The sequence below is a fragment of the Protopterus annectens genome, chromosome 16.part0 (assembly GCF_019279795.1).
Source record: "Protopterus annectens isolate FY-2018-M chromosome 16.part0, PAN1.0, whole genome shotgun sequence".
In the NCBI taxonomy this organism is placed as follows: Eukaryota; Metazoa; Chordata; order Ceratodontiformes; family Protopteridae; genus Protopterus; species Protopterus annectens.
In genome coordinates, this window is record NC_056750.1 from 63474318 (window position 1) to 63546406 (window position 72089).

A 72089-nucleotide genomic window follows, 5' to 3' on the forward strand; every position below is an offset into this window, starting at 1 on the left:
GTTTTGGAGGCTATTGGCTTTTGAGGTTTACACTACTGATCTAATTTGCTTGTTGACGGTAAGGAGGGAATTTCTCCAATTTGAAATTTGTTCCCTTTTACCCTTGGACAACAGTTTCTTCCTTTTGTTGTAAAGCCTGTTGATAGAGGATGTCCACCAGACAAGCTTGTGTTTCCTTGAGGAGCAGGTTTTAGTTCTGTTGGGTATGGCTGAGTCCATGCAGTTGTATAGGTGCTTGTATACTGCATTGTGTTACGGTTCAGCATAGTTGTCTGGATCCTCTGTAGGGGGAGGTGGTATGAAGCTACTGATACCCTCCCTTAGGGGGTTGTAGTCAGCTTTTAGCCTGGTTATGGCTGGGGGGGGGGTTGAGGGATAGAAACTTTGAATGAGACAGACCAATGATCTGATCTCATCAGGGAAGAACTTACTATGGGAGTGGTGCAATGGCCGCCCATCAGTCATGGAATCTTTGGGTCAGTGCATTAGTGCAGGAATAGTTCAGTCAGTCTGTGGTGAAGTAGTTGAAGTCATCAAGGATCAGGGTGTTAGGGGGACCTTGATGGAGTGAAGTAGGTCCAGGTAAGAGGAATGGGTGTCCTGAGTCATGGAGGGGGGGGGCTATAGCTAGCTATAACTTGGATCGGTATCTTGCCAACTGTGATGAGGAAAAGATCACAAATATAAGACAAAAACTGCACATTTTGCACAGATCAGGACAGTTGAGAGGTATGCACTCAAATGTATTAAGTATGTATGTATTATTGAGTGTCATCAGTGCAGAGATCATCCCAGTGATATGACAGAAAGCCACAGATTTGATAAGGAAAACATCTGGATATCCTGGGAATATCTGAACAGTTGAGAGGTATGAATGTGAAGTATGTGGTCCAAACACAGTACAGGACAGTGTATCTACAGTGCAGACAATGGTCCAGACACGGTACAGGACAGTGTATCTACAGCGCAGACTATGGACCAGACGCAGTACAGGACAGTGTATCTACAGAGCAGACTATGGTCCAGACACAGTACAGGACAGTGTATCTACAGTGCAGACTATGGTCCAGGCACAGTACAGGACAGTGTATCTACAGTGCAGACTATGGTCCAGATATGGTACAGGACAGTGTATCTACAGTGCAGACTATGGTCCAGACACGGTACAGGACAGTGTATCTACAGTGCAGACTATGGTCCAGACATGGTACAGGACAGTGTATCTACAGTGCAGACTATGGCCCAGACACGGTACATGACAGTGTATCAACAGTGCAGACTATGGTCCAGACGCTGTACAGGACAATGTATCTACAGTGCAGACTATGGCCCAGACATGGTACAGGACAGTGTATCTCCAGTGCAGACTATGGCCCAGATACGGTACAGGACAGTGTATCTACAGTGCAGACTATGGCCCAGACACAGTACAGGAGACTGTATCTCCAGTGCAGACTATGGCCCAGACACGGTACAGGACAGTGTATCTACAGTGCAGACTATGGCCCAGACACGGTACAGCACAGTGTATCTACAGTGCAGACTATGGCCCAGACACGGTACAGGAGAGTGTATTTACAGTGAAGACTATGGCCCAGACACAGTACAGGAAAGTGTATCTACAGTGCAGACTATGACCCAGACAAGGTACAGGACAGTGTATCTACAGTGCAGACTATGGCCCAGACACGGTACAGCACAGTGTATCTACAGTGCAGACTATGGCCCAGACATGGTATTGGACAGTGTATCTACAGTGCAGACTCTGGCCCAGACATGGTACAGGACAGTGTATCTACAGTGCAGACTATGGCCCAGACACGGTACAGGACAGTGTATCTACAGTGCAGACTATGGCCCAGACACGGTACAGGACAGTGTATCTACAGTGCAGACAATGGCCCAGACATAGTACAGGACAGTATATCTACAGTGAAGACTATGGCCCAGACACAGTACAGGACAGTGTATCTACAGTGCAGACTACGGCCCAGACACAGTACAGGACAGTGTATCTACAGTGCAGACTACGGTCCAGACAAGGTACAGGACAGTGTATCTACAGTGCAGACTATGGCCCAGACACGGTAAAAGACAGTGTATCTACAGTGCAGACTATGGCCCAGACACGGTACAGGACAGTGTATCTACAGTGCAGACTACGGCCCAGACACGGTACAGGAAAGTGTATCTACAGTGTAGACTATGGCCCAGACACAGTACAGGACAGTGTATCTACAGTGCAGACTATGGCCCTGACATGGTAAAGGACAGTGTATCTTCAGTGAAGACTATGGCCCAGACACGGTACAGGACCGTGTATCTACAGTGCAGACTATGGCCATGACACGGTATAGGACAGTGTATCTACAGTGCAGACTATGGCCCAGACATGGTATTGGACAGTGTATCTACAGTGCAGACTATGGCCCAGACATGGTATTGGACAGTGTATCTACAGTGCAGACTCTGGCCCAGACATGGTACAGGACAGTGTATCTACAATGCAGACTATGGCCCAGACATGGTACAGGACAGTGTATCTACAGTGCAGACTATGGCCCAGACATGGTACAGGACAATGTATCTACAGTGCAGACTATGGCCCAGACAAGGTACAGGACAGTGTATCTACAGTGCAGACTATGGCCCAGACATGGTACAAGACAGTGTATCTACAGTGCAGACTACGGCCCAGACATGGTACAGGACAGTGTATCTACAGTGCAGACTACGGCCCAGACACGGTACAGGAAAGTGTATCTACAGTGCAGACTATGGCCCAGACATGGTACAAGACAGTGTATCTACAGTGCAGACTACGGCCCAGACATGGTACAGGACAGTGTATCTACAGTGCAGACTACGGCCCAGACATGGTACAGGAAAGTGTATCTACAGTGTAGACTATGGCCCAGACACAGTACAGGACAGTGTATCTACAGTGCAGACTATGGCCCAGACATGGTACAGGACAGTGTATCTACAGTGCAGACTATGGCCCAGACACGGTACTGGACAGTGTACCTACAGTGCAGACAATGGCCCAGACATGGTACAGGACAGTGTATCTACAGTGCAGACTATGGCCCAGACATGGTACATGACAGTGCATCTAAAGTGCAGACTATTGCTGAGACACGGCACAGGACAGTGTGTCTACATTGCAGACTATGGTCCAGACATGCCACAGGACAGTGAATCTACATTGCAGACTATGGTCCAGACACGGCACAGGACAGTGTATCTACAGTGCAGACTATGGTCCAGACACTGCACAGGACAGTGTATCTACAGTGCTGACTATGGTCCAGACGCGGCACAGGATATTGTATCTACAATGCAGACTATGGTCCAGACACGGCACAGGACAGTGTATCTACAGTGCAGACTATGGCCCAGAAATGGCACAGGACAGTGTATCTACAGTGCAGACTATGGCCCAGACACGGTACAGGACTGTGTATCTACAGTGTAGACTATGGTCCAGGCACAGTACAGGACAGTGTATCTACAGTGCAGACTATGGTCCAGATATGGTACAGGACAGTGTATCTACAGTGCAGACTATGGTCCAGACACGGTACAGGACAGTGTATCTACAGTGCAGACTATGGTCCAGACACGGTACAGGACAGTGTATCTACAGTGCAGACTATGGCCCAGACACGGTACATGACAGTGTATCAACAGTGCAGACTATGGTCCAGACGCTGTACAGGACACTGTATCTACAGTGCAGACTATGGCCCAGACATGGTACAGGACAGTGTATCTCCAGTGCAGACTATGGCCCAGATACGGTACAGGACAGTGTATCTACAGTGCAGACTATGGCCCAGACACAGTACAGGAGACTGAATCTCCAGTGCAGACTATGGCCCAGACACAGTACAGGACAGTGTATCTACAGTGCAGACTATGGCCCAGACACGGTACAGCACAGTGTATCTACAGTGCAGACTATGGCCCAGACACGGTACAGGAGAGTGTATTTACAGTGAAGACTATGGCCCAGACACAGTACAGGAAAGCGTATCTACAGTGCAGACTATGACCCAGACAAGGTACAGGACAGTGTATCTACAGTGCAGACTATGGCCCAGACACGGTACAGCACAGTGTATCTACAGTGCAGACTATGGCCCAGACATGGTATTGGACAGTGTATCTACAGTGCAGACTCTGGCCCAGACATGGTACAGGACAGTGTATCTACAGTGCAGACTATGGCCCAGACATGGTACAGGACAGTGTATCTACAGTGCAGACTATGGCCCAGACACGGTACAGGACAGTGTATCTACAGTGCAGACTATGGCCCAGACATAGTACAGGACAGTGTATCTACAGTGAAGACTATGGCCCAGACACAGTACAGGACAGTGTATCTACAGTGCAGACTACGGCCCAGACACAGTACAGGACAGTGTATCTACAGTGCAGACTACGGTCCAGACAAGGTACAGGACAGTGTATCTACAGTGCAGACTATGGCCCAGACACGGTACAAGACAGTGTATCTACAGTGCAGACTATGGCCCAGACACGGTACAGGACAGTGTATCTACAGTGCAGACTACGGCCCAGACACGGTACAGGAAAGTGTATCTACAGTGTAGACTATGGCCATGACACGGTATAGGACAGTGTATCTACAGTGCAGACTATGGCCCAGACATGGTATTGGACAGTGTATCTACAATGCAGACTATGGCCCAGACATGGTACAGGACAGTGTATCTACAGTGCAGACCATGGCCCAGACATGGTACAGGACAATGTATCTACAGTGCAGACTATGGCCCAGACATAGCACAGGACAATGTATCTACAGTGATGACTATGGCCCAGACACGGTACAGGACAGTGTATCTACAGCGCAGACTACGGCCCAGACACAGTACAGGACAGTGTATCTACAGTGCAGACTATGGCCCAGACAAGGTACAGGACAGTGTATCTACAGTGCAGACTATGGCCCAGACATGGTACAAGACAGTGTATCTACAGTGCAGACTACGGCCCAGACATGGTACAGGACAGTGTATCTACAGTGCAGACTATGGCCCAGACACAGTACAGGAAAGTGTATCTACAGTGTAGACTATGGCCCAGACACAGTACAGGACAGTGTATCTACAGTGCAGACTATGGCCCAGACATGGTACAGGACAGTGTATCTACAGTGCAGACTATGGCCCAGACACGGTACTGGACAGTGTACCTACAGTGCAGACAATGGCCCAGACATGGTACAGGACAGTGTATCTACAGTGCAGACTATGGCCCAGACATGGTACATGACAGCAACAGGACAGTGAATCTACATTGCAGACTATGGTCCAGACACGGCACAGGACAGTGTATCTACAGTGCAGACTATGGTCCAGACACGGCACAGGACAGTGTATCTACAGTGCAGACTATGGCCCAGAAATGGCACAGGACAGTGTATCTACAGTGCAGACTATGGCCCAGACACGGTACAGGACAGTGTATCTACAGTGTAGACTATGGCCCAGACACGGTACAGGAGAGTGTATCTAGAGAGCAGTCTATGGTCCAGACACGGTACAGGACAGTGTATCAACAGTGCAGACAATGGTCCAGACATGGTACAGGACAGTGTATCTACAGTGCAGACTATGGCCCAGACACACTACAGGACAGTGTGTCTGCAGTGCAGACTATGGCCTAGACATGGTACAGGACAGTGTATCTACAGTGCAGACTATGGCCCAGACACGGTACAGGACAGTGTATCTACAGTGCAGACTATGGCCCAGACACGGTACAGGAAAGTGTATCTACAGCGCAGACTATGGCTCAGACACAGTACGGGACAGTGTATCTACAGTGCAGACTATGGCCCAGACAAGGTACAGGAAAGTGTATCTACAGTGCAGACTATGGCCCAGAAATGGTACAGGACAGTGTATCTACAGTGCAGACTATGGCCCAGACACGGTACTGACAGTGCATCTAAAGTGCAAACTATGGCTGAGACACAGCACAGGACAGTGTATCTACATTGCAGACTATGGTCCAGACACGGCACAGGACAGTGTATCTACAGTGCAGACTATGGCCCAGACACGGCACAGGACAGTGTATCTACAGTGCAGACTATGGCCCAGACACGGTACAGGACTGTGTATCTACAGTGTAAACTATGGCCCAGACACGGTACAGGAGAGTGTATCTAGAGAGCAGACTATGGTCCAGACACGGTACTGGACAGTGTATCAACAGTGCAGACTATGGTCCAGACACGGCACAGGACAGTGTATCTACATTGCAGACTATGGTCCAGACACACCACAGGACAGTGTATCTACAGGGCAGACTATGGTCCAGACACGGCACAGGACAGTGTATCTACAATGCAGACTATGGTCCAGACACTGCACAGTACAGTGTATCTAGAGTGCCGACTATGGTCCAGACACGGCACAGGACAGTGTATCTACAGTGCAGACTATGGTCCAGACACGGCACAGGACAGTGTATCTACAGTGCAGACTATGGCCCAGACACGGTACAGGACAGTGTATCTACAGTGTAGACTATGGCCCAGACACGGTACAGGAGAGTGTATCTAGAGAGCAGACTATGGTCCACACATGGTACTGGACAGTGTATCAACAGTGCAGACTATGGTCCAGACACGGTACAGGACAGTGTATCTACAGTGCAGACTATGGCCCAGACATGGTACAGGACAGTGTATCTACAGTGCAGACTATGGCACAGACACGGTACAGGACAGTGTATCTACAGTGCAGACTATGGCCCAGACACGGTACAGGACAGTGTATCTACAGTGCAGACTATGGCCCAGACATGGTACAGAACAGTGTATCTACAGTGAAGACTATGGCCCAGACACGGTAGAGGACAGTGTATCTACAGTGCAGAATATGGCCGAGACACAGTACAGGACAGTGTATCTACAGTGCAGACTATGGCCCAGACACGGTACAGGACAGTGTATCTACAGTGCAGACTAAGGCCCAGGCACAGTACAGGACAGTGTATCTACAGTGCTGACTACGGCCCAGACACGATACAGGACAGTGTATCTACAGTGCAGACTACGGCCCAGACACGGTAAAGGACAGTGTATCTACAGTGCAGACTACGGCCCAGACAAGGTGCAGGACAGTGTATCTACAGTGCAGACTATGGCCCAGAAATGGTACAGGACAGTGTATCTACAGTGCAGACTATGGGCCAGACACGGTACAGGACAGTGTATCTACAGTGCAGACTATGGCCCAGACACGGTACTGGACAGTGTATCTACAGTGCAGACAATGGCCCAGACATGGTACAGGACAGTGTATCTACAGTGCAGACTATGGCCCAGACAGGGTACATGACAGTGCATCTAACATGCAGACTATGGCTGAGACACAGCACAGGACAGTGTATCTACAGTGCAGACAATGGCCCAGACACGGCACAGGACAGTGTATCTACAGTGCAGACTATGGTCCAGACACTGCACAGGACAGTGTATCTACAGTGCCGACTATCGTGAAGACACGGCACAGGACATTGTATCTTCAGTGCAGACAATGGCCCAGACACGGCACAGGACAGTGTATCTACAGTGCAGACTATGGCCCAGACACGGTACAGGACAGTGTATCTACAGTGGAGACTATGGCCCAGACACGGTACAGGACAGTGTATCTACAGTGCAGACTATGGATCAGACACGGTACAGGACAGTGTATCTACAGTGCAGGCCCTGGCCCAGACACGGTACAGGACAGTGTATCTACAGTGCAGACTATGGCCCAGACACGGTCCAGGACTTTGTATCTACAGTGCACACTATGGCCCAGACACAGTGCAGGACAGTTTATCTACAGTGCAGTCTATGGCCCAGACATGGTACAGGACAGTGTATCTACAGTGCACACTATGGCCCAAACACGGTACAGGACAGTGTATCTACAGTGCAGACTATGGCCCAGACACGGTACAGGACAGTGTATCTACAGTGTAAACTATGGCCCAGACATGGTACAGGACAGTTTATCTACAGTGCAGACTATGGCCCAGACATGGTACAGGACAGTGTATCTACAGTGCAGACTATGGCCCAGCCACGGTACAGGACAGTGTATCAACAGTGCAGACTATGGCCCAGGCATGGTACAGGACAGTGTATCTACAGTGCAGACTATGGCCAAGACACGGTACAGGACAGTGTATCTACAGTACAGACTATGGCCCAGACATGGTACAGGACAGTGTATCTACAGTGCAGACTATGGCCCAGACATGGTACTGGAAAGTGTATCTTCAGTGCAGACTATGGTCCAGACATGGTACAGGACAGTATCTACAGTGTACACTATGGCCCAGACACGGTACAGGACAGTGTATCTACAGTTCAGACTATGGCCCAGACACGGTACCAGACAGTGTATCTACAGTGCAGACTATGGCCCAGACACAGTACAGGACAGTGTATCTACAGTGCAGAATATGGCCCAGACACGGTACAGGACAGTGTATCTACAGTGCAAACTATGGCCCAGATACGGTACAGGACAGTGTATCAACAGTGCAGACTATGGCCCAGACACGGTACAGGACAGTGTACCTGCAGTGCAGACTATGGCCCAGACATGGTACAGGACGCTGTATCTACAGTGAAGACTGTGGCCCAGACACGGTACAGGACAGTGTATCTACAGTGCAGACTATGGCCCAGACACCGTACAGGACAGTGTATCTACAGTGCAGACTATGGCCCAGACATGGTACAGGAGAGTGTATCTACAGTGCAGACTATGGCCCAGGCATGGTACAGGACAGTGTATCTACAGTGCAGACTACGACCCAGACAAGGTACAGGACAGTGTATCTACAGTGCAGACTATGGCCCAGATATGGTACAGGACAGTGTATCTACAGTACAGACTGTGTCCCAGACACGGTACAGGACAGTGTATCTACAGTGCAGACTACGGCCCAGACACGGTACAGGACAGTGTATCTACAGTGCAGACTACGGCCCAGACATGGTACAGGACAGTATATCTACAGTGCAGACTATGGCCCTGACACGGTACAGGACAGTGTATCTACAGTGCAGACTATGGCCCAGACATGGTACAGGACAGTGTATCTACAGTGCAAACTATGGCCCAGACACGGTACTGGACAGTGTATCTGCAATGCAGACTGTGGCCCAGACACGGTACAGGACAGTGTATCTACAGTGCAGACTATGGCCCAGACACAGCACAGGACAGTGTATTTACAGTGCAGACTTTGGCTGAGACATGGCACAAGACAGTGTATCTACAGTGCAGACTATTGTCCAGACACGGCACAGGACAGTATATCTACTGTGCAGACTATGGCCCAGACACGGTACAGGACAGTGTATCTACAGTGCAGACTATGGCCCAGACACGGTACAGGACACTGTATCTACAGGGCAGACTATGGCCCAGACACAGTACAGGACAGTGTATCTACAGTGCAGACTATGGCCCAGACACGGTGCAGGACAGTGTATCGACAGTGCAGACTATGGCCCAGACACGGTACAGGACAGTGTATCGACAGTGCACACTATGGCCCAGACACAGTACAGGACAGTGTATCGGCAGTACAGACTATGGCCAAGACATGGTACAGGACAGTGTATCGACAGTGCAGACTGTGGCCCAGACATGGTACAGGACAGTATATTGACAGTGCAGACTATGGTCCAGACACGGTACAGAACAGTGTATCGACAGTGCAGAATATGGTCCAGACATGGTACAGGACAGTGTATCGATAGTGCAGACTATGGTCCAGACATGGTACAGGACAGTGTATTGACAGTGCAGACTATGGCCCAGACATGATACAGGACAGTGTATCGGCAGTACAGACTATGGCCAAGACATGGTACAGGACAGTGTATCGACAGTGCAGACTATGGCCCAGACATGGTACAGGACAGTGTATCGACAGTGCAGACTATGGTCCAGACACGGTACAGAACAGTGTATCGACAGTGCAGACTATGGTCCAGACACGGTACAGGACAGTGTATTGACAGTGCAGACTATGGTCCAGACACCGTACAGGACAGTGTATCGACAGTGCAGACTACGGCCCAGAAACGGTACAGGGCAATGTATCAACAGTGCAGACTATGTCCCAGACACGGTACAGGACAGTGTATCGACAGTGCAGACTACGGCCCAGACACGGTACAGGACAGTGTATCGACAGTGCAGACTATGGCCCAGACACGGTACAGGACAGTGTATCGACAGTGCAGACTATGGCCCAGACACGGTACAGGACAGTGTATCTACAGTGCAGACTATGGCCCAGACATGGTACAGGACATTGTATCTGCAGTGCAGACTATGGCACAGACACAGTACAGGACAGTGTATCTACAGTGCAGAGTATGGCTCAGACATGGTACAGGACAGTGTATCTACAGTGCAGGCTATGGCCCAGACATGGTACAGGACAGTGTATCTACAGTGCCGACTATGGCCCAGACATGGTACAGGACAGTGTATCTACAGTGCAGACTATGGCCCAGACACAGTACAGGACAGTGTATCTACAGTGCAGACTATGGCCCAGACATGGTACAGCACTGTGTATCTACAGTGCAGACTATGGCCCAGACATGGCACAGCACAGTGTATCTACAGTGCAGACTATGTTCCAGACACGGCACAGGACAGTATATTTACAGTGCAGACTATGGTCCAGCCACGGTACAGGACAGTGTATCGACAGTGCAGACTATGGTCCAGCCACGGTACAGGACAGTGTATCGACAGTGCGGACTATGGCCCAGACACGGTACAGGACAGTGTATCGACAGTGCAGACTATGGCCCAGACACTGCACAGGACAGTGTATCAGCAGTGCAGACTATGGCCCAGACACGGTACAGGACAGTGTATCGACAGTGCAGACTATGGCCCAGACACATTACAGGACAGTGTATCGACAGTGCAGACTATGGCCCAGACATGGTACAGGACAGTGTATTGACAGTGCAGACTATGGTCCAGACACCATACAGGACAGTGTATCGACAGTGCAGACTACGGCCCAGACACGGTACAGGGCATTTTATCGACAGTGCAGACTATGGCCCAGACACGGTACAGGACAGTGTATTGACAGTGCAGACTATGGCCCTGACACTGTACAGGACAGTGTATCAGCAGTGCAGACTATGGCACAGACACGGTACAGGACAGTGTATTGACAGTGCACACTATGTCCCAGACACGGTAGAGAACAGTGTATCGACAGTGCAGACTATGGCACAGACACGGTACAGGACAGTGTATCTACAATGCAGACTATGGCACAGACAGGGTACAGGACAGTGTATCTACAGTGCAGACTATGGTCCAGACACGGTACAGGACAGTGTATCGACAGTGCAGACTATGTCCCAGACATGGTACAGGACAGTGTATCTACATTGCAGACTATGGCCCAGACACGGTACAGGACAGTGTATCTACAGTGCAGACTATGATCCAGACACGGTACAGGACAGTGTATCGACAGTGCAGACTATGGTCCAGACATGGTATAGGACAGTGTATTGACAGTGCAGACTATGGTCCAGACACCATACAGGACAGTGTATCGACAGTGCAGACTACGGCCCAGACACGGTACAGGGCAGTTTATCGACAGTGCAGACTTTGGCCCTGACCCGGTACAGGACAGTGTATCGGCAGTGCAGACTATTGCACAGACACGGTACAGGACAGTGTATCGACAGTGCAGACTATGGCACAGACACGGTACAGGACAGTGTATCTACAGTGCAGACTATGGCCCAGACATGGTACAGGACAGTGTATCTACAGTGCAGACTATGGGACAGACACGGTACAGGACAGTGTATCTACAGTGCAGACTATGGCCCAGACATGGTACCAGACAGTGTATCTACAGTGCAGACTATGTCCCAGACATGGTACAGGACAGTGTATCTACATTGCAGACTATGGCCCAGACATGGTACAGGACAGTGTATCTACAGTGCAGACTATGGCCCAGACACAGCACAGGACAGTGTATCTATAGTGCAGACTATGGTCCAGACATGGTACAGGACAGTGTATCGACAGTGCAGTCTATGGTCCAGACACAACACAGGACAGTGTATCTACAGAGCAGACTATGGTCCAGACACAGCACAGGACAGTGTATCTACAGTGCAGACTAAGATCCAGACACAGCACAGGACAGTGTATCCACAGTGCAGACTATGGCCCAGACATGGCACAGGACAGTGTATCTGCAGTGCAGACTATGGCCCAGACACGGCACAGGATAGTGTATCTACAGTGCAGAATATGGCCCAGACACGGTACAGGACAGTTTATCTACAGTGCAGACTATGGCCCAGACATGGTACAGGACAGTGTATCTACAGTGCAGACTATTGCCCAGACATGGTACAGGACAGTGTATCTACAGTGCAGACTATGGCCCAGACACGGTACAGGACAGTGTATCAACAGTGCAGACTATGGTCCAGACACGGTACAGGGTAGTGTATCGACAGTGCAGACTATGGCCCAGACACGGTACAGGACAGTCTATCGACAGTGCAGAGTGTGGCCCAGACACAGTACAGGACAGTGTATCGACAGTGCAGTCTATGGCCCAGACATGGTACAGGACAGTGTATCGACAGTGCAGACTATGGTCCAGACACGGTACAGGACATTGTATCGACAGTGCAGACTATGGTCCAGACACAGTACCGGACAGTGTATCGACAGTGCAGACTATGGTCCAGACACGGTACAGAACAGTGTATCGACAGTGCAGACTATGGTCCAGACATGGTACAGGACAGTGTATCAACAGTGCAGACTATGGTCCAGACACAGTACAGGACATTGTATCGACAGTGCAGACTATGGTCCAGACATGGTACAGGACAGTGTATCGACAGTGCAGACTATGGTCCAGCACGGTACAGGACAGTGTATCGACAGTGCAGACTATGGTCCAGACACAGTACAGGACAGTGTATCTACAGTGCAGACTATGGTCCAGACACAGTACAGGATGGTGTATCTACAGTGCAGACTATGGTCCAGACACAGTACAGGACAGTGTATCTACAGTGCCAAGTATTGTGGTATCCCATTCCTGCCATTCTGTACTGAGCCTGTGTTAATGATCTGTAACAGGACATGGACTGCCATGTAAAATAAACACTCAAGGGAAGTGTGTGTATTGAATAGGGACACCCAGATGAATTGTATGAACACAGGGAGGAGGACAGGTGAAACTCCCACATGTACAGCAGAAGATGGCATGTGAACGGAAAATGGTTGCAGCAGCAACAGCAAGCACATATCTACATGGTAACAGTATGGACTGTACAGTGAAAATGTGTTGTCTGTGACTGTCACTCAAGGTGACATAACAATGGGGAGGATGTGTGTATGTGAGATTAGCATCCATACATGAATAATGCAGAATATATCTATCAGGGATATGACATATATTTGGGGTAAGGTGACTATTGGGAAACTGTGCAAACTGTTATACCTGACTATGAGTGCACTCTCAGCAGAGGTCCCCAGGATGGTGGCCACAGGTAAAGGATCATGGCAAACATTACAAGAACCAACCTCAATCATGAACAATATCAGAATAATACCACCACTAATCCCATGTCTGTGATGTAACATATGTGATGTGGAGTGATAACAGATCACACACACACACACACACACACACACACACACACACACACACACACACACACACACACACACACACACACACACACACACACACACACACACACACTTGACAACTAGTATACTACATCCACTCTCTATGAGGGTGACCATGCACACTGTCCTCATACTGTAATATATGCAGAAGGTGTTAGGAAGGACACTGCTATACCTGTATGTGACAGTATGGGCAATACAGGCTAGTTGTCTTGTATGCATGGTATCTATCTGTGGCACAATCCACACTGTCATGAATGATATATATGCCATCAATTTTGTCAAACACCTATGTATGCAGTGTGTGTATAAGCTGAACAGGTAGCGCACATGCATTTGGTATAACAACTCTCTAAGGCCAAGAACACTGCATCAATGAACACAGACAGTATCCCAGGATCCCTTCTAAATAGCATGAAACATGACCTATCAGGCCATTTGGAATTGCTTTTTAACTGTAGCCTCCAAACATGCTTTGTACCTCATAAATTAAGAACAGCAACAGTCATCCCTCTGCACAAAGGTGGGCCATCTACAGACCCTGGTAACTACAGAACTGTAAGTCTCACTAGTCTTATATGTGAAACCATGGAAATAATTATCATGGAAATGATCAATAGAGATATAGTAAACCTCCAGACACTAGACCAAACCCAATTTAGTTTTGTCAAGGGCAGGTCATTCCTACTCAACCTAGTGGACTTCTTTGAGAAGGTCACCAAAGTGATGAATGATGGCAAAATGGTTCACACTGCCCATGTTGACATGGCCAAGGCATTTAGTACAATACCCCACTCGGGCATTGTTAACAAACTCAAGAGGTTATGTACAAACCCATATGTCACCCAATGGATAGCCAACTGGCTCACAGACAGGACCCAGGAAGTTAGAATTGGGGAGTGCACCTCTACAAATTGGCCAGTCACAAGTAGAGTCCCTCAGGAATCGATCCTTGGACTGCTCCTTTTTTGGCATTTACTTTACTGAAGTTAAGGCCAGTGTCAATGGTCTCTGGCTGACTAAATCTGCAGATTATTACAAATTAGAAGCTGTCATTGAATCCTACACACTGACACAAATGTTCTCCAGGAAGGGCTGACACAGACAAGCAACTGGTGTTAAGAGCTATGGACTAAAACTAAATGCCAAGAAGTGCATAATAGTATCCTTCGGGAATTCATCCACCCTTGTTAGCTATCATATTGACAACACACCTCTTAGAGTTGACCCAGTAGTCAGAGGCTTAGGAACACACATAGACAATAATCAAGTCTTTGACCGTCATGTGTCTAAAGTAGTGAGGAAAGTATTCTATGTTGCTCAACTTATAAAGAAAGGTATGGCATCTAAATCCAAGGAAGTCATTGTTCCACTGTATTCAGCATTCATCAGACCTGTTATTCAGTACAATGCCCCTTTTGGTATGTACTTAACCAGGCATATCCAACAATTGGAACATCCACAGAGGTTCCTCACTAAAAGAATACAGGGCATACATAAAATGTCCTATGCAGAATGTCTGAAGGCACTATCCCTGCATTCTGTCTCCTACAGGCATTTGAGGGGACATTTATGCCTGGCATACAGAGCATTGTCAGACCCCACTCTTATGGACCTTCTGCATATCCACAGAACAAACAGTACCAGAATTACCTATTTTAAAGACTTAAACCTTGTCAGTGATATAAACAGTACCTACTTGAGAGAGGTATGTATCCCAGAGACTACCCCATCTACGGAACAGGCTCACAATTTGTGTGAAAGAGTTCCTCCCTAACCCAATTCAACTGCAACTTGGACAACTGGATGGGGAACAGGAAATTCATTCCTGGTTTTGTATACATGTCTCTAATGGACACAGGCAACCTGTATATGGTTTATCTTCCAGGCCCCTGTTTGTGAATGTTTCATCTCCCAAACCCCTGCTTACACTTATCAAGTGTATCAGAACTTGTCAGATATTTGGGATGCATGGCTTAGGCTTAAAAAAGGCCATTGTAGTCATTAGTCCAGTAAACAACTATGAACCTATGAGCCTATTGGTGTTCCGCACCATCGGACAGTCATGTATATTCCCCAGAAAGAATACCTAGGTATGCCCAATGAGCTGTGTGACAGTGCACTGTGACAAAGGTGGTACACTTTAGTTACACATCACTGGAATGTGTGTAGGGAGGTACTTGAAGAAAGGTGCATAGTATATGGGTATTTGTGTGATGAAGGCTGGGAACCATGAAGGTATTATGGCCTCTGATGTGCATGTCCTTCACATACCCAGTTGTTGTATTACATTCAGGGGAGTAGTCAGCTCTGTGGCCACATGCTGGTGGATGTAGCACTTACCATTTAACCCAGGACACAGGTCACATATCTATTGATATAATTGTAAAGTGTGATGCCCACATTATACTTGGCTCATGTGTCTGTTTCATGATTCAACAAATCTCTCCATCTGTCTCATCAATGCAGGTGTTGTCATGGCTGTGGCAGGAATCTTTGGTATGTGTTGATACTGTCTGTATTGTACTAATATCACAGTTGGAGTCAATGATTGCCCACAAGCTGTAGTCCTTCAGGCAGCTGTTTGGACATAGCATGTTATGTCATCTGTGATGTCAATCACTTAACTAATGGGCTGGAAAGGGCCTAGCAGATGGCACTGATGTACCAGCCTGATCAGTGGACTTGAGATATATGTCATGTCACACATTTCAACACAGTGAGATGCCATGTATGTCATACACTGATCTACCCATTTGGTGATGTAGCTGTTCATGGCCACATAGGACAGTGTTGACTGAATACCTCAGAGTGGATTTGTGTCAAATTCCATGACCTGTTCAAGTTCCACAAGATGATACTGTTGTCATCATGAATGCTCTCAATTATCATTTTGAGGACATCTATCAGATGTAATGGACCTGATGTAGCAGTAACAGCTCACACAGGTTTGTTGCACACACCTGGAGTATTACTACTGTATTTGTAGAAGAGGTCCATGATGATATGTTGGTCTACCTCACAATGGAGGAAAGTCACTATGTCCCTATACATGCATGCATCAGGTGCTGTCCCCCCAACTCAGGTGGATACATGTTGATGTACGGGAAACTAGGCTATGTGGAGGGTGTGTTGAACTGTGTATTCAACCGTGTCATGAAGGTGTATGTGCTGGGTGATGCCATAGGTGATTGATGATGTTGTCACAGCATATGGATTCCATGTGATAGGCCTGAATGAAGGTAAGACAGTCCATACTGCCTATTGTGATCTGGCCTAGGGTTTTGACACAATCACAACCTCAGGTATCATTGAGGAAACCCTCAAGCTGGGGATTAAACCTCATGTCAGTTGATGGGTAAACAACTGGCTCACTGACAGAACACATACATATCATCTGAAAGTTAGTGAATCAACCTACACCAGTAGAGCTGTCACCATTGGCAAACCCCAGGGATCTGTACTTGGCCCTTCACTGTTTAGACTGCATTTCTCAACAGTTCAGGTTAAAGTATATCGCTTTTGGCAATGGACTTTTACCAAGTTTGCTGATTCTTGCATATTGTGTACAATCATTCAGTCCACCAATGGTGATAACATGGTAGAGGAGGAACTAAAACACACAACTGAATGGTGACAAAGACACACAATGTACAAATAAATGCAGAAATGTGTGTTTGTAATGTTGTTCATCTGAAAAGTGGAGTTCCATGTTAATCACAGCATTTTGTAGAACCAAAAGGCAAAAGCAAACCACAAAATGTGAAATGTATGGCAGATCAGGTTCCAACAAGCACAAAATCCAAAGCACGATGATGTGAAACAAAAGTTTTTAATGTAGAAAAAATATAAAAGATTAAGCGCTTTCATTTAAAACAATGTAAACTTCTTCCAAAGGAAGGCGCTTACATATTTTGTATTGTTTCTACATTAAAAACTTTTGTTTCACATAATCGTGCTTTGGATTTTGTGCTTGTTGGAACCTGATCTGCCATACGTTTCACATTTTGTTAATCAGAGCATTGACAACTGTCCAGCTATGCAGAAACCCAGTGAAGCAAGCACTGGGAACACATTAGATAGCCAATCTGAACTTTAACCACCAAGTGTCCACACTGCTAATGAAAGCCTATGTTGTGCACATCATAAGTCACTCCATCATATTGAGATCTTAGGATTGTATGGCAGCACTGTAGTTAAACCTCCTTACAGCACTAACAGAGTATAATGTGCATTCTTACATGTACCTCACCAGAAACATGTAGCAGCTGGAGAGACCACAGGGCTTTCTCAACAAGATAATACAGGGCCTACACACCATGCCATGATGCATGTGGATAGATTAAATGCCATATCACTGTAATCTTTATTGTATAGGAAGAGGAGACTTCTGCCTGGCTCCCAGGCCAGTCTCTGACCCTGCTCTGGTGGGAGTGCTGCATATACAAAAATGTGATATAGGTGATGACATCATCAGTGTCTGTTGAGGAGAAGAAGACAGAGTCCCACATGCTGGTGTAGAATGTTCTTTGTAATGTGAAGAAACAGCTCACAGACAGACAGACAGACACACACACACACACACACACACACACACACACACACACACACACACACACACACACACACACACACACACACACACACACACACACACACACACACACACACACACACACACACACACACACACACACACACACACACACACACACACACACACACAGTTAAACACAACAAGAAGGGAACCCCTACCTATCTATGTACACACACTACAGAACACAGTATATAATGCAAGGGCCAGAGCTCAAGTCTGATTTACATAGGAGTGCAGGTGAAATTATAGTAGATGACATCAGCAGGCCATGTGGGAGACAAGACGTTTAGAGGCTTGCATGAAATGGATGTGTAGGCATGATCAAGTATCAAAATACTGGCAAGTCATGTAATTGGAGAAGTAACTGTAAGATACACACGTCTGCTCTGCTGTGTTGACATGCACACATGCACACCCACCCACACACACACACACACACACACACACACACACACACACACACACACACACACACACACACACACACACACACACACACACACAGTTGATGGCAGTGAGAACAGAACCCCTACCTATCTAAGTACACAGACTACAGAACACAATACATTACACAAGTGGCATAGCACAAGTCTGATTTATACAAGAGTACAGGTGACCTTATAGTAGATGACATCAGCATAGGCACATAGCTTCATAGGTTCATATGAGGCTACAAGTCTAATAGCACTATAGTGTTTAGAAGCCTAGCTGTATAAAAACACAAGTACTCTTACTGAGCATATTTAGATAGTTGTTTTTAGCAGAGCATGTTTGTGAGCACCACCAACTGGCCCTGTCTATGAGGGACATAGGTGCCAGCCCAGAGGTGACTTTACAATCACCCAACCAGTAATTAAGGTTGTGCTTGAACAGGGTCTTTGAGGAGGACTGCTTCACATGCAATGGGAGCTTATTACAGAACAGTGTGAATCGTTGTGGGAAATATCTGTCTTCCCAGCATGTTATGTTTATGTCACAGGCTAGGTTGAGGACCCTGGAGCAAAGTATAGTTGTCCCATTAGAATTGGAGATGTCCATCATTTCCAGAAGGGTAGGGTCTGAGACTGCTCTGCAGGGCAGACATAGATCACCTCTCAGCAGCCTGCATGATTCTGAGTACAGTGACAGATATGTCAGTCTTTCCATTTATGTCATGTTTGGAGGCCTTGGAGTCTCCCAGGCACAACCATGTGTTCTCTCCAATTGCTGCAGGTGTCTGGTGAGGTACAGAGAGATTTAAACATTGTTCTTCATTATTGGTGTGATAAGCGTAGAGTACAGCAGAGGTATGACTACCTTAGTCTTGGATGTGATGTCCATATATATGATGCACGCAATGCAGAATATGTGTGTCACCACTCTGGGCACATAGTGATGAAAATGTAGATTGCTATCAACATGTGTTCCCAAGTCTCACAACACTGTGTTTGAGTGTAGGGGTGGAGCTATGTATATCATAATTTGCAGGGGTATGTCACTGATAAAGGTGACAAAGATTCATTGTATGCGTAAAGTTCAGTATGTGAGTTTGTCACCAGTCATCAGTCAGTGTCAGTCCCTACTGTAATATGTTACCATCATCGGGGGGATCTATATGAGTGTATCCAGTTAACAGTCATCTGCAAACTTGGTAAATCACAGGCCATCTACTGTTGCCTGTGCTTCAGGGAAGTATTTCCCAAACAGTTGAGGGCGTATCAAATATCCTTATCGTATTCCACTGGTGAGAGGGCTAGTGGCAGAGGTTCAGTCCCCAAATTTGAAGTTGTGTGTTCTGTCATTGAGCTAGTTGGCTCTCTATCTAGTACTGTATGGCCTAATTCCCAGATGGGAGATCTTCACTATGAGACATGAATGGGGGATAGTGTCAAAGACTTTGGATAACTAACCATAGGTGGTATGTCCTGTTATCCCTTATCCAGGTCTTTGGGGTCAGTATCCAATAAGTCCACAAGAGTCAATAAGAAAGATCTATCCTTGCGAAAACCATCATAGGTAGGTTTAAGTGTGTTGAAGGTCACCTATGTCCCTGTGGATATGGTCCATGCAGCCATCTGCAGTAGCCTTGCAGATAAGGCTTTTTAGGCATCTGGGTCAATAGTTGTAGTTCTGCATGTTGCCAGATTGATGTGCATTGCATAGCACACAACATTTGATATTACGTTTTGTAGTGTGGTTGATGTATGTGTCTGGAAAAAGTACTGAGACCCCAGGGTTGAAGTACTTGGGGGTGCCAACACATGGATGTTATTTTAAATATCTGATATATAGTTAGATAGGGCCCTCTGCTTGTAATGTTTCTACATGTAATTTCATGTCATACAAAGGCAATGGACAGTAAATAGCAGTAATACAACATAATATAATCATTTCCATAGCTGGATGGGTAGCGGGCTTGTCCAATGGTTAGGAAAGTGCATATGCATGTGAGATGCACATATTTGTGCACTGCTATGCACTGTGAAAATGCAAGCCACATTGCTAAAGTCTGACAATTAGTGTTGAGTCTCTGGAATACAACTGCTACTTAACTGACTCTGTGGCAGCATCTGTTACTGCAGTTAATGCAGTGATACATTCCTTTTTGGGGCCAGATGGTACTGGGTTCGAACACAGCTGAATCAAACACTTTTAAATTCTTTTGTATTACTGGTGCTGTGCGTTGGTAGTATGCGCACCATGGCGTAATAATGCACTAAAGAAAAAAATGGGGAAAATAAGACAGACGTGAAATGGGGATGCTAAAGTGTGACAGTTAGTACTGAGTCTCTGGAATACACCTAACTTCTTAACTGACTCCGTGGTGGCATGTGTTAATGCAGTTAATGCAGTGATATGTTCCTTTTTCAGGCCACATGGTACAGGGTTCGAATACAACTGAATCTAACACGTTTATGTTCTTTCATATTACCATTGATGCATGTTGGTGGGTGATGCACGCCATCACTTAATAATGCATTAAAGAAAATAAATGGGGAAGATAGGACAGTGGTGAAATGGGGAGCAAGCAGGGGGAGAACAAATGGAAAGCAGGACAGGAATGTGCAGGAGGGAGGTAGCTATCTATTTCTTCAAGAATAAAAACTGATAATATATGCAGACTATTAGCTGAATTTGGACTGTCACCTCCAGAGAAAGGGTTGACCACAACACAATCATGTTATATAGCCAATTGGACCAAATCAAGTGTTTCAAGAAGATGTGTGTGAAATGGAAAGCTTTATATGAGATGATTTTTTTTTTGTGGGACAGGTGCCCATTTTTTTTTTATTTGAGATAGACAGAGGAATGTTAGGGAAAGGACAAAGGTATAATAAACAATACTATACCACTGTAAAGCAATATAAAATAAAAAGAACAACCAGCCAGTAACGAAACAATCGTTTAACATTTCTCTAACTCTCGGCCAAAAGCCTTCAAGGAGTAAAATGTTAAAAAAAAATCACCTGCCATATATATACACACACACTAATTGAATAATTAACACCATTAATTAAACAATCATATAAACAATCTACAATTACACTCCAAATGTAACCCCTTTGGAACCAAGGTGCCAAATTTCAGAATATACACGTATTCTTTATATAACAACTTATTCTTTATACAGATATTGTCATATTGACCAACATAAACCTTTTCTAAGATTGTACCCTGTAGGCCTACAACCTCTCCCCTATGAAATTTGTTAAAATGTTCAGCTATAGAACTTTTCTTTTTTCCATTAATAAAGTCCCTAATATGTTCTAATAATCTAACCTTAAATAGTGTCTTACTTTCTCCCACATAAAATTTATTACAGGGACATTTTAGGGTATATATAATGCCCTTTGTGGCACATCCATATAGTCCTTGTATCCTAAATCTAAGGTTATTAATTTTTGGAAAACTTCTAACTACACATTTACAGCCTTTACACTTCCCACAAGGCACAGTTCCATTTTGTGTGAGAATCGCCAGAATAAAGACTGAGGGAATAGTAAACTTTCCACAAACTAAAAAGTCCTTAATACTTTTTCCTTTCTTGCAAGACACCATAGGAACTCGACTCACCCACTAAGAAAAATCTCTCAAAGACATCAAGTAACCCTAATAAAACTTCACCAGCTCTATTAACTTGAAACTAAAAACACTATAGGTAGTAACACAGTATATTTTGTCTCTGTATATGTTACTTCTACATCTTGCATCAACATCCTCTCATTTTTCCAACCACCCTTCACACATTCCCCCAGAACATATCCCAACACTTATCTAATACTTCTTTTCTATAACCTCTATTCTTAAACATCCTAAATGTCCTATTTCTATTTTAAAATCAACATTATTATTACACAGTCTTCGGATTCTTAAAAACTCACCATATGGTAAAGCCTATACAGTGTGAGCTGGATGACAACTTAGGGACATAGGTATGTCTATGTCTGGTAAGTTGGGTTGGTGAGGAAGCAATTGAAGACAGACAAGACAAACAAGACAAGACAGGGATGGTGATGGACATAAGAGGTTGGTAGACAGCATGGATGGGGTGAGGGTGGGGAATTCCAGGACCCATGGTCATCAAGCTGGGTGATAGTGAGAATCAATTCCTCACCCACTGGACTGTCATCACTGTCACCTCACTCTGCTATTGGCTGCAGTGCTTGATGTCTTCTTCTCCTCCTGGTCCTATGTAAAATAAGAGAAAAGCCCCTCCATCTGGAATAGGCATGCGCCAACAGTGAGTCGCACAACCCTAAGCATCATCCCTAACAGTTCAGCATGGGTGATAAACTGCTCCTGGAGGGGAACCACTTGACTGCCCTCTGGGGCAGGACTACCTGCAGGGGCAGGTGGTGTAGGGCAGCATGTGTTGCCAGGTTGGCTTATAGAGTTACTGGGCAGTTGTGCCATGGTCGGTGGAGTGGGGGCAGGCAGATTCCATAGGCCTACCCCACTGTACTGTGGAGCATTTCATGTTGTGGTACACATGGATGACATGGACACATTTTGATGATACATAATAATATAAAACAAACAAACAAAAGAGAGAGAGATAAGGGTTAGGGTGAGAAAAAAAAAACAGAGATAAGATTAGTAGCTTCATATGTAACATACAATGTATTAAACAATTATTCAACTCTATTATCTTAACCTTTACTCTTAAGACTACCACCCCTAAGACATAACTATTACTTTTAAGATTAGCAGCTCCTAACAGATGCACACTATACTACAGATTGCAGCAAACACTCCTTTACATGTGCATATAGTTCACATATGCGTGTTCCAGTTAAACTGACTACAGTTTACAGCAGGGCATGTGTGCCACTGGTATAGAGTATTTATTTTAAACTTTCAAGTTACACATAATTGAAGAATTAACAACATTGTATAGTTGGGAAGTGTGGTATTTGAACCTACCACCTTTGACTAAAGTCTAATATTGTACTCTTGGTTTTTACTACAGACTAATGCATGCATACTTGCTTTTACATTTGAGATATGCATACTGAATTTGATACAACTGCATAAAATACCAAACAAGCTATCTTTAATGTTTAATGCTACAATAACACTACTCTTTTGTACTCCCTTTCCATGGCAGCTTTGAATAAAAAAAACAGGACAGAACAGAATACCATTCTGAATACCAGTCTTGCCTATATTCAGCTTTAAGCCTTACAAGTACTGTCTGTAGTTGATACTTACACATCTGTGGGATATCCTCTGTCCTAAATTCCTTGATCCAAGCATCGAGAGTACCCCCTTCCTCCACCAGAGGTCATTGTAGTGATGCCTACATTGCTCACCAATGTGAGGGATACCAGTGTTACTGGTCACAGCCCAGGCCAAACTATCTCAAGCCTCTGACTTATACTGGGACACAGAATAGTCCACCTGCAACAGTCTTACACTGTGGTGTTTCACTAGGACTCCAGCAAAAATCTTGGACTCCTGGACACCCCATCTCTGAGCCCTAAATCTCACACTCTCCATGAATGCTTGCCATGTCTATCACAGATCAAGAGCAATGGAGAATGATGGTTTCCTGCCAATTGCAGTTATTGCCTTTACTGGGAGTATGCACACTATTTGAAAATGTTGTGCACCACTTACCATTGTACAAACACGGTGCACCATGGTAAGCAGTGTGCAACAGTGGCGAGCAAAATGCAATTTCAAGGTTATTTGATGTAGTATAGGCAGTTGTGTATGTGTATTAGACAAATGTGAAAGTCATGGCAGTCCAGACAGCAGAAATATACTTACAGGAATATAGTACACAACATACCCACAGTCATACATTTGATAATAAATCTGATAATAAGTAGATAAATAAATCAATAACAGACACAATATTAGTGCCTCAGCCTTCACACATATAATTAATATCAGCTACACTCTGCCAGGTGTTGTAAGTGAGAATGACTATAATGGGAAGTGGAACCAGAGAAAAAGGAATATGCAGTATTTGAACCCGGACCATATGCATGGCAGTCCTACAAGACCTGCTGCCACAGGAGAGTTGAAGTAACAGCTGCTCATGTTTTGGTTCATTGCAATAAGCTTCAATGCCACAACAGTAAAACAAAGCTTGCACACTATGTACTAAAACCCAGGGCCATTTGTACTCCAGCTGTACACTTACACCTGCTGCCACAGGATTGGCTGCACACCGTTGCCTATCTTACTATTCATTCTTAAGATCTTGCTGTTAACCACAGTGCAACGTCACTTAGTGGGTTTGTGCAATGCCAATAGTATTAATTGAATGCATACGGTTTCGATTTTTGGCTGTCTGGGACCTGCCTGCTTCCTGCGTGGACCAGTTTATGCACTGCTGTACTTCACACACACCAGATAAACACAGCCAAACCTGACAAAACCTGACATTCGATTGTTTATCCATTTTCCCCTGCCTGTGCTAAGCAGCGCAGCAAGAAAACATTGGAAAAAAGAGAGAGAAAAGGATTCAAACCCAGTACCATCTGGCCCCAAAAAGGAAAGTATCAATGCATTAACACCTGCTGCCACAGACTCAGTCAAGCAGCAGGTGTTTCTGCAGATAACAGGGCAGTGCAGTGGTGCAGTGGTTAGCATTATTGCCTCACAGCAAACTGTTCTTCTAGTGAGACTCCTGGCTGGGGTGCCTTCTGTGTGGAGTCGGCATGTCCTCCTTCACGTGGGTTTCCTCTGGGTGCTCCAGTTTTCTCCCACATTCCAAAGTCATGCATCTGGTGTGTTTCTCCACGGACCTCTGCTGAAAATGGGCTCTGCTCCATTCAGACATTCCTGGTGAATGCTTGTTAAATAAAATAAAAATTGACATGTATAACCCTCATGCCTCAGTACTTTCTCCACACATATATCACTTACACTACAGAAAGCATTATCAAATGTTGTGTCATATGCAATGCACATCAATCTGGTAACATTCGGAACTACATCTTTTGACTCATAAGCCTATCAAGCCTTATCTGCAAGGCGAGAGAAGAAATCAGCATGGACATTATCCACAGGGACATAGGTGACCTTTCCCACACTTGAGTCAACCCATGTTGCATTTGTCAAGAATATATCTTGCCTATTGGACTTCTTTGATACTGATCCCAAAGACCTGGATGACAGATAACAGGACATACCACCTATATTCAGTTATCCAAGGCCTTTGACAATATCCCACATTCATGTCTCATAGTGAGAATGCCCCATATGGGAATTAAGCCATACAGTACTAACTGGATAGCCAACAGGCTCACCAACAGAACACACACTCTCAAAGCTGGGGACTGCAGCCCTCACTAGCCACTAACCAATGGAATGCCCCCAAAGATCTGTGCTGGGCCCACAGATGCGTGGAAACTACTTCTCTGAATCACAGGCAATGGTAGACGGCCTTTAGTTACCACATTTGCAGATGACTGTTAATTGGATGCACTCATTCCCCAATGATGGCAAAATATTACAGAAGGGGCTGACAGAGACAAATGATTGGTGCCAAACTCACAGACTGAACCTTACAGCAAACAATGCCTCATTATCCCCTTTGGCAATGAAGTACCCCTGCTAATTATGATATACATAGCACCCCCTCAGTTCAAACACAGTGCTGTGAGACTTGTGAACACATGTTCATAGCAATTTACACTTTCATCATTATGTGTCCATACTGTTGAGACACACATTCTACATTGTGTCTTCATACATATGGACATCACATCCAAAACCAGGGAGGTCATAGCTCTGTTGTACTCCACCTTCATCAGACCACTAATTGAGTACAAGGCTCCCTTTTGTCTGTATCTCACTAGACAACTGCAGCAAAAGAGGTTTGCGACTGGGAGAATGAAGGTCCTCCAAACATCACATAAATGGAAAAACTACAAGACCTGTCAGTGTACTCAGTATCCTGCAAGCTGCTGAGAGGTGACCTATGCCTGACCTACAGAAAAGTCTCAGACTCTGCACTACTGGACATGCTGGACATCTGCAAATCAAATGGGACAGGAATAACTTGGGCCAGGGTTCTTGACCTAGACTCTGACATAAACAGAACACGCTGGGGAGACTGATATATTCCCCAGTGACTCACATTCCTTTGTAATAGGCTCCCACTACATGTGAAGTGGTGTTCCTCAGTGACCATGTTCAAGCACAACCTTCACTACTGGTTGGGTGATTGTAAAGTCCCCTCTGGGGTGGTACCTATATCCCTCATAGACAGGCCCAGTTTTTGCTGCTCACAAAATTGCTCTGCTAACAACGACCATCTAAATATGCTTAATAAGGGTACTTGTGGTTTTTGCACAGCTAGCCTTCCATTGCCTCATGTATACTGATAACCATGTATTTCTAAAACTTACAAAAACAATATGTGAAAGATGCAACTATACAATGAATCTAGGATAAATGTTCTCTCTCTCAGGTAACAACAAACCAGATATCAAACAGATTGTTAGCACACACACTTCACCTCCTCAGCAAACCAAGTGCACAACACATAACCCCACATACACAGAGGTACTCATTCGAAGCTTACCAAAAGAGCAGAGACCTCACAAAAGCAAACCGTCTGCACACATTACAGTCCAAATGGAACCCTGTACACATAAAAATAAACATATCAGTGTGTCACCCATTAAGCCCTTAAGACAATACACCTGAAAAAACAATGTCTTGATCATACATGAATCCATAGTGAGACACACAGATGCCCCCCTCACCAGGTTGTACAAGTAGAAAGTCACAGTCAGCTGCTTGTCAGGTGCTAGGCTCCATAAAGTCATGCATGCACTCAAATCTCTCAACAGCAAGCACAGTTATACCACTGTCATATTCCAGGTTGGAGTAAATGACTTGAGATGTACCTCACTGGACTACATGAAGAGAGATATGACTGACCTCTTAGAATATGTGTCTCAGACAGGTATGTCTATAGCCCTATTCTGCCTTCACCCAGGATGATGCCTCAGTACAAACAAAAGAATTATCACCTTGGCTTACCTACTGGTGTCAATCCAGGGGAATGCAGTATTTCTCACCCTGGGATGATATGGTTGACAGACCACGCTACTTTGCCGGGGATGGTGTTCATCTGTCACCTCTTGTCTTTTGGTTAATGGCCAAGGTACTTGCGGCCTCCATAGTGCCTTTTTTAGGCAATGTCATAAGACCAAAATTCCTGATGTAAAAATATCCTCAAAAGACAAACTCAAGGTTATCCTGCTTAATGCTAGGAGTGTAAATCAGAAACTACACTCAATGGAGTCACTACTTACTTGAGAAGATGTCAATGTTTGTGCAATCACAGAAATATGGTTTAGGGCTGCAGAAAATACTCCTGCCATGAAAGGCTATAATGCTGTCCACACATTCAGGCCACAAAATGAATGTGAAAGAAACAAAGGAGGAGTGTACCATCTTCATGAATGACAAATGCACCTCAAGAATGGTTAAGCAGTATGACTCCCTAGAGTTACTCTAAGTCCAGCTAACTGTAGGAAAGATCCCCCCATGTCATTATTAGGTATAGGTCCATCAACATGAACCATGAAAACCACACAGTGCCTTCCTGTACCTATTTGAGTCACTCATAATACAGCCAGACACCCTAGGCATGGGTAACTTCAATTATCATTCCATCAATTTGGATACAAATATGAGCTCAAACACACTCGCCCTAAGGTTCCTGCACTTTGTAAACACAAATGCTCTGGAACAGTTAGTCCACACCCCTACAAGGGGCTGAAATGTCCTTGATCTAGTACTCACCAACATGGGAGATCACTGCACCACTCCATGTGTGACACCCTCCCTAGTAAGGTCTGACCATAAATAATTCATGTTCAGTGTTACCAATCATACCTGAATCCCCCTCAGGATCTAAAAAGTTGAAAAGTTTCTCCAAAGCAAACTGTAGCCTCCTAAGTGATGACATAAATAGTTTCAAACCTCCTGCCACCAATGACAATAAAAACTCCTATATGGAGGTGTACACAAATGCCCTGTATACATATGTTTACAAGTGTATAGATTTAGCCATACCAGAATGGATCAAAATTTGCACACAAAAAAAAAAAAGTCATCCTGGTGGACATCTAGAATAAATAGATTATACAACAAGAGAAAGAAAAAATGGATTTCCAGGAATTAGAGGGAACAATCTCAGCAGATTAATACTGTCCATAGCTTGAACAAGAAAATGAGACATCTTGTCAAGTCCTCTAAGGTTAATTATGAAACTAAATTAGCATCCATAGCTAAGGATGATCACAAGGCATTCTTTAGCTATAGAAATAAAGAAATATACTGTATGCCGGATTAAGCAGCCAATGACTTGCAGGTATCAAACTTGTGAACAATTGTAGACGTTGGTAGCACACAGCAGAGATGTTTATTGAACAAAAAGTAAGCGCTTTCGCGGATAAACTCTGCTTCTTCAGACTAACAATGAATTAAACCAACTTCACATTTAAAAAGTCTATCTAATCATACGCCAACCAATAAGGGCAAGGCCTTAATCATGCAATAAAGCATTAACGTGCTAGTACAATATATTATATACAAACATCAAACCATACAGCACATATTCATATCCCAACCCATAAAAGGCAAAACTTTAGTCACACAAGGGAAAAATAAAGTGCTAGTGCTACATATAAGTATGGGTTCATCTTCCCAAAAGTATGACATCTATTTAAAACACATTAAAACATGTATATATAAAAAAAAAAAAAAATATATATATATATATATATATATATATATATATATATATATATATTATATATATATAAATAACATTTAAATATATACAAAATACTAGTTGTAAATAAAACTAACACATTAAAATGCATACAAATGCTTAAGAAATAATAGTATAGACATGCATGTGTGTACATATCTACTTAAATACACATATATGTAAACGTGCTTATAAATCTATACACACTCAATTGCTCTAAACAGCTAGCATAGAACATGCATAGACAAAATAAAAATACATATATATATATATATATATATATATATATATATATATATATATATATATATATATATATACAACTCTATTACATTAAAAGCAATCTTAATTACAAAGGTTAAGTATTTTGTATATATTTAAATGTTTTTTATATATAATATATATATTTTTATACATGTTTTTTGCCTTTTATGGGTTGAGATATGAATATGTGCTGTAGGGTTTGATGTTTGTATATAATATATTGTACTAGCACGTTAATTCTTTATTGCATGATTAAGGCCTTGCCCTTATTGGTTGGCATATGATTAGATAGACTTTTTAAATGTGAAGTTGGTTTAATTCATTGTTAGTCTGAAGAAGCAGAGTCTATCTGCGAAAGCGCTTACTTTTTGTTCAATAAGCATCTCTGCTGTGTGCTACCAACGTCTACAATTTTTTACATGCATTCTGTAGCTATGTCTGTAATGTAAAAGAGAAGGCCAAGCTTTGCACTGAATTCATAATGGATAGTACCAGTCATACTGAACCTGAGGACATTGCCAACCTGTTAGCAGACAGGTTTGGCATAAATTTTGCACTCCTGTCTCCAGCAGTTATACCTCAAAGCATACCTGTCACCAGATCTCTACTTATTTTCTCCAAAGAACAGGTCATAACCGCATTCGCCAAGGCCAAAAAATCAGCCTGTATGAGACCGGATAACATCCCAGGCTGCTTATTATATGGTATAAAGCAAGAGTCAGTGGAACCACAGTGTACTTTCTTCAAACACAGTTTAAATACTGGCTTTGTCCTGGCAGAGAGGAAAACAGCAGCCATAATCCAGTTGCACAAAGGGGGGTGTCCCTCAAATGACGTAGGGGAACTATAAACTCACAAGCCTGACCAGCCTTGTCTGTAAGGCCATGGAGAGAATCATCTTGGTCCTTATCAACAAGGACATTAGTTACCTTGAAACTATTGATCCTACCCAGTTTGGCTTCATTAAGGGCATATCATGCCTGTTAAACCTAGTGGAATTCTTCAAAAGTGTCACCAAAGCCCTGGATGAAGGCAAATCAGTACATACTGCCTATCTTGACTTGGCTAACAGCTTTGACAAAATCCTCCACTAAGGCATCAATGAGAAACTCACTCAGCTGGGGATTAACCCATATGTCATTAGATGGGTAGCCAACTGGATCATCACTCAATGCATACAGCCATAGTTGGGGATTTCACCTCTACCGGGAGACCTGTTACCATTGGTGTTCCACAAGGATCTGTGCTTGGCCTCCTACTTTTCAGAATCTACTTCTCAGAAATGCAGATGATAACAGATTGCCTGTGGCTGACCTAGCTCACTGATGACTGCAAACTGTCTCCAGTCATTGAATCCTCAAATTATGTCATTATACTACAAAATGGGCTTACATACATAAATGACTGTTGCCAAAGCCACAGACTTAAACTTAATCCAAAAATGCACTAGTGTCCCTTTTGCCAAAGAGGAGGTCCCTTCAAATTACACTAAGTTCCCAGCTAATGTTGAGAGATTTGGGAATGCAGGTTGATAGCAACATCAGCATTGATCATTATGTGTCCACAGTGGTAAGGAAGTGCTTTTACTTTGCACATGTCATGAGTAAAGACATAGCATCCAAGACTAAGGATGTTATCAATCCACTGTTCTTGTACCTCATCAGACAAATATTAGAGTACAATGCTCCCTTTTGCATGTACCTCACCAGACACCTACAGCAACTGGAAAGACCTAAGAGGTTTCTCACCAAGAAAATCCAGAGACTTCAACACATGTCCTACATAGACAGACTGAAGACCATTTCACTGTACTCTGTATCATATAGACTGCTGAGAGGTGACTTGTGCATGGCCTACAGAACACTCTCAAACCCTGTCTTAATGTAAATGCTACACCTCTGCAAATCAAATGGGGCAAGACTCACTCACTGTAGGATCTTAAACCTAGCCTGTAACATCAACAGGACATGCTGGGGAAACATATGTTTTCCAGAGATTGCCACTGCTGTGGAACAAACTCCCAATTCACATGAAACTGAGCTTCTCAATGACCCTATTTAAGCTTAACTTGGAAAATTAGATGAGAAATTGTAAATTTACTTCAGGGGTTTCACCTGAGTAACTCTTAGGGGCAACCAGTGCTAATCATGGATTCACAAATATGGACTACATATCCTGTTCTATAAATGAGCAATGGTACAACTTCACTAGGCTTAAAAAGGCCCTAAGGCCATTAGCCTAGTAACCTCTTATGAACTTATGAACATAGGGCCACTATGGTGGTAGCTTCATATGAACCTATGAAGCTATGAAGCTATGCAGGCCTGCCAACATCTTGTCTCTCACATGGCCTGCTGATGTCATGTAATATAAGTTCAGCTGCAGTCTTCCAAATTTCAGACTTGTGCCATTGTGCTTGGGTTAAGTACTGTATTCTGTAGTCTGTGTACTTAGGTAGGGGTTCTATTCTCACTACAGTCAAGTGTGTGTGTGTGTGTGTGTGTGTGTGTGTGTGTGTGTGTGTGTGTGTGTGTGTGTGTGTGTGTGTGTGTGTGTGTGTGTGTGTGTGTGTGTGTGTGTGTGTGTGTGTGTGTGTGTGTGTGTGTGTGTGTGTGTGTGTGTGTGTGCGTGTGTGTGTGTGTGCTCTTGCTGGATTCACTACTAAATTTCAAATTACGGAATCTTGAGACTCTGAATCCCAAAGACCAGAATCTCGAGATTCCATAATATCGAAATTAAAAAAACAACATTTTTTAAAGCATATGCACCCCCCACACTCCCTGCAACTTAAATATACCAACTCCGAGATCGCACCACAGTGGAGTGAATGGCAAAATAGTGCTGTGCAGAGCGGAACAGAAATGTTGCTGTTCACTCCACTGTAGTGCGATCTTGGAGTTGGTATATTTAAGTGCAGGGGGTGTGGGGGGTGCAGCCCCCATGTGGGGGCTTGCCCCCCTGCATATACCTTTCTAAATGTTTTTTCTTTATATTTTTTTATTTCAATATTACGGAATCTTGAGATTCTAGTCTTCGGGATTCAGAGTCTCAAGATTCCGTAATTCGAGATTTTGTAGTGAACCCCTCTTGCACCTTTTACCACAGATTGTGGGACACTGTTATTACCATATTTTCAGCAGACAGTGATGATGTCATCAGCTATATCAGATGTTTAGATATGCAGTCATCCCACCACAGCATGGTCAGACACTGGCTTGGAGGCCTGGCAGATGTCATCTCATCCTATACAGATTACAGTGACATGGCTTTTAATCTATCCACATACATCATGACATGGATTGTAGGCCCTGTGATATATTGGTGAGAAAGACCTGTGGTCTCTCCAGCTGGTGCATATGTCTGTTGAGGTACATGCAAAAGAGCATTTTACTGTACTACTGTTCTGATGATGTTTGACTCCAGTGCTGTCATACAATCCTGAGATCTTAAAATGATGGCGTGACTTATGATATGCACCATACGTTTGTCCTGCAAAATCATTAAAGGGAGAAGTTAGAAAGTAATGATACACATTGCAGTTTCTGACTTCACAACCCTTACAAAAGCATTCACTATACAGTTGTGAAATTTTGATGCAATCAACTGTCAGGTCAATATAAGTCAAAGGTACAATGAGCAATTCAACAACACAAATGCAGCTATATTAAGCACTAAGTTAGTTATGCACCCTGAGCGTCAGTCATAGCTTTTGTATCCCTTACTCCAAACGATAGAAAACAGGGATATGGCACAGTTATCATCACTTGCACAGGATGCTGTGTAAGAGTCATTAAAGAGAGAAGTTACAAATTGATGATACACATTGCAGTTTCTGACTGACTTCACAACCCTTACAAGAGCATTCACTGTACAGTTGTGAAATTTTCATGCAATCAACTGTCAGGTCAACATAAGTAAAATGTACAATGAGCAATTCAACAACACAAATGCAGATACACTAAGCACTAAGTTAACTATGCACCCTGAATGTCAGAGACAGCTTTTATATCCCTGAATCCACAAGACAGAAAACAGGGCTATAACATAGTTATCATCACTTGCAGAAGGTGTTGTGTGTGTGTGTGTGTGTGTGGGGGGGGGGGGGCAGGAAGTGTGTCTGTGAGTAAGAAGGAGAAGAAGGCAGATATTATGATAAAATAACAAATGGTCAGTGGAACTAAACAAGTAACTGTTTTGTGTGTGTGTGTGTGTGTGTGTGTGTGTGTGTGTGTGTGTGTGTGTGTGTGTGTGTGTGTGTGTGTGTGTGTGTGTTTGTAGGGGTCCTCCAGGTGAAACTGGTGTGTGAGTGTCTGCATGAACACAGCCAAGCTCTGTGCCAGCTCTACATCTTGGTCTGCCAGACAGGTGTGAGCCATGCATGGTAGAGGTGGCAGGTTCATTGTTGTTGTCACCAACTATGAGAACTGGCTCTGTCAGGAGTTGCACTGGCACCTCCATGCCAAAGGTCAGATGCAGTGTTGCTACTTGAATATGACTGATGTCTACTGGATAAGCTCCCTTCATGGGGACACCCAGGACCACAATCCCATAGCTTGCCATGTATGGATGTGGACAGCATACTCATTGACAGTGCAGTGAAGTACTGCCACTATGAGACCATGATCAGGCATGGCCATGTGGGCCGACATCAGATGATGTGGCTGTCCTATGCCCAAGAATGCTGTTCCCCTCCCAGCAGATGTTCCATCACAGACACTGCTTGTCCCATGACAGACACCTCTCGGTCCATCACAGATACCTCTCATTCCAATGTGTCATTCATCTGATCCAGTGAATTGGCAGTACAGTGGAGGCAATCATGCATGTCAGACTGTGCCACATCCAGAACCCTGAAAAGTTATCAGGAGCACCCATGGGAATGTGCCTGTGCCTCCATGATGGTCCTAAACATACATTGAGTGGTATGGGAAGTGACACCTGCTCCAGGTGGAGGAAGGACAGCAGGCCCCCTCCAAGCACCCCTATCAATCCTCCTGTGTGGCACCTCACCAACACTTTGGCTATAGCCAGACTCAACAGGCACTGAAGCTGCAGTTGCCATACTTCTCTGATCAATGTCCTGTCTCTCCACCTGTCCAGTATCCGTGAGTTCAGTGGACTGGATAAGCATATGTCTGTTGGCTATGTCCAATGGAAATGCATGGGATAGCTGTATATCCACCTCTGTGTCAGATTCAACCTCTACACCCCTTAAAAGTGCCTCAGTTTGGCCACCACCATCATCAGAGCCTGCTGATACACTGACATCAGGTGGCACAGGGCCCACACTCCCACTGTCACGATCACCTGTGATAAAAAGCAAGAAACACAAGAATACCTTAATACCTTCACTACCATAGTGCAATATGCGCTAACAAACAGTGCTGCCACTATTACAGACAGTACAGAAATACACACAATAGACCTGAGATCAAAATCACACACTACAATATCTCTTTAAATTGCTCAGGAGTACAAACATAAAAATATTTGGCTTACCATTTGCAGAAGACATCCTGCACTATACTCCAGATGGTCCTGGAAGAAGTTAAGCAAGAGGTAAGGGCAACAACATCACAATTAACAGCAGCAAAGGGGAAATACATGTACCCCTTTAAATGTGCATTAAGACTTTGTTCAGCAAGAACGTGGCTGACAAATCCAACCTAGGCTTATAACTGTAGCCATCTATAACCCCCCCCCCCGAAAAAAAAGACGTGTGATACAGAATTAACTTATTCATTTCAATTGTTTTACTATACAAAAGTATTCAACTGTTCAAATAACAAAGCCTACCTGGAAGCTCCTCTTGGGACGTGCTTACTGAAGGTTTTGCACCCACACCCAATACATGATGTACTGCACTCTTCTGGGAGCTTTCTGGATCTCTGATATTGGCTAGGAAGTGTTCATCAGGGGTTAATGGGGGTTCCCTAGCAGGCCCTCCCCTGGTAGCCATTTAGTCATGGCCTACTGCAGCTGCTTGCCTGCATGTTGCTGTGATCATGTCAGTGGCCCTGTGGCACACCTGTTCATATGTTCTGCCATGGCCACCCACAGCATTCACATTTGTACAATCTGCTGCCATATTTGCATTCTGCCTGCCATATCTCCCCAACCCCTTTCCAGGAGAAAGCATCATGTTGCTGAAACCCATCCAAGATAATCTGATTTTTCACACTGGTGAAGCGGGGTCTACATGGATTTCATGCCTGAGTGACATACTTGTAGGTGTCCTCAAAGACAACAGAAGTATAATACACATAAGTATCACATAACTACAAAATAACTGTTTCCAGATAAAACAGAAAAGGTAACCAGTCAGTATTATCCACTGGAGAAACATAAAACAGGCTAGAGATGTGAAAAACTAACAACAGGCAGGATGCAAAACAAGGACAGGAACAAGAGCAACATATTCTTGTTTGTGCCATAACAGTAATTCACCTTTGCTCCCCTCAAAAGAACAGTTCATTCATGTTTGTGCAATAACAGTAACTCATCTTTGCTCCCCCAAAAGAACAGTTCATTCTTGTTTGTGCCATAACAGTAATTCACCTTTGCTCCCCTCAAAAGAACAGTCCATTCATGTTTGTGCCATAACAGTAACTCATCTTTGCCCTCCCCCCCACAAAAGAACAGGCAAATGACCAATTTTGCTAACAAAACATCTGTGAATTGCTAAAAGGACCTGTCCCTTAAGCATTTGTACATATTTATGACACATCATTCCATTTTCATGTATTGACAATCATGGGTAGCTCTGAAATGCCTTGCCAAACATGCCCGTGCCGTCAGTACACTTGTAATCAATGCCTACAGATAAGTGTAAAAGCCTTTCCTTCCCATTATTCTTAAGTACATTCCAGCACATGCGTGATGTAAGTGACAAAATGGGAGCACACCAGCTGAAGTTCAGTACTCCTCTGTACAGATATATTCTGAAGAAAAAGCATTTTTACAGTCTTCCACATATACAACTCTCCTCAACATCAGTTTGGCTAGCTACGGGGTTGTCTTTTTATATGGTGTAGATTGTTAATGGATTGCATCTGTCTTTGTGTTTCATAGATGCTAATTACCACATAAGCAGTTGAATTGCTTGCTAATCAACCAATCCAACATGGTAGAGCAATTCAACAAGTTATAAAGCATTCATGTAGACTCCATGCTGGTTTTTCCTGTGGATTTCAAAACTTTTGGAGTCCAGACATGGAAAGTCTATCCAGATAGAATGTTAGGGGCTGCTGCTGTTTTAATCCAGTTTTATGTGCTATAGGCTGAAGCCAATGCTGCCGCTAACAATAGGCCTATGTCAAGAAGGAAAAGAGTTTTGGAGCCCTGTTTAACTTTTCACAACCTACATGACATGGCAATTCTATAGTGCTACAAGGTGGACAGGGACACAATACAGGAATTCTGTGATCTCTGCCACCCTCAACTCAGAGCCAGAGCCAACTGATGGGAACTCATCCCAGTGGAAATTAAGGCATGTGCAGCCCTTAGGATCTTAGCTACGGGTACCTTTCGGAGACCAACAGGGAACATACTGGGGGTGTCACAGGCATCAACATCCAGGATCCTGCACCAATTCCAGGATGCTCTGCTCCAACATGCCAGTCAGCACATATATTTTCCCCGTAGTTCTGAGAAGGCTAGAAATATGTAACAGTTCTAACGGGTAGTTCATTACCCTGAAGTACTGGGCATCATAGATTGCACTCATGTAGAAATTAAGGCACTACCTGGGGAACAGTGTAGGCTCTTCATTAATAGAAAACGTTTTCACTCTATCAACTGCCAAGTCATGTGTAATGCAAATGGAATCATCTTGAACATGTGTGCTAGAAATCCTGGCAGTTACTACAACTCACATATCTGGCACATCTCTCAACTATACCAGATGTTTGCTAGGGGGATATCCAATAGGGTCATTTACTGGGGGATACAAGCTATGCACTGGAACCATGGCTGATGACACTCATCAGAAATACACACACACACACACACACACACACACACACACACACACACACACACACATGGAAGAACACCATAATGAGGCACAGGGTCAAACCAGAAATGTCATAGAGTGTATGTTTGGGCTGCTGAAGTCATGGTTCCATTGCCTAGATACACTTGGGGGACCCCTGCAATACAATCCATGGACATGTACAGAAATCTTCACATGTCCCATGCTGCACAACATAATCCTGAGGAAACAGCTGCAGCATGATCAACATTTGGAAGGGGCACACATCCCACCACCAATGGCAAGGTTAACACAGCAACAGGCAGATGAGGTGTCAGAGGGGGAACCACCAGCTACTGTGGGTATAGGCAGACATAGGTGTGCTCAGTATGCCCTTGCATTGGCTAAGAGACAATGCATAGCACACTCACTCACTCACCACCTAGGGGCCTAAAACCTTCCTCCTACTTAGTTACATATAGTAACATTGATGCCAGGCAACTCACACAACCTTTACCTTCCCATGTACTGGCTGTGTACTGCTTGCATCAGACAGAGACAGCCCTGAACTAACACTGCGGCAACTGCTGCATTTGCAAAGTAAGTCCTGAACCTGGAGTGTATCATTTAATAATATTATGGCATATACTTGTATTTCATCACTTGGTACAGTAAGCACATAAAAGGCGGGAGATTTGTACATAAATTAATTTAACATGTGACAGCAGACACTTATTTGACTTATATGTGTTCATTAATACGTAGTGTGCCTCAGGCATCAAAGATTCATAAAGTTATACCTCTCAAAAGTACTGATGATCATTGCATGCCCTCAGTTTAGCATCATATGTTTGTACTGGACATTTTATAAAGGGACAAGTTAGAAAGTAATGATACACATTGCAGTTTCTGACTTCACAACCCTCAAAAGATCAGACAACAGGCAGGAGTAACACATACTTGTTTGTTCCATAGCAGTAACTCACCTTTGCCCCTCCCCCCCCAAAGAACAGCTCATGCTTGTTTGTGCCATAACAGTAATTTACCTTTGCTCACCCCAAAAGAACAATCAATGTCTGTTTGTGCCATAACAGTAATTAAGCTTTTTCTTCCCCCTCAAAAGAACAGTGAACCCTTGTATGTGTCATAACAGTAACTCACCTTTGTTTCCCCCTCAAAACAACACCGTACACTTGTATTTGCCATAATAGTAACTCACCTTCATTCCCCCCAAAAAGAGCATTCTGTGCTTGTTTGTGCCATCCAACCTGCCCTTCAGTTGTTGCCAACTGCATATCATATTATTCCCAGTTAATATCCTCACACATTTTAAGGCCAATGATATAGAATAGCTTACATACTGCATGTGTCAGAGTACTGGTCAGATAACTGATAAATGACCCAGAAATACAGAAAGTTAAAAAAGACCTGTATATTTGCAAACAATACATCATTATGGCTCCAAATATAATACATTTAATAAATGTACAAATAGTTTATCGTTTGATATCAATGTACATTCTGTTGCAGTTGGTTGTCTGAAGAATGACTTCAGTTCTTTCTCGCAAAGCTGTTTGTGTAAGAAAGAGGGATAAGGCAGCCTTCCTGTTTTCTGAAGGTGCATTGGAGTGAAAGTTGAAATCCAGACCAATGTAGAAATATCTCATGTGTGCTAACATTTTCTACTGTGTATGTCATGGATGGCTTTTCCTCATTTCAACCATTTCTCCCTTTTTTCTTTTTTTTCTTTTTTTAAAAGTGTTTGCATGATGTGCCTCCTATCACAAATGTGGGAACCGGAGAAAAAAAGACTGTCATGTTTAGATGTGCTTAACGTGTTTACACTAAGCATGGCAGTGTGCAAACTGGACAACTGGGTTGCAGTATAGGGTTTGTAAGTTTTTTTCACTGTTCTGACATTGCACTTTATAGCAATGAACTGTAAAATCTGAAAGGTCAAAAGCAGGTGTATTGAAGGTTAAGAGTATGTGATTGACTGCACGAAATAAGCAAGCACTGAGTTCAATAAAGTTATGTGATCAGGGAAACAAGTCCTTATATAGACTATGTCCGATTTTCTCTTTCTACCTAGCAATAAGTATTCAGGTGTGTCTTAATGCTTATGGGGAACTACCTGATTGGTATATGCAAATCCTTCATTGTCTATTGGTGTACCTATTCAACTTAGTATCCATATTATTTAACCATATGTAAGTTCACTGTTTCTTTTGTTGGAGGAGATTCTCTACATTGATTTTGGGTCTCCCACACGTGTGTTCATAAAAGTAATTATGAAAGAGAGAACTGGTGCTGCGTATTCTTTTTAATTTGTGATTGACTATTTGAGTAACTGTACTATTAGTTAATATTTCTTAACAGTGGGCACCGTGAGTCAGATCATAAATCCGGGGATAGGCTTGGGTAGATGGCTGATGTCTCCTTAATGGGCCCGCAGATGGTTTTCTGTCTTTTGGGACCTTAGCTATTTGCAAGTGCCTGATTTACATTATAAGTTTTTCTTTCTTCTCTCTTTCATAGAACTTTCAAAAGGTAGGTGGCATGATTCGTTACTGCATGAGTGAGGGTTAAACGATAATTTTCTGGCAACATACGTGTGAGTGTGGGTTGCCGACTATAGTTCAGTGTCAAAAAAAAAAAGAAGGCTTTTTTTCTTTTAACATGGGAGTGAGTGTGGGTAAAGAATTACAGCCAGAAAGAGGAACTTCTGCCAGCTATATGTTTTACAAAGTTTTGCAAGAAAGCTGTTTGTATCTGAATCATTGGGTTACCCTCACCACGAATGATGAGAAATTATACTTCCCAGCTAATGTCAGTTTTGACAAAGATGTACTAGCTAATTTACAAAAGAGACTAAAAGAAAAAGGGAAAAGGATACCACAGGATGTTGGATGGCTTTTAATGATTGGCAAGCTGAATCAAAAGATAGGGAAAAGGACTCCATTGTAAGAAGTTTAAAGTTTAATCAAAACAAATTAAAATGTCAGTTGAAGGTACTAAACCATACAGCATATAAGATGGGTATAGTAGAAGGAAAACCCCTAGAGACCATGCCATATAAAGGATTGCACCCCATAGTGGGCTTAAGTCAGTTAAACATAGGCTCAACTGAATCTTCTGAGGAAGAATATGTTTTTACTCTGTCTCAATCAACTGCACCAGCTGCTTATGAAATAGCGGGCCAGGCGCAGGTGCATGAGCTACTGGCTCAACAGCAAGTGCAACAGCTGCCACCTCCCTCTCAAGAATTTTCACCAGGTAACCCCTTCAGGCAAGGGGAACAGCCTCAGTCAGGTCAGAATCAGCATTGGGACTCCTCCTGGACCCCGCCTATTTGGCCTAAAGCCCCACAGTCACTATAGGACTCCCCTAAACAGATGCAGCAACTTTTCCCACTTGTTCCAATTGACCAGCAGGGTCCATTCATAATGTTAACTGTGAAAAATAATCCTATTCCTTTTCTGGTAGATACAGGGACCACCAAATCTATGCTTACAATGAAAGCTGATAAAAATCTTCCTTTCTCTGGCAGTACCACTAAAGGTGTGGGAGTTTCCGGAGTCCCCATAACTTACCCCTAGACAGTCCAAGTACCAGTAAGTCCGGGTCCTTTAACAGTACATCATGACATTTTGGTTGGCATGTCAGCACCATTGAGCCTACTGGGTCACTATCTGCTATGCAAACTAGATTGCACAATGTATTGCACTGAAGAGGGAATTTTTCTGGAAATCCCACGGGAAAAGCAAGACCATGGTATGCTAGGAACATGTACCTCAACTATTTGCAAGTGGTGTTTTCCCAGTGCCAAGCGCAATTTGTTTCTTCCCACCCTTCACTAGACTCTCTTCCTGCATCACTATGGACCACCCATGATAATGACGTGGGCCTCCTTCATCATGCGGATCCAGTCAAAATCACCTTGAAGCCTGGTGCAGCATTGTCCAAGGTACATGAATACTCCCTTCCCGCTCAGGTGGAAGCAGGAATCACTCCAGTAATCCAATTATTATTGCAATAAGGCATTATAGTCCTTACCATTAGTCCATGCAAGACTCCTATTCTGCCAGTTAAGAAACCAGGCAGGGAGATGTATTGGTTTGTTCAAGACCTTAGAGCTGTTAATAGGGCTGTTCTACCAGATTTTCCTATAGCGCCTAATCCTGCCACTATATTGAGCTGCATCCCTCCATCTGCCACTACCTTTTCGGTGATAGACATCTCTTCAGTCTTTTTCTCTATTCCGATTCATTCAGATAGTGAATATCTTTTTGTGTTCACATACCAGGGGAGCAATACATCTGGACTAGACTTCCCCAGGGGTATGTGGAATCACCTACACTTTTTTCTAGAGAAATGAAGTGACAGTTAGATGCCCTAGCTCTTCCTGCCGAAACAGCGCTAGTGCAGTATGTCGATGACATTCTTGCAGTATGTTGATGACATTCTCATTGCCTCGACTACTCTGCAAGCATGTCACAGGGATATCCTTGCCATTTTGCAGTATTTGGCTCTTCAGGGTTTTAAAGTGAACAGATCCAAACTGCAGTTTTGTCAACCTGAAGTCAAATATTTGGGTAATCTAATCTCGAATGGCACTCAGAGTTTTGCCCTCCCATATAACTGCCATACAAAATGCACCCCGTCCTACTACCCAGTGCCAGCTTCGAGAGTTTCTGGGATTGGCTAGCTACTGCCACCAATGGGTCGCTAATTTCTCAGAGATTACTCAGCCCTTACTAGCTTTATTAAAGAAGGATACTCCCAAGCCTCTTCCTTGGTTAAGGGAACATGAGAATGCCTTTATACAGCTCAAGGTACAATTGTCCAACCCGCCTGCCCTAGGCATACCTGACTACTCGAAACCATTTATTCTTTTCTGTAGTGAATGAAATAAGGTGGCATTGGGTCTTTTAGCCCAGCAACATACTGGAGGGTACCGGCTGATAGCATATTTTAGCACCCAATTGGATGTAGTAGCTTCTGGATTACCTGCGTACCTGAGGGTAGTTGCAGCTGCAGCCATCTTAGTGGACCTTGCCGCTTCCATTATCTTAGGACACAGCCCCTTTTTAGCTGTCTCTCATGCAGCTCACGCTTTACTTTTGAAGATGAAAATGCAATATTTATCTCCCTCTAGACTGACAAAATATGAATTGATTTTACTTGCTAACCCTTCCCTTCAAATTGTGAGATGTCCAGTACTTAACTTGACATCATTAATCCCCACCTTGGATTAGGGTAAACCCCATACCTGTCTTATTGTTGTTAACTCTTCCCTGCCTCCTAGGTTAGATCTCCAGGACGTGCCTTTACAAAATCCAGATCTGGTACTTTTCATCGATGGATCCTGTCTGTGCAACCAAAATGGACAGCTGTCAACTGCTTATGCTGTCTGTTCCCAAAACTCTGTATTGTTAACTGGAATGTTACCACCTGGTTTATCCACTGAAGTAGCCGAATTAGTAGTGATCTCTCGACTGCCTGTCAATTGGCTAAAGATAAAACAGCCAATATATATACTTACTCCTGCTATGTGCATGGTGTAGTGCATGGCTTTGGCACCTTATGGAAAGAAACTGGATTCCTTACATCAAGTGGTACTATTATCAAAAATGCATTTTATGTTGACATATTGTTACACCATCTTTTGCTACCAAAACAAGTTTCTGTTATTAAAATTGCAGCTCACCAGTCTGATGACTCTTTTGAGAGCAAGGGAAACACTATGGCAGACTGGGCTGCGAAACAAGCTGCTCTTTCCATCTCTGTTCAGGGACAAACAACCCAGCTGTGTGTATTTCAACAGGTGTTCCAGATGCCTACCTTTTCAAATCTGTGTTTATTGAATTTACAAAACATGGCATCAGATTCCGAAGTGCCTCAGTGGATACATGCAAATTGTAAACGTGGCAAAGACTCCATCTGGAGACATCCAGATGGGTGTCTTGTAGCACCAAAGGCATGTTTACACCAACTGATTCACGTCTATCATCTTCCCATTCATTTGGGCCAGAACTCACAAATTAAACTGATCCAGTGTGATTGGTATGCACCTGGTCTTTTGGAATCTGTGCACCATTTTGTGTCCAGTTGTTCAATCTATTTACAGTTTAACATTTTGAAAGGTGCCCAGGTCCAACCCCAGCCTCTACCAAAACCATCAGGTCCCTTTTGTGCACTCCAATGGGATTTTATCGAACTACCTCCTTCTGCATGTTTCAAATATGTTCTCACTATAATTGATGTTTTCTCTGGCTAGGTTGAGGTCTATCCATGTTCCAAGAATTATGCTATTTTTGTGGCTAAGAAGCTATGCACTGAATGTATTCCTCATTTTGGGGTTCCATGCCATATTTATTCTGACAGAGGCATGCACTTTACCTCACAACTGACACAAGCAATTTGCAAAATGCTAGGTATTGTATTGAAATTTCATTGCCCTTATAGACCTGAAGCCTCTGGCATTATTGAAAGGGCAAACCAAACTATCAAGGTATGACTATCTAAGCTTACTGCAGAAACTGGCCTCGCCTGGGTACAAGCATTACCTTTAGTATTAGTCTCTATGTGGGGCCAAACTTATCAGTCCAAGGGTCTTTCTCCACACAAAATTATTATGGGTGAACCCATCTGTATGCCTCTCACCTCACCACCTCCTTTTTCTGACTATCAGTTACATGATGCTAATTTATTGTCCTACTGCAAATCTCTTGTTTCTGTTTTACAGCACCACCACCATGAGGCCATAAAAGCTCAAGCTCTACCTGAACCTGACCTGGCAAACTGCCTTCAACCAGGAGACTGGGTGTATGTTAAATCCTTCAGTTGGAAAACTGCCTTGCAGCCCCATTGGAAGAGGCCCTAGCTAGTTTTTCTCACCACCTCCTCTGCTGTTCGAGTACAAGGATCATCCACCTGAATGCACGTTTCACAGCTCAGGAAAAATCATGACTTCAGAAGACCAACAACCACTTTCCTTCTCTTCACCTAAGGACATCCTGGAACCTGTTACACGTTGCACCTGGAGCCACACTACGCCACCCTCCTAAAGCCGTGAACTTTCTCTTACCTCCTCAGCCATGACCATAGCTCCCTCTGATACTATACCTCTCCTGACAGACTCAACTGATTCCTCACTCAAGACATTTCATCCTTTTGGCACAGCTGTACAACTGCAAGCTCAACCATCCTTGTGGGCCACAGCATTTCCACAGAAACATTATAAATTCATTTGCAGCATACTTCTTGTACTCTTCATTTTGCTGTTGTGTCCATTTCTTTTTTCATCTACCTTCACCAGTCTGGTGACCACCCACATATTCATGTTCACCGATGAGCAACTAGTTGGCACCCGAACATTAACACGTATCATGCCTTCAAGTTAATGTATGTCCCCTCTTTCAATGTCAGTAATTGTTGGGTTTGCACCACAATTCTCACCACTCATTATGGCATTTTATTCACCAGCTTTCCCCTCAACACTTCTATGTACCAGCCTATTTTAACCAACCTCACTGGGGGATCCTAACAAGACTGTGTCACTTTTGTTGGCCTTTTACCAGCATGGCATTTTGTGTCTCAAGCAAAATGGATCCAAGACAGTGGGGTGGAGCAGTTGCGACATTTCTGTCATGAGAGTCTGCCTTGCCATCCTTCTACCTTCCATTTCAAATCAATCAAGGGTCAAATTAGGAGCCATAGTCAAGTCCCCAAATGATGTGGACATCCTACAGAAGGGCCTCGCTGAGACAAATGCCTGGTGTCAGAGCCATGGCCTCAAGCTCAATGCCAAAATGTGCAGTGTCATCCCCTTTGGAAAAACTCTGTACCCATGAGCACATAGGCAGCAATATACTTAACATCGAATGTGTGATAAGAGACCTTGGGACTCAGGTAGACAGTAGTTTCTCCTTTGATAGTCACATCGCCACAGTAGTCAGGAAGTCCTTCTATGTAGCACACCTCATCATAAAAGGGTTCTCATTCCCCTCTACTCGACACTCATTAGACCCATTATAGAGTACAATGCCCCTTTTGGAATGTACCTCACAAGACATCTGCAGCAGCCGGAAAGGCCACAGAAGTATCTCACAAAGAGGATTACTGGCCTCAAACAAATGCCCTACACTGACCATCTCAAAAAACTCCAGCTTTACTCCATAGCATATCACCTACACCAAGGTGATCTCTGCCTAACATATAAAGCTATGTCAAACCCAGAGCTGTTGGACATGCTACACCTAATGAAATCCCAATCCCTCCAAGCTACACACTCTAGGGACCTAAACCTTGTCACCACAATAAACAGGGCATGCTGGAGGGATAGATTCCTGGGAAATAGGAAATACATCCCGGGGATCACTTCTGTGTCTCTGCTCGGCAATGGCACAGGAAAATAACTTTCTTGGGTGGCGTAAGCCAGGGAACCTTGTTGGCTAAGCTTATGTAGGCCCTTGAGCCAATAGCCTAGTACCTACCTATGAACCTATGAACCAAAGTGGCGTCTTTTTCTGACTGGAGAATGTGCCCACAGGGTACAACCAGAAAGAAAGCAACATCAAAGAGACTAAATAGCATGCACAAACTATTTCATCAGCAATAATGAATTTTCAAAGATGAAATGCAGGGACATAATCTCTCTAAATACACTCAAATGCAAGATGACCTGGGATTCAATGTATTTTTTCCATACTGTTATTAACAATAAAGCCTCTGAAAATGTCTCAAGGGTAATACTGAATGATGGCTGCTACTTTATTTGTGGGAAAAGAGCATACAAATGGCTACCTGAAAATTGGTCTGGCAGCTGTTTCCTGGCCTACTTAGTCCCAGACATACGACATGTATATATTTTACCCCTGGGAAAAATTAAAAATACTCGAGAAGTGAAGGCCCCCAATAATCCTGTGGGTGAGGTGGATGCATCCTGGATCTATCACCATGATCTTGCCTATGCCAGCAGTAAAGGGTTAGCACATATGGACCTCGGGGACAATGTCATTTCCTGGGTTGGCATGATACCTTTTTATGGGGAGGTAAAATCAATTTGGAAGCTAAGGAAACTGTTGAAGCTCTTTGAAATCCTGAGCAATGCAACTTTTTCAGCACTAGAACTTATAACTGATGAGTTGATAGCTATGAGAGTTGTGGTCCTATAAAACCATATGGCTGTTGATTTCATACTTGCAGCTAAAGGGGATACTTGTGCTTTAATCCATGAGAAGTGCTGTACTTTTATTCCTGATAACCAGCATGAGATAACCAGCCATTTGGAGCTGATCCAGAAGGTGTTGAAACTGTCGGACGCTAAGGAATCCAATAACTCCACTTCGGCATGGTTAACCAACCTATTCTCTGGCTGGGGTGGTGGCATACTGAAACTACTAATGCTGATAACTATTTTTGCCTTAATAACCTTTCTGGTTCTGTTTTTAATAAAGAAATTAATCTGTAAATAGTTGGTTGCCAAGGCAGCAAAATTTCAATCAAAGCTTTACATGCCAATTTTTAAAGATAAAAGTAATGAAGTAAGTGTGTGCAATAATGCTGAGATTTCAGATGTTATGGTAATGTTGAGTTATGGAAAAATGTTTGACAGACTATATGGTAATGCTTAATCAGCATCAAATGGGGGATTATAAAATCTGAAAGGTCAAAAACAGGAATATTGAAGGTTAAGAGTACATGATTGACTGCACGAAATAAGCAAGCACTGAGCTAAATAAAGTTATGTGGTCAGGGAAAAAAGTCCTTATATGGACTTATGCCCGATTTTCTTTTTCTACCTAGTAATATGTATTCAGGTGTGTCTTAATGCTTACAGGGAACTACCTGATTGGTATATGCAAATCCTTCATTGTCTATTGGTGTACCTATTCAACTTAGTATCAGTATTATCAAAGCATATATAAGCCCACAGTTTATTTTGCTTGAGGAAATTCCCTACATTGATTTTGGGCCTCCCTCATGGGTGTTAATAAAACTAACTATGAAAGAGAGAACTGGTGCTGCGTATTCTTTTTAATTTGTGATTGACTATTTGAGTAACAGTACTATTTCAAGTATCTTGTGGCAGCAGGTGTTAGTGTAAGACTGCAATACACATGGCCCTGGGCTGAAATACAGCATATTCCATACACTTTTACTGTTGTTCCACTTCCTGTTATAGTCACTCTCACTTATAATGCTTGACATAGTCTATATGATGTTAATTATATGTATGGGGGATGAGACACTAATATTGAGACAGTTATTTATTTATTTATTTATTTATTTATTTAGTTAGTTAGTTAGTTAGTTATCTATGTATTATCACATTTATTATCAAATGTATCACTGTGGGTACGCTGTGTAGTATGTTCCTGTAAATTTCTGCTATCTGGAATGTCATGGCCTTCACACCTGTCTAACACACATACATACACAACTACCTGTGTAATTTTTCACTGCTTGCACCTGTTGCGCACCACTTACCATTGCACAAACACATTGCTTGGCAATGCACACCACTGAGCACCATGTCGACATGACAGTAAGTGGTGCACAACATTTTCAAACAGTGTGCACACTCCCAGTAAATGTGATAACTGGAATTGGTGGGAAACCATCATTCTCCATTACTCTTGATCCATGATAGACATGGCAGGGATTCATTGACAGGGTGTGAGATTTAGAGCTCAGAGACAAGATGTCCAGAAGTCCCAGAATTTTACTGGACTCCTAGTGAAACACCGCAGTGCCAGGTTGCTGCAGAGAGACTATTCTGGATCCCAGTGTAAGTCAGAGGCTTAGGATAGCTTTGGCACAGGCTGTGAACAGTGCCACTGATATCCCCTACACTGGTGGCCAATGTAGGCACCACTTTAATGACCTATGTCAGCAGAAGAGGGTATTCTTGATGCTTGGATTGAGGAATTTATGACAAAGGATAGGACAGAAGACATCTCACAGATGTGTAAGTACCAACTATAAAGAGTACATGTAAGGCTTAAAATCTGAATATAGGCAAGACTGGTATTCATAATGGTATTCTGTTCTGTTTTTTTCTACAGCTGCTATGGAAAGGGAGTTCAATGTTAGGACCCATGACATTAGATTGGCGAGGATGAGATAGGCACATCATATGTATGCAGCAGAATAGTAGCATTATTATAGCATTAAAAGTCAAACATAGCTTGTTTGGTATTTTATACAGTTGTATCAAATTGAGCATGCATGTCTCAAGTGTAAAATCAAGTATGCATGCAATAGTCTGAAGAGCAAACCAAGACTGTGATATTAGACTTTAGTCAGAGGCAGTGGGTTCAAATGCCACACTTCCCAAATATACAAAACACATTAATTCTTCAGTTATGTTTAACTTAAAGGTTTAAAGTGAAAGCTCTATAACAGTGGCACACATGCCCTGTTGTAAAATGTAATCTATATAATTAGTCCACGCATATGTAAAGGAGTACTTGCTGCAGTCTGTAGTATAGTGTGCATCTGTTAGGAGCTGCTAGCCATGAAAGTAATAGTTATCTCTTAGGGGTGGTAGTCTTAAGAGTAATGGTTAACATAATAGAGTCAAATAATTGTACTAATGCATTGTATGCTACATATGAAGGTACTAATCTTATCTCTTTGTTTCTCTCTCTCACAACCATTATCTCTCTTGTTTATTTTTTATATTATGTGTTGTCAAAATGTGTCCATGGCATCCATGTGTACCACAACACAAAATGCATCATCACAGCACAGTGGGGTAGGCCTGCCCCACAGGATCTACCTGCCCAACACTCCACCAGCCCCGACACTGTTACCCAGCACATCTGAAAGCAAGCCTGGCAGCACCACCTCTGTTGCCCCTGCACTACCTGCCTCCTCAGGTAGTCCTGCCATGGAGGATAGCCCTGTGGTTCCCTGCTGGAGCAATGGCAGAGGTGGTGAGCTTATCACCCCATGCTGAACTGTTAGGGATGGTGACTAGGGTTGTACGCCACACAGTTGGTGCATGCCAATACTGGATGGAGGGGCTGCTCTCCCTCATTTTATGTAAGACTAGGAGGAGGAGGAGGACACATCAAGAACTCCAGCCAGTGGAGGAGTGAGGTGACAGTTATGACAGTCCAGTGGGTGAGGACTTGATTCTCGCTGTCACCCAGCTTAAGACCATGGGTACTGGACGTCCCCACCCTCAATCCATCCATGGTGTCCAATGACCTGTTGTGTCCATCACCATCACTGTCTTATCTTGTTTGTCTTGTCTGTCTGCAATTGCTTCCTCACCTACACAACTTACCAGACCCAGATATAACTATGCCCCTTCTGCAACATTCCTCTCTCTCTTTAAAAAAATGTGTTCTTTCCTACCTCCCTCCTGCAGATTCCTGTATTGCTTTCCATTTGTTCTTCCCCCTGCTTGCTCCATATTTCACCACTGTCCTCTCTTCCCCATTTTATTTTTTAATACATTATTGCGTGATGGTGTGCATCACACACCAACATGCAGCAACAGTAATACAAAAGAACTTAAAAGTGTTAGACTCAGTTGCATTCAAATCCAGTACCATCTAGCCCCAGAAGGAATACATCACTGCATTAACTGCATTAGCATGTGCTGCCACAGAGTCAGTTAAGTAGCAGGTGTATTCCACAGACTCAGTACTAATTGTCAGACTTTATCAATGCTGCTGCTGGAATACTTACACAACATTCCCTTATTTACTAATCATTCTTAAGGTCTCTCTTTTGCCCATTGCATAATGCCACACAAACAAGATAAGCACAGCCAAACCTTCCATTCATTCCTCCATTGCTCATGATTGCGCTAACCACTGCATTGTGCAAACAATGGCCAAAAAACATGGGTTCATAGATTAGTATGAGACTAACTCCCCCTTGGGGCCACTTTAAGCCTAGCCAATTACCTTATGTAAGAATCAAATGCTGCACTTTGTGTCTTTAAAGTAAACACCTGAATCATTATACCAACCTCCCACCCCAATAAAATAATAATAGTAAAAAACTGACATAGAAAACACAATTTGCACACAAATGAAGAGGTGGTTGGATGTTAATGAAACAGAACCTGTGAATTGTACACTGCTTACTTGCATTTCCAACCTTGACAGATATACATGTAACACTTTGTAAGTCTAACCTGACACACCCACCTGATGTAGGCATTCACACTTGCCATTCATGAAACAGAAACACTGAGGGAGTACCTGCACTATGTTTACATCCATACATGAGTCAAACTTTTTGGGATTCAGCAATTCTAATGAGTTCAGTCCACATTTGCACCGTCACCATGCTGACAGCCCTGAATCTATACCAGACAACAATCATGCAGCTAGGAAAACTGAAGGGGAGCTGAACTGTTTATGTGTGGAACACAGAAGAGAGGATATTACTTTGGGATATGTCTGCACAGAGGAGTACAGATTTCTAGATGGCATGTCTGCATTTCATCAGCTGCATGTTGCACGTGCTGACATGTAACTATGAATAGTCTGTTTAATGACTTTTATATTTATTTTGAGTAGCACACTTTTACACTTTTATCTGCCTGTATTACTTACACATGTGTTGTTTATCTGGGGGTGGTGAGCAAAGCTGCTTTTTTGTCATGGCACAAAAAAAAGGATTGTGTTGCTGTTGTTAGTCTCCTTTTGTTGCATCCAGCCTGTGTCTAATGTTGTCAGATGTTAAGGACAGTCATGTACAAATCTCACACATTTTACTTTTTATTCTATCCAGGTAGACTCCTTTCCATGTCTCTATTCCAAAAGTTTTGGAATTTACTGAGGACACCAGCACAGTATCTACATTGTTGCTTTATAGCTTGTTGAATAGCTCCAGCATGTTAGATTGGTTAATTAGCATGTAATTCAGCTGCTTATGCTGTAATTAACATGCCACAGTGTTTACCTTGTTTGCATGGGAGTGCTCACCTGTACATGGCACTTATTGAATCTAAAAGTTTTTGCACACATGTGCGCATCATGCTGTGATGCACACATGGTGGAAAATGACCATGTAGGCTTTATTGAATCCCAGAGGTTATTTTATTTTTTCTTGGAAACAGAAGCAGAGAAAAATAATGCTATTAAAATGAGATTTATCTGCTGTAAGAAAATATCTGAATGTAAAGATTTTTTTTTTGTGGAGATTATCAATAAGTAAACTACCTGTTAAAGCTAATGTGCCTTATAAACGAAAGCAAGAAAGAATATGCATTCATTCTAGGGAACCTGAATCAACAGAACACGTGTTGAAATGTTCTAGAGTAAAGACGTTACGGGAAGAAATATGTAAAAAATGTTGAAAGGTTTTGAAAAGGCTGAACACACCCATGAACATGTTCAAATATGGCTATTATGGTAACAAAAAAGATAAGAAGTTGGAAATTTTAGTTAAATACTATTTTTTATTCTATGGACATTATGGATTCAGAGACTTAATGAAGTAAAGTTTAATGGGAAATGGATTTTATCAGAAATGTTAAAGAAAATACATTTTTGGCTTTGGAAAAAATGGTTGGGAAAGTGTTTAACAATATGAAATTGTTTTGTACTGTACAAAGGTATAAATAATTGTAAATAATGTATACTATATAAATAACATATACAATGTAAATAATGTATATAAGTGGTGATTATCACTAAAGAACCCCTACTTTTTTTGATAGATGCCGTGGGATCTTTTGCATCTGCCTGAGCTACTACCAACTCAAGCCATTGGGGCTTCGGTTTAACATCTCATCTGAAGGATGAATATGTGCTAATTCATAATATAGCCTGTAGATCAGAATGTGTGTGATATACCTTTAAGAAGCTTTCCAGTGAGTCAGCACATGCATATAAGTACTGAGCACATGCAAGCAAGAGTGCCATTTTGAGTGAGCAGCCAGACTGTGAGCATGCAAGTATATAGTCAGTTAGTTAGACAGTTCATTTAAGTTTAATGTTCCTGCCATTCATCCTGATGTATTTTTATACAATAAACTACTTAAATGACACCCAAGCCTCAACTTCTTTTTAATGCATATAAGAAGACCAACATGGTGTCAGAATGGGATCCAGAGTTACAGCTATGAGACAACAGGAGTGGATCATCCCTACTGCTCAAACGACTCACAAAATAGGTCAGAAACAAATTCCAGGTACTAAAACTTGCATAAATGATTTATTTTGCTGCAAATATAAAATGAAGCACTCGGGGCTCAAAATTAATTTCTTATTAAACGAAATGTCCAAAACTGTCACATATTGCTAAAAATATTCGAAATAATTATGAAAATGTTTGAAACAATATCTGAATTGCATAAAATATACAAAAAAGGGAAAATGACTGTATTTTTTGGTATGTGCTACTTTTTCATAACTAAAGCTATTCAAACTATCCAAAGTGTGCAAAATGTTTGCAAGCGTGTGCAGTATTACAGTACAGTTATTTCACAAGGTAAAGTTATTGCAAAGAATATTTTGCAAAGTACAATTATTTCACGACATATTTCACAGAGTATAGTATTTCAAAGAGTTTATTGTACATTTGAATATTATTACAAGTACCTGGTGTGTGTGAATGTTTGTACATAATTACCAGGATCATTTTACATCATGTTTTACTATAATCTGTGGGCATGGCATAAGGATTTTGCAGACCTGCATCGCTTATGTTTGATAACAATATTGCAGAAAATTGGAGAGTGTTTGAGCAGGAATATGATATTTTCATGCTTTTTCTGACAAAGACACATGTACAAAGGCATTTATTCTCTTAATTTAGCTGGTTCAGAGGCCATTGAAAGAGAGCGTTCATATGTACCTGCTGTGTTTGCAGGGGCGGGGGAAGACCACCATATAGTGGTACTGGCTGAAACAAGGGAAGACCCAGAGTGCTTAAAATGTAAATTTAGAGAAATGTGTAACCCCTGAATGAATATTACAGTGGAAAGGCACTTATTTTACACAAGGGATCAAAAGTCTGGTGAAACTTTTACAGTATATATAACTGACCTGAGAAACAGATTTGGTGATTTGAGAGATGAGTTGATAAATAACAGGCTTGTGTGTGGTGTTAAAGATGACAGTGAGAAAGATTTTGCTTCAAGACAGTGATTTAACTTTGAATAAGGCCATTAAGATTTGTGAGATATACAAGCTTACAGAAAAGTACAAAAGTATGTTTGCAAATGAGAATAACTGTAGAAGATACAGTGACAAAGCTCATGCTGATAGCATGCAGCACGTGGTTAAAATAAACAGGCCTAAGCACATGGCAGCTACTGCATGTCCTGTAACAGTCCCTGGGAAACCCAGAGTCTTTCCAGCAAATTCCAGAGTATGCTTGGTGAAGCATAATGATGAGTCAGCAAAGTCAAAACATGTGCACCACCCAGTTTCATATCAATGGTTGTAATTGTGGTGGAAATCACAACCTCAAAAGAGAAAAGTGTTTAGCTTAATTCTTGCAATAAGTAGAATAATTTCAAAAGGTTTTGTAAATCAAAAGAGGTCCATTATTTTATTAAAAGAGGGCATTCCAAGAGGCAAGTTGATCAATTAGAAAGCTCCAACCCTACATTTTAATTTGATAGTGTGTCTATGCTTGGTGAAACAGTTAATGCAGTAATTTGTGGGCAAAGAATCAAATCTTTCGTACTGTTTGGATTAATGAGAGTCCTGTAGAGATCAAAGTAGGTATTGTCTCAAAGTGCAATGTTATGTCAGCAGAAACATTTGCTAGAGTAAAATCTGCAGAACAACTTGATTTGACAAAGTGTGCAAAGATTGTTGCTTATGGTGGTGATGAGGTTCAAACTGAAGGCTCAGTAGTGCTTTCGTGTTATTCTGCTGGGGACAGCTATGACTTGCAGTTTTTCATAGTCAAGAGACATGTGCAGTCATTATTAAGCCTCAGAGACAGTTTGAAAATTAGACTGCCTTCATTTAATAAAGAATTTCACCATGTAAGCCTGCATGACAACAGCTCAAATTTCACCCAAACTATTTTTTTATGAGTATGTTAATATTTTTGCAGACAAACTAGGCAAACTACCAGTTGTGTACTTTATAAATTTAGACCTTTAGAGGTCAGCCCAGTTATCAGACCAGCATGAATAGTCCCAGTAGCTATGCAGAACAGAGTCAAAGCTGAGTTAGACAAAATGTTGCAGCTGGGAGTAATTTGTCCAGTAGAATAACCTACTGAATGGGTGTCCTGCATGGTAGCAGCGCATAAGAAAACCTCAAATTATATCAGAATATGTATTGATTCAAGAGATTTGAACAAAGCATTAAAAAGGCCTCATCATTCAATGCACACAGTCTAAGAGGTTGCTGCCCTCATGCCAAATGCCACTTTTTTTCTGTCTTAGTTCATTTTGGTAAATTTTGCTTGACCGAAAATCTTCATTGTTAACCACATTCAGTACGCCATTTGGAAGATGTAGATTTCTGAGAATGCCATTTGGAATAAATTCTTCCAGTGAAGATTTTCAGTGTTCAATGGAGCAATTTTTTTTTCAGGCTACTCATGTTCTATTAAAGAGGATGATATTCTAGTAGGAGGCAACGGTGAAGTTGAACTTACAGAAACCGCAAGAAAGTTCTGGAAAGAGCACATGAAGTGAATCTTAAGCTGAATCTTCTGAAGTGCAAATGCAAGCTACGTGAAGTTACTTATGGTGGTCACTTGTTTACCAGTTCTGGATTATGACCATATCCTTCTAAGCAAACAGCAATTTTTGAGATGCCATCTCCAGACAATGTTCAAGGACTAAAATGTTTTCTTGGCATGGTCAACTATTTAGGCAAGTTCAATCTGGATTTAAGTCAATTTTTAGCTTTCTTAGCAGACATGACATGCAAAGATATTATTTAGTCATGGTTAGAACACCACCAAAGGGTATTTGATGTCTTGAAACAAAAAATTGTTAGTCTGCCAACTCTCAGCTACAATAACATTCACAAACCAGTTACTCTTTCTTGTGATGCTTCTAAGTTTGGTCTAGGTGCAGTCATTCTTCAAGAGGGTAGAACTCTTACCCAAACTGAGATGCAATATGCCCAGATTGAGAAATAGATTTTGGCTATTGTGTTTGCATGTTCGAAGTTCCATGATTATATTTATGGTCGACCTATCCAGATTGAGACTGATCATCAACTTTTAGTCACTATTTTGAGAAAGCCAATGCACACAGCTCCTGTCAGATTGCAACACATGATGCTCAAATTGCAAAGGTATGATTTCAATCTTGTTTACACAAAAGGCAAACTTCTTTATCTTGCTGACACTTTATCTGGATCACCCAGAAAAACCACAGAACACCATAATGAAGAACAACTTGATTTTGAGGTCATGGAAGTGAGAATTTTTTTTCCACTCATCATGATGAGCTCAGAACTCACACAACTTCAGATCCAGTTCTCCAGAAACTAAACCACTTTATCAGTCAAGGATGGCTGTCAAAGCAATCTTGTTTACCAATAGAAGTACAGCAGTATTTTCCATACAGAGATGAGATTTTGTCAGACAACTGTATCACCATGAAAGGTCCTAAAGTGATTGTTCCAAAATTATTGCAACAACAGTATATCAAGATCTTGCATCATGGCCACCCAGGAACTGATTCTACCAAAAGAAGGGCGAGAGGTCTAGTATTTTAGCCTTTTATGTCAAGAGATATTGAGAAAGTACTTTCATCTTGTTCAGTATGTAATAGTACAAAGCTGCATCAACAAAAAGAACCACTTCAGTTTAGCCAGATTCCTGAACTACCTTGGTCAACAGTAGCCACAGATATCTTTGAGTGGAATAGTCAACATTACTTAGTGTTAGTAGAGTCTTATTGAAATTGGTTCAAGATTGCCCTACATCCCAACCTAACTTCCAGTGCTGTCATTACTAAGCTAAATTAACATTTTTCTGTCCATGGTAGTCCACATAGAGTTATTTCTGACAATGGTGCACAGTTTACAAGTCAGCAGTTTAAGAAATTTGCAAAAGAGTAGGAGTTTGTTCATATTACAAGTAGTCCTGATGGTGCAGTAGTGCAGCAGTAGCATTGTTGCTTCACAGCAAGAGGTTCTCTGGTTCGATTCTTGGCTGGAGTACCTTCTGTGTGGAGTCTGCATGTCCTCCCTACATTTGTGTGGGTTTTCTCCAGGTACTCTGGTTTCCTCCCACATTACAAAGACATGCATCTGGAGTGTTTCTCCCCAGGCTTCCACTGAAAATTGGCTTTGTTCCAAGTTGGACTTCCTCGGTAAACAAATGCTAAATAAATAAAATAATAAAATAGTCCTGAATATCTTCAATCAAACAGTTTGGCTGTAAAGAGTGCCATTTTGAGTGAGCAGCCAGAGTGAGAGCATGTAAGTATGTAGTCAGTCAGTCAATTAGATACTTTGTTTAATGTTCCTTCCATTCATCCTGATGTATTTGTATAGATTGTGCTATCCATAACAGAACCAAGATGTTATCCTCCAAAAAAAGGAAGCCAATCTGGTGGTCCTCTGCCATAAACAAACTCTACAACAGAAGAAAGAAACTGTTGCAAAAAAGAGTAAATTCCCACGATTGGATGAACTCCCTGGTCAGCCTCAGTAAGAAGCTGAGATCCCTCATAAAATCCTCCAAAGCTAGTTATGAAAACAAAATTGCCACTGATTCTAAAGACAACCACAAAGCATTCTATAGCTATGTCAAGAATCTCAATGGCAACACTCAGATCTGCTCTGAGTTACAGCACAATGGCATTAAATATACAGAGCCAACTGATACCACCAACATCCTGGCACATAGGTTCAGTGCTAACTTTACCCCCCTCTCACCCCCTAAAGGGCCCATCTTTATACCGGAAGAATGCAAAGTTCCTGTAATCATGGCTGCACAGGTAAAAACTTCACTCTCCAAAGCCAAGAACACAGCATCCATGGGACCTGACAACATCCCAGGCTGCCTTCTACATGAACTAGAGAATGAACTGGCACCCCACCTAAGTGCCATGTTCAATCATAGCCTCACCTCAGGCTTTGTGCCCATTGAATGGCACACCATGACAGTTATCCCACTCCACAAAGGGGGGGGCCACAACAGACCCTGGGAACTACCTCCCCATTAGCCTGACGAGCCTCGTCTGCAAGGCCATGGAACGTATCATCATAGAACTCATAAACAAAGACATTGGAGATCTCAAAACTCTGGACCCCACACAGTTTGGGTTTGTAAAAGGCAGATCATGTCTCCTAAACCTGATAGACTTCTTTGAAGTAGTCACCAAAGCCATAGATGAGGGTAAGGTGGTTCACACAGCCTATCTAGATCTTGCCAAGGTGTTCAACACCATCCCCCACTCTGGAATTATAGATAAACTCACTAAACTAGGTATAAATCCCTATGTCACAAGATGGGTTGCCAACTGGCTTACTGAAAGAACCCACACTGTGAAAGTAGCAGACCCCAAATCAGACTTCAGACGAGTGACAAGTGGAGTACCACAGGGTTCAGTCCTGGGTCCCCTCCTGTTTGGTATCTACTTCTCTGAAGTACAGGCTAACACAAAAGGTCTTTGGCTAACTAAATTCACAGATAACTGCAAACTAGGAGCCATAATTGAAACTCCTAACAATGTGGACATCCTACAAAAGGGCCTCACTGAGACAGATGCCTGGTGTTAAAGACATGGTCTCAAGCTCAATGCCAAAAAGTGCATTGTCATCCCCTTTGGTAAAAACTCTGTACCCATGAACTACCACATAGGCGGTAGTCTACTTAACACTGAAAGTGTGATAAGGGACCTTGAGACACAGGTGGGCAGTAGTGTCTCCTTTGATAATCACATCGCCACAGTGGTAAGGAAATCCTTCTACGTGGCACACCTCATCCGCCAAGTCTGTTCTTCAAATTTTTCCTTAAGGAAGCTCTACTCTTAGTATAACCAGACTACTCACTGTATTATAAGCCTAGCACTTGTTCTCAATACTTCTCTACTAAGTAAGCACTCTTGTACTAAGTAAAGCACTACATCTACTTACCACCCCTGTGAATACCCACTTCCCTTAAAGGTATACCACTCCCTTATACTGTTCTAGCATGTCGAGTGGTAGATTACTGGCATCGTCTCCAGTTCAGCTGGTCAATCTGGGCATCTTGAGACAATGCTACAATTGTCTCTTGTACACAGACAACCCTCTCCTCCTCCCAACAAACACAAATACATGTGAGAGATGCAACTATATAGCCAAACTGGAGGCTGAACTCTCTCAACTCAGGGCTGGCATGACCAGACAGGAGGAGATGGCAACCACACACATAACAATCCCAGTCCCACATAGACCTACCCAACTGCAAACCAAACACATAAAAACACAAAGACATACTCGGAGGCTTTAATAAAAAACTTACCAAAACAACAGAGGCTCCCAAAGCAGACATCCAAAAATCCACCACCTCAAAACAAAACACATGCAACACATACTTCAATAAATCAGTGTGTCGACCAATCTCAGCCCTTAAGGCCAAACACCTTGCCTGATACACTAGTAATAGGTGACTCCATAGTCAAACACACTGATGTCCCACTGACCAGGCTGAACAAGGAGAAGGTGACTGTGAGCTGTCTATCGGGAGCTAGGATCCGCCACATAACACACGCACTCAGGTCACTCCAAAGCAAGTACAAATATGACTCCGTCATTGTCCATGCTGGTGTGAATGACCTGAGACGTACCTCCGTGGACTACATGAAAAGAGACATAGAGGAGCTCTCCGATTATGTAGCCCAGGCTGGTATGATCCTGACCCTGAGCAGCATCTTGCCCTCACCAAGAATGATACCACAATACAAAGACAAGATGATCAGCTTTAACAATTGGCTCAAGTACTGGTATCATTCTAAGGGGATCCAATGTCTGTCTGCCTGGGATGATATGTTGGACAAGCCACGCTGCTTCGCAAGGGATGGCTTACATCTGTCACCACTAAGGCTCTTGCCACCCCCATAGTGCCTTTTTTAGGCAAGGCTCAAAAGACAAACCCACCTCCTTAGAAAACAAAAATGGAAAAAAACTAAGCGTAATGCTGCTCAACGCCAGAAGTCTAAATCTCAAGATGCAGGCACTTGATGCACTCCTCAGCATGGAGAACATCGACGTCTGTGCAGTAACTGAAACCTGGTTCAAGGCTCCTGAGAGCACCCCAGCACTACCAGGCTATACCTCGTATCATGCTTTTCGGCCCCAAAACCCGGGCCGAACCACAAAGGGGGGGAGTGTCCATATTCATAAAGGACACCCACACCTCCAGGTTAGTAGCAACACATGAAGCATCAGAGACCATACAGGTGCAACTAACCATAGGCAAAACTGCTATACAACTGGTAGCATGTTACAGACCACCCTCCCAATCTCAAGAACCCCACTCAACCTTCCTGAAGACATTGGAGGATATGAATGTATCACAAAATACCATCATACTGGGAGACTTCAACTACCCAAACATAGATTGGGTACATTATTCTATCCCTAATACCCTAGCCCAAAGGTTCCTGGAATTCATAAATTCAAATGCACTGGAACAACTAGTCACCTCTCCCACTAGGGGAGATAATATACTAGACCTGATCATCACAAACATGGGGACAAAATGCTCCACACCGAAGTATACCCCTCACTAGTGAGATCTGACCACAAACTAATCACCTTGGATATACATATCCCACCTCCACCCCCAGCACAAAAAAGACCACAGTGAAAAACTTCTCAAAAGCAGACTTCACTCTTCTTAAGACTGAGATGGTATCCTTTAAGCCCACTGTGCCAATGGATACCACATCCCACAATGCCGAATCCTTCACAAATGCTTTCTATGGACATCTCCAAGAATGCATGGATCATGCAATCCCAAACGAATCCAAGTCCCTCTCCACCAAATGTAAGCATCCTGTCTGGTGGACCTCAGCCATAAACAATTTGTATAACAAAAGAAGGAAGCTACTGCACGTCAGAGTGAAATCCCATGAAGGGAAGACATCTCTGATCAACATTAGCAGAAAACTACATTCTCTCATAAAACATCCAAGGCAAACTTTGAGAGAAAAATCGCTAAGGACACTAAAGATAACCACAAAGCCTTCTTCAGCTATGTTAGAAACCTGGGCGGAAACCCTCAGATATGCTCAGAGTTGCTTCACAACAACAAAAAATACACTGAACCCACAGATATTGCTAACATTCTGGCTGACAGGTTCAGTGCAAATTTCTCGCCTCCTTCACCGCCAAAAGAAGAAATACTTATCCCAGCTGAATGTAATCTCCCTGTCATCTCAGATGTCCAAGTGAGAACTGCCCTAAACAAAGCAAAAAACACAGCATCAATGTGACCTGACGGTATCCTGGGGTGCGTGTTACGTGAACTCCAAGAGGAGCTAAACCCACACATAAAAATGCTATTTAACCTTAGCCTTACTTCGGGATATGTACCTGAACACTGGCATACAACAACAGTGGTCCCACTCCACAAGGGGGGTGCCTCTAAAGTCCCTGGAAACTACCGCCCCATAAGCTTGACTAGCCTGGTCTGCAAAGCTATGGAAAGAATCATTATGGAACTCATAAACGGAGACATAGGGGACCTACAGACGCTTGACCCTGCCCAGTTCGGCTTTGTAAAGGGCAGATCCTGCCTTTTAAACCTGGTTGACTTTTTTGAAACAGTCACTAGAGCCATTGATGAGGGCAAAGCAGTCCATACAGCATACCTGGACTTGGCTAAGGCCTTCGACACAATACCCCACTCAGGCATCATAGATAAGCTAAACAGCTTAAAAGTAAACCCTTATATCACTAGATGGGTTGCAAACTGGCTAAAGGACAGAACCCATAAAGTTAAAATCGCTGGAGCAATGTCAGACTCAAAGCCAGTCACAAGTGGTGTCCCACAGGGATCTGTCCTGGGACCCCTCTTGTTCAGCATTTATTTCTCAGATGTTAAAGCAAACATGGGAGGGCTGTGGCTGACAAAGTTCACAGATGACTGCAAACTAGGCACCATAGTCGATACACCAGCAGATACACACATCCTACAAAAAGGCCTCACTGAAACATACAACTGGTCCCGTAGTCACGGCCTTAAACTAAATGCCAAAAAATGTATAGTCATCCCTTTTGGAAAAAACAAAGTACCCACAAATTATCACATAGACAGCAACCCACTGAGTATGGAAAAAGTAATCAGAGACCTAGGGACCCAAGTAGACAGCGACCTCTCATTTGACACCCACATTGCCAAAGTGGTTAGAAAAACATTCTACCTTGCACACCTCATCATGAAGGGTTTCACATCCAGATCCAAGGATGTCATTGCACCCTATATTCCTCCCTCATCAGACCCATGATTGAGTACAATGCCCCATTTGGTATGTACCTCACCCGGCACTTGCAACAGCTGGAGAGACCACAAAAGTACCTCACCAAAAGGATCAAGGGTCTCCAACATATGTATTATTCTGCCAGACTAAAGAAACTTCAGCTCTATTCAGTAGCATACCGCCTGCTCAGAGGTGATCTCTGCCTGACGTACAAGGCCATGTCCAATCAGGATCTGATGGACATGCTCCACCTCAAAAAATCCAAATCTATCAGGACCACGAGAGCTAAAGACTTAAACCACAGCACAGGTATGAATAGGACATGCTGGAGGGATAGATTCATAACCCAGAGGCTTCCCATGCTTTGGAACAGGATCCCAATTCGTATTAGGCAGAACCCCTCACTGACTCTCTTCAAGAGAAATATTGATGAGTGGATGGGAGATCGTAAGTTTACCCCAGGGGTCACATCTGTGTCACTGCTAGACAGGGGCACAGTAAACTAATTCTATTATATAAGGGGACCTTCACTGTGTCACTACTAGACAGAGGCACAGTATTCTAGATTTATTCTGTACATTTTTGTACCATTTCATGGGGTGGCAAAAGCCACATCACTATGGCTAGGCTTACAAATGCCCCAGGGCAGATAGCCTAGTACTATACTATGAAACTATGAAACTATGAAACTATGAAACAAAAGGTTTCTCATCCAGAAAAAAAGAGGTCATTGTTCCCCTCTACTCATCACTCATTAGACCCATTATAGAGTACAATGCTCCTTTTGGTATGTACCTCACAAAACATCTACAACAACTGGAAAGGCCACAAAAATACCTCACAAAGAAGATTACTGGCCTCAAACAGATGCCTTATGCAGACCGTCTCAAAAAACTCCAGCTTTACTCCGTCGCATATCACCTACTCAGAGGTGATCTCTGCCTAACATACAAAGCTATGTCAAACCCAGAGCTGTTGGACATGCTCCACTTAACGAAATCCCAATCCCTCTGAGCTACACGCTCTAGTGACCTAAACCTTGTCATCACAATAAACAGAACATGCTGGAGGGATAGATTCCTGTCCCAGACACTTTCCATACTCTGGAACAGACTACCTATCTATGTCAAACAGAGCTCCTCATTAGCACACTCTTCAAGAAAAATCTTGATGATTGGATGGGTAATAGGAAATTCACCCCGGGGATCACTTCTGTGGCTCTGCTTGACAGGGGCACAGGAAAATAATTTTCTTGGGTGGCGAAAGCCAGGGTCCCTTTTTGGCTAGGCTTGTATAGGCCCTAGGGCCAATAGCCTAGTACCTACCTATGAACCTATGAACCTAAATGAACACCCAAGCCTCAATGTTTTCTTAATGTACATAAGAAGAGTGACATCCCAAAAAGTGAATATAAGGAGATTGTACAAGACATAACTTGTCTGTGCTTGTGATACATTTTCTAGCATTTTAGTTGTAGTTAACACCATCCCTGTATGATACCAAAGAGAACACTTAAACTAACATTATTAAATAATACCACAAGTAGTAGAATGCTATTTTAATAAAATAATGAATTCGATACACACTAAAATATGTCATAGTTTCTTTATAAAGAAAAGAAATGACCAATTACCTTTGCTAGGGAATAAACATTTCCTTAATTGGTTCTGCAAAAATGAATGCTGCCTTTGTTTGGCTTAGATATATAAGTATGGGTGCCTAAAACCTCATCAACATGCACCTTTGTCCACACACACACACACACACACACACACGTGTATACACACACACACACACACACACACACACACACACACACACACACACACACACACACACACACACACACACACACACACACACACACACACACACATACACACACACACACACACACTAAATGCATTACATCAAAGAAACTATACATTGCTGCACATAGGATGAAAAAATACAAAAAACAGTGTTTCTGCAAAGAAGCAAGCCCCCCCCCCTCCGTATCCCTCATGTGTGCTCCCCAAACCCCCAACTATTAATATATACCAACTCCAAGTATGCTCTACTGTGGGGACAGGACATGTTACCCGATCCTCACTGCACCTTAATCTCTTAACTAAAAAAGCCAGTACTTTTTGATCTGCTGCACTAGTTAAAGTCAGTCAGTGAAACAAACACACTGATGAAAATCTATGCATCTGTTATATACTGGACTATATTACGAATTATTGCAAAAAAAAGATTCCTCTTCTTCTTCTTTCAGCTGCTCCCATTAGGGGTCGCCACAGCAGATCAATTGTTTCCATTTCTTCCTGTCCTCTGCATCTTGCTCTGTCACACCAACCACCTGCATGTCCTCTCTCACCACATCCATAAACCTTATCTTAGGCCTTCCTCTTTTCCTATTACCTGGCAGCTTCATCCTTAGAATCTTTTTCCCAATATACTCTGCATCCCTCCTCAGCACATGTCCAAACCAAAGTAATCTTGCCTCTCTGGCTTTGTCTCCAAACCTTTCAACCTGGGCTGACCCTCTAATATACTTATTCCTAATCCTGTCCATCCTTGTCACACCCAGTGCAAATCTTAACATCTTCAACTCTGCCACGTCAAGCTCTGACTCCTGCCTTTTTGTCAATGCCACTGTCTCCAACCCATATAACATAGCTGGTCTAACTACCCTCTTGTAGATCTTCCATTTCACTCTTACTAGTACTCATCTGTCACAGATCACTCCTGACACTCTTCTCCACCCACTCCATCCTGCCTGTACTATCTTCTTCACCTCTCTTCCACACTCACCATTACTCTGAACTGTTGATCCCAAGTACTTAAACTCATCCACCTTTACCACCTCTACTCCCTGCATCCTCACCATTCCTCTATCCTCCCTCTCATTCACACACATATATTCTGTCTTAGTCCTGCTGACCTTCATTCCTCTTCTCTCTAGAGCATATCTCCACCTCTCCAGGGTCTCCTCCACCTGTTCCCTACTCTCACTACAGATCACAATATCATCTGCAAACATCATAGTCCACGGGGACTCCTGTCTGATCTCATCTGTCAACCTGTCCATCACCATTGCAAATAAGAAAGGGCTCAGAGATGATCATTGATGTAATCCCACCTCCACCTTAAACGCATCCGTCACTCCCACCGCAGACCTCACAGCTGTCACACTACCCTCGTACACCTGTACCACTCTTACATACTTCTCTGACACTCCTGACTCCCTCATGCAATACCACAACTCCTCTCTAGGCACCCTGTCATATGCTTTCTCTAAATCCACAAAGACACAATGCAACTCCTTCTGACCTTCTCTGTACTTCTCCATCAACACTCGCAGAGCAAACATCGCATCTGTAGTGCTCTTTCCTTGCATGAAACCATACTGCTGATCACTAATCATCACCTCCCTTCTTAACCTAGCTTCCACTACTCTTTCCCATAACTTCATGCTGTGACTGATCAGTTTAATCCCTCTGTAGTCACTACAGCTCTGCACATCACCCTTTTTCTTAAAAATCGGTACCAAAACACTTTTTCTCCATTCCTCAGCATCCTCTCACTTTCCAAGATTTCATTAAACAATCTAGTTAAAAACTCCACTGCCATTTCACCTAAACACCTCCATGCTTCCACAGGTATGTCATCTGGACCAACAGCCTTTCTGTTCTTCATCCTCTTCATAGCTATCCTTACTTCCTCCTTGCTAATCCACTGCACTTCATGATTCACTATCTCCACATCATCCAACCTTCTCTCCCTCTCATTCTCTTCATTCATCAACCCCTCAAAGTACTCTTTGCATCTGCTCAACACACTCTCCTTGCTTGGGAGTATGTTTCCTTCATTATCCTTTATCACCCTTACCTGCTGCACATCTTTACTAGCTCGGTCCCTCTGTCTAGCCAATCGGTACAGGTCCTTTTCTCCCTCCTTAGTGTCCAACCTTTTATACAACTCTTCATATGCCTTATCCTTAGCCTTCGCCACCTCTCTCTTTGCCATGCACCTCATCTCCTTATACTCTTGTCTACTTTCTTCATCTCTCTGACAATCCCACTTCTTCTTCACCAACCTCTTTCTCTGTATACTCTCCTGTACTTCTTCATTCCACCACCAGGTCTCCTTGTCCTCCTTCCTCTTTCCAGATGTCATACCAAGCACCTTTCTAGCCATCTCTCTTACTAGCTCTGCTGTAGTTACCCAGCTATTTGGTAACTCTTCACTGCCACCCAGTGCCTGTCTTAACTCTTCCCTGAACATCACCTCACAATTACCCTTTTTCAATTTCCACCATTTGATCCTTGGTGCTGCCCTCACACTCATCCTCCTCTTCTTGATCACCAATGTCATCCTACAAACCACCATCCTATGCTGCCTAACTACACTTTCTCTGGTCACCACTTTACAGTCTCCAATCTCCTTCAAACTGGCCCTCCTACATAGGATATAATCCCCCTGTGTGCATCTTCCTCCACTCTTGTATGTCACCCTATGCTCCTCCCTCTTGTTAAAATACGTATTCACCACAGCCATGTCCATCCTTTTCGCAAAATCCACTACCATCTGACCTTCTGCATTCCTTTCCTTAACACCATACCTACCCATCACTTCCTCATCCCCTCTGTTCCCTTCACCAACATGCTCATTGAAATCTGTTCCAATCACCAGTCTCTCACCCTTGGGTACAGTCATCACCACTTCATCCAACTCACTCCAAAATTTTTCTTTTTCATCCATCGCACACCCAATTTGTGGAGCATATGCACTAACAACATTCATCATTACACCATCAATTTCCAGCTTCATAAACATCACTCTATCCGACACTCTTTTCACCTCCAAAACACTCAGCATACTGTTCCTTCAGGATAATGCCTACGCCATTTCTCCACCCATCCACACCATGATAAAACAATTTGAAACCACCTCCGATACACCTAGCCTTGCCCCCCTTCCATTTGATCTCTTGCACATACAATATAACAACCTTCCTTCAGTCCATCATATCAGCTACTGCTCTCCCTATACCAGTCATACTGCCAGCATTCAAAGTTCCGACCTTCACTATCACAGTCCTAGCCTTTACCTGCCTTCAGGCATGCCTTCCCCCTCTTCTCCTCCTTCGGCCAACAGTAGCCCAATTTCCGGCAGCACCCTGTTGGCCAAAAGTACTGGTGGAGGTTGTTGTTAACCCGGGCCTCGACCGATCCGGTACGTATTTCTGTACTGTTGTCTGCGTGTATGATTTGGCAAAATTTTACGCCAGATGCCCTTCCTGACGCAACCCTCCCCATTTATCCAGGCTTGGGACTGGCACAAAGAAATGCACTACCTTGTGCATCCCCAGTGGCTGGGTTCCATTACACTGTTGTTATTATTATGCTATAAAACACTTTGTAAAGAAAATAAGACTTGTATAGTATCATCGCACTGTCTTACCACAGGTGATAATGTCACAGTAAAGGTACCACTGGTGATAATGTCACAGTAAAGGTACCACTGGTGATAATGTCACAGTTAAGGTACCACTGAAGATAATGTCACAGTAAAGGTACCACTGGTGATAATGTCACAGTTAAGGTACCACTGGTGATAATGTCACAGTAAAGGTACCACTGGTGATAATGTCACAGTTAAGGTACCACTGAAGATAATGTCACAGTTAAGGTACCACTGGTGATAATGTCACAGTTAAGGTACCACTGTTGATAATGTCACAGTTAAGGTAACACAGGTGATAATGTCACAGTTAAGGTATGAACACAATATGTCTATAGAAGCAAAGGGCTTGCCAGCATTAGTTGATTAGCATTGTTTTTTTTTGTATAATTTTAGATATGCATTGTGAAGCTTTAAAAGTAAAATGAATTTGCACATGAGGGTTTACATTTCACATATCGTGCTTTAATGAAGGGTTTCCATTTTTGAAAATAAATATTTAACAGTTTTATTGAGTGCTGGATTATTATGCATTCCTCTATATATTTTAATTCCATGCACTCCTTGAAACTGTGCATCAATGGGTGTTTTATTGATACGTATGTATGTATGTATGTATGTATGTATGTATATATATATATATATATATATATATATATATATATATATATAAAGATTAATTTCATAATCTCGAAAGACTGAAATCTCGAATTTCAGTTTTTCGAGACCATGAAATCGAATTCACACAACACCTTAACCCCAAAACCACGAAGCCCAAAACCGCAAAATTTAAAACACTGAACACACAGCACACACCAGGCCACATATATACCACAACACCACATCACACCCCCCTACTTATATATACTAACTCCGAGATCGCACAAACAGCAAACAAAAGCAAAGTCACACACAAACACACACACACACATTCTACAGTCCCTCACACACACACACACACACACACACACACACACACACACACACACACACACACACACACACACACACACACACACACATACACATATCCCACATCACACATATCACTCAATACACTCAAACTCCCACCCAAAACTATTACAAAACATTCACTTACCTGACATTACACCTAAATCCACACACGGCACCACACACCATCCACATACAACCCCGGACATTATGTAGCTGTTAAAAGAAAAACACTTATTTCTCCAACATTCGCCAGAAGAAACACAGCGATTTCGATAAGCAAATTAAAGCTTTATTTACATGCATGGAGACCTGCCACATCGATGGTGGAATGTCAGCAGTCTAACTTCTGTACAAACTGCAGGGGTTTTTATAGCCCCTTCTGCACGTACAGACACATACTCAACAATATGTTTATCAGACACTGAATTTCAGTTAAGACAAAAATATGCAAGGGTCAGTTTCAGTTAAGACAGAAATATGCAAGGGTCAGTTTCAGTTAAGACAGAAATATGCAAGGGTCAGTTTCAGTTAAGACAGAAATATGCAAGGGTCATAAGATAATTACAAGTTCTGTTCTTTCTCGGACTGCAGGTTAACATCTGCACATTCTTTCATGGTCAGCCTGTTTAAGCAGGTCAAACAGTTCTTTTAGAAATTCTTTCTTTGCACACAAGATAGTTTAACCCTTATTATGCCTGATACAAAGTAGTTGTTCATACAGAATTTTATTACATTTCCCCCCTAACAACACTTTTTATCAGCAAAATATTTCACTACACATCCTGGTCATACAACTTTTCATTTGATTCATATCCTTTGTACCCAAAATAGTAAGCTTTTGTCATATTGGCAGTTATTACATTAGACATCAACATTCGGATGCATGGGATACAACAGCAACCTAAAAACAAGAATATAATGGCACCAACACATACAGCAATTAAAATGTTCATAAGAACACTTCTCCAACTTCCGAACCAGTTCTGAAAGAATTCAGTCAATGGATTTTGTCCTGGTTTTGTCAGCTCAGACACCTTCTGAATAATTTCGAGGTGATTCTCAATTTCGTGCTGATTATCTGGGATAAATGAACAGCACTCCTCTTGGATAAGAGCGCAAGTACCTCCTTTCACCACTAGGGTGAAATCGAGCACCATACGGTTCTGCAACACTACTGTTCTCATTGCCGTCAATTCGTCCGTCACCAATTCTAGCGCAGAAAAATTTGCATTACTCAAGGTCTCCAACAATTTTGACAATTTTCTGAGTTCCCAAATAGATTTTACTGTCCCATATGCTGGAAGAATACCAGCACCAGAAATCACATCATCACCCAAGTCCATATGTGATAGCCCCTTACTGCTACTGTGGGCTAAATCATGATGGTAAATCCAGGATGCATCGATTTTACCTATGGGATTAATAAGTCTATTAACAGTACATACATTTTGTATTTTACCTTGGGGTAGTGTAAATACATGTCTTATTGCTGGTACCAAATAACCTAAAAAACAACTACCAGACCAACTTTCTGATAACCACTTATATGCCTTTCTTCCACAGACAAAGTAGCAATCTTGTACCTTAATGGTAATATTGACAGGATTCAAACGTTCCCCTACATCTTGCAGCCCTAAAAACAATAGATAATACATAGACTTCATTTTCTGAAAGAAATTAGGGTCTTTAACAAGTCTTTTTATAGGTGTAAAACTTGTTACACAACCTGAGTTATCTGTGGTACAATTATGAACTATTGTTGTATTGCACTGGCTCCACCCAACTCTGTTTTTACCAAGTTTTTGAAAGCATATTGTTCCATTTTGACGATCCATGAGAGGTAAAGCTATTTTATTCTTTGCTGTAACATTTGAGGTGTCAAATATTAAATTGGTCCATGTTTCATTAGCCCCCAAAGGGACCGTCCTCAACATTAACCCCTCATGTACAGTAGGAATAGCAGGGCATACCCAACAATTAGAGATATTAAGAGATGAAGCATAAGCATACTTAACAGCCTGGTGGGTATTAAAAGGTGGATGCCAAACTGTGTTTTTCGTGTTCCTTTTAGTTCGACTAACAGCATCTGAAAATAAAAATGGCCAAAACAAAAACACAGAAATCATAATGATTGTTAACAAAATTATTGTACAATATTTCTGTGGGAAAGGCTGCTCCCATGTATTATCATTGTCTCTTTGTCTTCTTTCAGGTACGAGATACTCCATTTCTTCATTCAAAGAAAACTAAAATGGATACACAACTACACAAAAATATTAAAAATAAAAATTGTACTCAAAAATAATTAAATACCACCCCCCTTTTTCACTTCTTAAGGTTCCTCAGGGGGACCTAGATTTTTGTCCAGCTCAAACTGTTTCACCAGTTTACAATGTGTTAAGTGGATCCACGATGTTCATTCTTTTATTCGAACCGCAGTAGGAGTCGAAATCAGCACTTGATATGGACCTTCCCACTTTGGTGAAGCCCAGTTTTTTTCTCTTGATTATCTTGATCCAGACCCAATCTCTGGGCTTAACTTCGAGAATTCTGCTCTTCTGTTGATCTGAAAAGCAATCATTTGTTAGAGGTGTTTTAGTTTTTGTCAGCAATTTTCTCATGTAATCTGCTAACTCCTCACCCCCCTTACATTCTGCAGGCAATATCCCCTGCCATTGCGGGACATAATAGGGGCGACCAAAAAGGAGTTCAAATGGCGTAATACCTTTGGAGGTAGGTGTGGTCTGCATGGAGAGGAGTGCCAAAGGTAAGCAGGTAATCCAAGACTGATGTGTCTCGGCCATGAGTTTTCGTAACTTACTTTTGAGAATACCATTATGACGTTCGACCAACCAGGCTGACTGCTGATGGTAAGCACAATGGTGTTTAAGGTCAATTTTGAAAACAACAGCCAATTTCTGAATAACTTGATTAACAAAATAAGTGCCATTATCAGAATAGATGCGTACTGGAATTCCAAAATGTGGAATAATATCATTCGTTAAAATTTTTGCCACTGTTGAAGCATCCGGATGAGTGACGGGAAATGCTTCAACCCATTTAGAAAATGCATCAATGATAACTAATACAAACTTTTTCTGCTGTGCAGGGGTAAGTTCAATGAAATCCATACAGATGGTATGAAAAGGATAGGGTGGAACTGGGAAGGTTGCTGGTGCAACACGTATACCACCCTGCCCATGAAAACGAGCACAGACAAGACAAGGCAGACAAAAACGTTTTGCATATGCTACAAATCCTTTACTCCAAAATACTTGTTGCACTACCTGAACCATAGCTGCTGGACTGTTGTGAGATGGCCCATGAGTAATGAGGGAGGCATAACGAAATAAATTTGTTGGTAAAACGTATTTACCATTTGGTCCCATATAAACCCCCTGCTCATGTGTCACCCCATATTTCATCCATTTTTGCTTTTCCTGTTTAGTGCTTAATTCTTGCATGAC